At 36.0% G+C, this 57,942-nt stretch overlaps 2 protein-coding genes and 1 long non-coding RNA gene across 4 annotated transcripts; 1 reads left to right on the plus strand and 2 right to left on the minus strand.

Moving 5' to 3' along the window:
- Positions 1-2,759: 2,759 nt before the first annotated feature.
- On the minus strand, positions 2,760-4,748 carry LOC145053555 (uncharacterized). The gene is made up of 2 exons (XR_013684528.1): positions 4,155-4,748; positions 2,760-3,182 (listed from the first exon to the last, which is right to left on the minus strand). It is a non-coding gene; the product is annotated as an uncharacterized LOC145053555 (long non-coding RNA).
- Positions 4,749-8,495: 3,747 nt separating this feature from the next.
- LOC145053556 (autophagy-related protein 11-like) lies at positions 8,496-13,975 on the plus strand. 2 transcript variants are annotated; one of them, XM_079001617.1, is made up of 6 exons: positions 8,496-8,742; positions 9,319-10,421; positions 11,288-12,665; positions 12,761-12,978; positions 13,064-13,277; positions 13,381-13,975. In XM_079001617.1, exons 2-6 carry the CDS (start codon positions 9,478-9,480, stop codon positions 13,729-13,731), a joined length of 3,105 nt encoding a protein of 1,034 aa, XP_078857743.1. In that variant the 5' UTR covers positions 8,496-8,742; positions 9,319-9,477; the 3' UTR covers positions 13,732-13,975. The 2 variants fall into 2 exon arrangements, with proteins under 2 accessions (XP_078857743.1, XP_078857744.1); XM_079001618.1 differs by lacking the exon at positions 8,496-8,742 and adding an exon at positions 8,888-9,137.
- Positions 13,976-20,145: 6,170 nt separating this feature from the next.
- On the minus strand, positions 20,146-27,840 carry SCA3 (DNA/RNA polymerases superfamily protein). The gene is made up of 19 exons (XM_079001619.1): positions 26,907-27,840; positions 26,602-26,805; positions 26,328-26,461; positions 26,076-26,139; positions 25,891-25,949; positions 25,686-25,803; positions 25,467-25,580; positions 25,191-25,319; positions 24,386-24,802; positions 23,761-23,811; positions 23,584-23,654; positions 23,244-23,328; positions 22,971-23,123; positions 22,229-22,303; positions 21,992-22,081; positions 21,787-21,834; positions 21,574-21,688; positions 21,079-21,182; positions 20,146-20,847 (listed from the first exon to the last, which is right to left on the minus strand). The coding sequence occupies exons 1-19, from the start codon at positions 27,714-27,716 to the stop codon at positions 20,737-20,739; spliced, it is 2,952 nt and encodes a 983-aa protein (XP_078857745.1). The 5' UTR covers positions 27,717-27,840; the 3' UTR covers positions 20,146-20,736.
- Positions 27,841-57,942: the final 30,102 nt, after the last annotated feature.

Consider the following 57,942-nt stretch of genomic DNA (forward strand, 5'->3'; position numbering starts at 1 on the left):
TATTCATAAAAACAATATTTTACATTGATAAAGAGATTACAAATGACTGGATACAAACCAACTATTACAACGTGTTATATATTACACAACTACCCAGTATACTATACATTTATACTTACATGATCCCTAAATACAAAAGTAATATTACAACTATTCTAAACCTTCCGACAGTATATGACTATACTGGTTACTTATCTCCTACAAATTTGTTAAACATTGAGAGGGTAAGCGGTGACTCTTAGTGAGTTCAATAATAGATACAATATAACGTTATGCCATATATATACTTCAATATGGCAGAAGCAAAGAGGAACAAGGAACAACAAATGCATATGTGAATCATGTGACAAACTTTCCATATCAATCATTGATTTGATTCAAAGATATACAATCAATGAGACATAACAATTTCGATACTTGATATACGTCAATAAAGCTTTGGCCTAAATGGAACATAAGACATACAACTTCGGATTAACATTTTGGTAGATTTCAGACTTATAGCCCTGTCTAACCTTCTGCCAATACCATAGAATAGAATTCATTCTCTTACAGAGACATGTTCTACATGGCGAGAGGCTACATACCAGTACCAATGTGAATCTAATTCCTTTCACTGATCACATTGTCAAAGGTATTTATTTGCTATTAAAAATAGCGAATAAAAATAACATGGGAAAATAACCCGGAATAATAACACTGAAAAGCACATAGCACATATAATACATAACATACAATTGTTCTTATATATTAAACTCACCATGAAATAACCAGGGGCTAAAATATTAATTTGGGCAGCACTTTGGCTCTAAATATGACTTTCTTCATTGAAAACTGAGAGTTTTCTTGATAACCTGGCTCTGCGAAGGTAGAGTTGTTGGATAAGGTGTCTAAGTCCATAACTATTTTTGGTATGTACTTGACCCGACCTGGCATTGTCCATTTGGGTTGCATGATACCATGCATTGGATAAACTAAATGAGAGAAATAACACTTATGGTTTATTAATATATTATAAGTTCTAATATATTAATAATATTATTTAATTAGTTTGATCAAGAATTAATCTAGAATTAATTAAGTGATCAAAAGATAATTAATTAAATATATGGGTTGATTATGTAAATCATCCATAATTTATATAGTGGGCTAAGAGGCTCCATGGATTATCAAGTTGGGTTCCACCCATAGGATGCTCCATGGAGTTAATCCATGGATCATGGAAATGAAGAGTCATGTTACATTCGGGTTTACCTAATGCAACACACTATATAAAGCTCACGTTTCTCCCAAAATCGGCTTACACAAGCATACTTGAGGGAAAGAGCCGATTTTTGAGTGTTATACTTTCTCTCCAAGTTTACTCTATAGAATTTGGTGTTGTGTGAAGCATTTGAGACATCACACTTGGGGTGCTAGGCTCACAAGGTTTCAAGGAATCAAAATCAACAAGAAGGTATGTTATTCTGTCTTTCATTTAAGGTTAAATGTTCCCCATGTATGCTAGATAGGATCATGAACCTTGGAAATCAATTTTGCATGAATCTTAGACAAACATAGATCCAAGGTTTATTAGGGTTGCATGTACACTTAGGAAGTGTTAGAATGCTCAAAACCCATCAAGAGCTTCAAACCGAAAAAATAAATTTCTTGGGGTCTTTGGACACTTCAGGGCGTGTTTCCGGTGTTGAAAATGATTCTGGGGCATCGGGGGAAGTAGAAGTAGCAGAATATGAGTTTAGGGGTGAAAAATGGCTAAATTCCAAAAATCCCCGGGAGGTCTCACAGACTCCCTTTTATAGGGCCGAGGTTCGGATCCGAAGCGCGAGGTAGGGAAGACAACTGGTGCGAAGGTCGGACACGCGGCAGGAAAGGCGAGGCTCAGACGAGGTTGCACACGCGTCGCTTCTCGGACGTGCCACAGATTCAGACTCGTCATCAGTATCGGATACGGGGCAGGTGACTCACCGAGATCGGACTTATCCATGTGAGGTTTCTCGGAAATTGTGCCCTAAACTTCTAAAATCCATAACTTTCGCATACAGGCTCCATTTTTGACGTTCTTTATATACACACATAGGCGGGAATATATTCTACAACTTTCATTTAGACTTCGTCGGCTAACTTTGAATTTATTTTTAATATTATTATTTTTAACAGACTGGGACTAGAAAATCCGTTAAAATTTCATAACTTCTTAATCCGACATCCGTTTTCATCAGACTTTTTACCGTTGTACTACTAATGACGAAACCTTCAATTCTCGTTTAGGTTGTGTCGGCTTAAAATCACTCGATCTAAAATTCGAGTTTTTAGTTGTCTATTGTTAAGCTGAAACTTTAAAAAAATCATAACTTTCTCATACGAAGTCAGATTTTGGCGTTCTTTTTATCGAACTTCTCGGTTTAAAGAATACTACGACTTTCATTTATATTACTAAGGCTAAAAAGTAGTTTATCAAAAACTCACTTTTTACGTCATTCGGCGTCGTGCCGGTTTTGTCGCGGGTCTTCGATTGATCATAACTTCTTCGTTATAGCTCAGATTTCGATGAGGTTTTCGCCTAAATGTTTCTAACGAGATTATCTACAACTTTCAATAATAAAATTTTACTTATTTCAAATTTTATATTTTTATTAAATTTCACCATTTGACATTTGATTGGAATCTCATAAGACTTCCAATACTTTCTGAATGATTTTAAGCATAGTTTTACTTCATTTTTAGTAAAAACCATCTTTTAGAACTCAACATTCAAATTCACATAATATTTCGTAATATTATTCACTTTTATACTTTACAATACACGATAACTGAACGTGTATGTTACACCGAAGTCCGGAACTAACTAGGGCATTACCCAGTGCATCGGACCGAAGTCTGGAACTGACTGAACATAGCATATCATAATCATAACGTATAACAATAACACATATAATGCATACTGCATCGGACCGCAGTCTGGAACACATAACACATAGACATGCCTGAATTACAAAGACATCAAGCATACTAAAATACTTCTCGGGACCACCCCGGCATCGGACCGCAGTCCGGAACTACTGCTATCTAAACGGGCCGGCATTGTGGCCGTAGACTCGTTCCTACTGGAAGGAAATTCACCTCTCACTGCTGAAGTCCTGATGACAAAACTCTAGCTGCTGGATGACAGATTCCCGAATCTATCAACATCAAAATAGCACCCAATTAATAATTAGGTTCCCACACATAACCATATGTACATACTTGGGATAAATACTACTTTACCCCTAACTTGGCTTGATTCAAGCCCAAGGCCCAAAAGTCCAACTATGACTCAAAGACCAACATATGGCCCAATTTTCCAAATTGGACCCAAACCTTTACATGGTCTCATCTAAGGCCCAATTGTTCAGTCCAGTCCAACATGTCTCTATCTAAGGGCCCAATATCATACAACCATCTAGGCCCAAACTATGGCCCGTCTATGGCCCAATTTTCCAAATTGGGCCCAAAACCTCCTATAGGCCCTACCCTAAAGCCCATCTAATTGTTCTAGTCCACATGATCATTCTCGGATGGCCCATTATTGGCCCAATTACCAAAACCCAATAGAAAGGCCCAACTTAAGGCCCAAGTGAAATTAAGGTTTCACATAAAATGACGATTATGGTTAAGTATTTCTCACTTAACCCATTAAGGGCTTAATCCATAAATTCCTTTACTCTGCTAGATAAATCATATGGTGTAGTTGGGCTTAATAGACCATCCAATCCCCAAAGCCCAAATGTGGGTCCAAATAAGTCCAAGGCCCAAAGTATCAAGAATTAAGGTTTTCTAAACCCTAATTAGGGTTTCCCACCCAAACATGGCCCAAAACTAATCTTTAAGCCCATTAGGGTTTTACTAGTGGGGCACCACCCACTACCACCTCGGGTAGTGGTGGTCAATGGTGGCTCACGGCGGTGGCCACCACCTTACGATGGTGGTTATGGTTCTTTTCATTTCATCTTTTGCTAATTACAATTACAAGTTTTACTCCAAAACTAACACACACTAACTAAGCTAACTACACACACAGACACCCTAGTGGTGGCCGACGGTGGCTTGTGGTGGCGGTGGCTTTTCCCGAGGATTCCGACTAAGCAAATCACACACTACCACAGAAAACACACCCACACATAAGTCTTGCTCGGAACAGGAGCACCTCCCTCTCTTGGTGGCGTTTGGCAGCGGCAGTGCGCACATGACGGAGGCAACAGCGGTGGAAGGAGGCGGAGAAGGCTTTGCAGATCGACCGGTACATGGGAGCAGCGAGCTAGCTGGTTGCTGCTGGCTTCACGCATAAGGGAAAGAGAAAGAATCTTTGTAACATCCAGCTCCGATCTCAGCCTCCCTTCACGCCGGAGTGACAGTAGCGACAACAGCAAGGCGGAAAAGGTGAAGTAGCAGCGCCTGGAGGCTGGCCTCTACTCCTCGTCACTCTTCAATGTTGTCAGCGACAAGGACGCTTGATGACGACGATAAAGCGGTGGTGGAACCGAGCTGTCGGACTCGCTGCTGCACCGGCGGCTGATGAGGATGGGTTCCCATGGTGATGGCGGCTACCGGGAGGCTCCGAATAGGTGGCTCGACTGGTCGGGGAAACTATTGTAACGGGTGGCGGTGGTCCCTCCGACTCCAACAATCACGGTGGTCGCCAGTGGTGAGGATGACCTCGAGGCTGGTGCGACGCCGGTAATGGGAGAAGGGAAGAATGTCGGCTGTAATAGTTCTTAGGGTCAGGGTTTCCAATGAAATAAGGATACATATATACCCGCCCATATGACATCTTTACCATAATTACAATTATGATCCCTCCCATGAGATCTTTTCATTGTAATCCATTATTTACCCTTTTACCCCTGATTCTATGATTTCCTTTCATAATAAATCCCTAAATTACCAATAAACCCTTAAGCCTTCAAATATTTTCAATTTAAGTCCCGAACATACTCTTTTAACCCTTGACTTTTAAAATTCTTCACAAATTAGTCTGGGACTTACCTTTATTAATTTATTTAAATAAACAGGGCGTTACAATAGCAAGGAGAAAAAGACGGGCATCTTCACAAATTCATTGGTAAGATTGAATTTCATAGAGATTATATAATTATTGGGAGTAAGGAGCATACATGATTATAAATTAGGAGGGAAAATGTTAGAGTAATTTAGTATCAGGGGAAAAACAGGAAAGTTTCATTTTCTTAGGTTTTTAAGTGTATTCCTTGCATGTTTTAGAGTTCAATTAGGATTCTAATTGTTTTAGTATAAATAGATGTAGATCATATGTTTCTCAGTTAAGTTTAGTGCATTCTTTTGCTTATTAATAAAAAGCCTTTGGCACCAAGTAGTTTCCTCTATTTATCTTTCTTCCTCTAGTTATATTTCCTTTGTTCATTTGTTTTCCTTAAGCATCAAGGTTGCGTGTTTACAATCACCTTATCCATTCTCACCACGCACCTATCACCTATGGAAAGGACAAATAAAATTTTCATTATAACATTTAGATCCGAAACTAATAGGCATGATTTCGTTGATCTAAAGTAAGTATCAAGATACTTGCCTTTTACTTTTTGTTACTGGTTCTTTAGGTTTTCGAACTATGCATGAGGTGGATCCTAAAGCACAACTTATAATCGTTACTATAACTTAAGCTCTACAGATAGCCATCATATTGTTAACGAAGACAAATCTTCTCACCATGATCACCAGGTCTGAAGTTTCTTGAGACCCAATCGGGTCATCTCACCTTGGTAACTAAGTTATTGCAAGCATAAGAGGGTGTATGGAGATTATATGGTTAACGAATAGCCATTATATGGTTAACAAATAGCCATTATATGGTTAGGCTCTACAAATAGCCATTAATGGTTAACGAAGATAAATCTTCTCACCATGATCCTCAGGTCTGAAGTTTCTTGAGTCAAAAATGTAAATGTGTGTAGTTTGAGGGATACAATTTGTTTTGTGTTGTTTGTTGAAATAAACCCACTTGAAAAATTATACTAGTCATTAAACATTAGACTAAATCATTAGTTAACATAGGTTGAGTTAAGTTTCCAAACATTATTTTAGTTATGTGTGAAGAGTGAAAAAATGAGTATGTAAAAAAGAAAAGAAGATAAAGTTTTGAAAAAAAAAAAGTGTTGAAAAGTAAAATTTTATTGAGTTAACAAGATATTACAAAGTATGAAGATTTTGAAGAAAGTGAAGAAATAAGGCTAAATGCCAAAAGTTATTGCAAAAGCAAAAGGTTGTAAAAACCAAAGCTTAATATCAAAGTTGCAAAGTTGTAATTATTATTTTATATGTTATTGTTCTTTTTAAATTAAGTCTAAGAGATTGGAAACTTGGCAAACATACCTTGAGCTTAGTGAATTTTTAAAGGGTGTATTCGAAGGGATGCATATAATGAGTATTGTTCAAATTAAAGGGTAAGTATTTTATGAGGATTGTGAGTATTAGAAACTTAGAAAGTCATTAGGTTTAGACATAAATATATGCATTGATGATAGGTATAATTTATGGGTTTGAATTAGGTTATATCGTGTAATGTTGGTAAATAAAGTTTCGCTAGGATGATATTGAAGTTGAATTGCAATACTTTGAAAGATTATGGTTTGCTTGGGGACAAGCAAAATATAAGTGTGAAGTATTTTGATATGGTCTTCTTTATATATTCATTTTAGTTCATTATCTTAAACATTTTAGACTTAATTGTTATGTAATCTTTATTTTTATTTAATGGAGAAATTAGTTTTAAAAAAATACAAAAATAAAAAATTATGATGTTAACCCACCCTATATAAATGGCATTGTGAGGATGATATGTAGCAAAACTTATGTGGTCGTGATACGTGACAGTGCGCTAAGTATGACACTACTCCCTCCAGTTTAACCATGCAAACCTACATTCAGGCCCGGTTTACAGCGAGGGCAAAGTGGACATTAGAACAGGGCCCACATTTTTAAGGGGCCTATTTTTTTAATACTATGCTTACTTCTAGTCCAATCCATATGCAAAGAGCCAAAGACAGAATCGGTCACGTACAGGTGAAGCAACATCGCATCGCAGCAGAATGCCAAAAGCGATCAACGGATCACATTCAGAAAAAAGAATCGATCAGCGACAACAACTCAACAACAGCGACACAACAAGAGTCGATTTCCTGCAGCTAATCAGATAATAGATTATGAGGATTATCGGTGTATAATTATCAATTAAATACTTGGTGAAACTTTAGTGCTTATAATTATGTTTCATGGGTTAATAGTTTGGATAAATCATTTGTATAGCATATGATGATAAATGATAATATCAAGCTTCTAATTTATGGGTGATTAATTATCATGTCAGATTGATTGTGGCAACTTAATTCTTTTAGTTAGCCTGCATGCGCATCCATGATGGATGGATACTTATTACTTAATAATCATATCCTTTAATTTTATATGAAGCCATCAAAACAGTTAATACTAATTCAAGTTCTTGTTTGGTTCAGTGTATCTTAGTTTCTATTTTGTATTATGGTCCTACTTTTGAGTTTTGTATTATGAACGTGGTAGAAAGCAATCTCTTGATGCTTTATTGATTATAAGGAGATCATGAAGTCCAAGGATTTAACTCCAACTCGGTATGTCGGACACATTAGGTTTTAGGAAATCTCTACTTTGCTGTACATTATGATATAAATTAGGGAGTACACATATACTATAATTGTTTATTTGTTTATCAGAATTCAGAATTTAGAGTGCTTAAAGAAATTAGTTTATCGTCGTTTAAAAAAATAGTTTATGTAATTAAATTCGGTACACGTTAAGGCCTAAGGGCCTTTTTTTCCGGCTCGTTCAAGGCATTTGAATCCTCCCCTGCCTACATTGTTAATTCCCACATAGAACCGACCATAACCATAACTACCATCCATGTGATTAAATCATCAACATTCCTTTCAACCAACAACTCACTATCTTAACCCTTATGAAACAACAACTGTCGTTCCATTATAATTCAAGAATCATAAATCAATACATCAAAGAGATCACTAAGAATATCATATTGAAATGAAGAAACATAATCATACGCTGACCATGGGTTGAGTGGACTGCAACCGGGGAATAAGATGACAACGAGGTCGTCGAAGATGACAAAGAGGGTTCGTGTTTATAGAGATGTTAAGTTCTAAACTGATGTTATTGTGATATCATGACTCAAGATCAACTCCAACAATTTAGAAGTAAGAACAAAATGGTCAATTTGATCTTTTTTTTTAATTATAATGATTTTAAAATATAAAAACCCCATTATAAATTATTTACAAATGCTAAAATTAAGGATTTTAGTATATATAAAGAACAAAAAGAAAATATCTTCACTAAACTTCAAATCATACTTTAATGACATATTATAAAAAAGAAGGGTTAAATGCGCATTATTAAAGAAAATGTAACAACTAAAACACAATCATGGTACAACTCTAATTCTATAGTCTCCATCATCATCCAAACCCCCAAATAGAATAGGAAACGGCGGAGTTAAACACAGCAAAACGAGAAAAAATAGCCATAAAAAGATATCATGATCGAGTTATATATATTCATACACGCATCCGGGCTTCTAAACTAGGATTTTCTGTTCCTCCGAAGCTCAAATTTGCGGAGGAAGAACAGGGCAAGTACAAGGAGGAGCTTAATTTGTACCTTGTGGTTTACTCATCTCTGAAGGTTTCATCGGTCACCCATACTAAATATATTTTAATAATCTATGCACAAAAAAATCACATTTGTTATATATTCATTGAATCTTATAAAATATTCCATAGAAGACCCGTCTTTCGTTATAAGCTTGTTCTTTCTTTAGCTAAAATCTTAAAGTAATTCCATATATTCCTGTTCTCCCCCTTTGCTTTTACGTCATTGATTATCTCTCTTTATTGGGGTTTTCTCCTCTCTAATTTACCATTGAACCCATCATTCGAGTTTAGTGTACATATAAGAAGTATACCCGATTTCCTTTGTGGGTAATCGTTTATTCGGCTGAAAACGCCAGTGATTATTCCCAATTTTAACGATTTCAGTTTTAATTTCGATAATCTTGGTGTTCTACCGACGAAATCTTGGTGGGTTTTTTTCAATCTTCTATAGATTTCAATGGTCTGTTGACGAGTATTAGGGTTTTATTGATAATAAACATCATTGGATTTCGTTTATTTTTGGACATTAAATGACTTTTGTAGATCTCGGTGATGGGTATTCATTAATTTAGGGTTTTATTGAGGTTTGAACTAAATTTCTTTGCAGATTTCGGCGGTGGTGTAAACGCAGCTGGATTTGATCAAATCAGCCGAGTGTATGGTGGTCTACCACCACACCACACAATCGTTTTAGCTTATTTATGCCATTGAATCGAGAAATCGTCAATCTATATTGGATTGATTTGCCTGTTTGGGGTTAAAAAAGATGAGTTCAACTGAAAATGTAATACAAAGGGGAAAACTTCTAGTTCATATAGCAGAAAACGGGCATTCATTTGAGCTTGATTGTGATGAAGACACCCTTGTTGAATCTGTCCAACAATATCTTGAATCCCTTTCAGGAATTCGCTTAAATGATCAACTTATTCTCTATTTGGATTTAAAATTAGAACCTCAACAGCCACTTTCTGCATACAAACTCCCATCAGATGATCGAGAGGTTTTCTTATTCAATCGAGCCAAAATGAGAACCAATTCCACCCCACCAAGCCCTGAAGAACCTGAAGTAGCTGAAAATTACCATCCTGACCCTCCACCCCCATCTTCTTCCCATGATCCACATCCATTAGATGAAGCCTCTGATCCTGCTTTAAAGGCTTTACCCTCATACGAAAGACAATTTAGATACCATTACCAGCTTGGAGACGCAATTTACCGATGTACCCTTATGAAATATGAGGCCAGTGAGCGGATTTCAAGAAAGCATAGGGTGCAAGAGAAGGCACTGGAGATTGCCAGGGGTAATTTGGACCATTTCTATAAGATGATCCTACAAAACTACACTGATTTCGTGAGGTGTTATTCTCAGCAGCAAAGAACACATTCGAATTTGTTGGTGAATTTTGGGAGGGATTTGGAGAGGCTAAGGTCAATTAAACTTCTTCCAGTGTTACAGAGTGGTGATCGAAAGTGTTTGTTGGATTTTGTGAAAGAAGATAATTTGAGAAAAATGGTGGATGATTGTAGTAATTCTCATAGACAGTTTGAAAGTAAAGTTGGAGAGTTTAAGCAGGAATTTGGAGAATTAAAGAGAAGCACCGAGTGTTTGTTTTCTAGTAAAGCTTCAATTCTTGGTAGAGATTTGGAGAGAACTGTTAAGGAGCACCAGCATCATATTAATGAGCAGAAAAGCATAATGCAGGCTTTGAGGTTTGTTATCTTTCTCAAAACTTTATACTCTTTTTACCCCTTTGAATTAAATTTTTGTTTGTTGCAATTATATGTGTTCCTATTAAGTCTATTCAGTCAAAAAGAAGCACTCATATATAGCTTACTGGATTCTATCCCAGTTAAGTCTACTATGTCAAATATAAACAACACCTTAGTCTGATTATATTCTTCATTTAAAGAGAAGAAAAGCATTTGTGAAGTAAATATGTCTTTTCATAATCTGATTTTAATGTGTAATATGTGGGAAAAGGCATAGTGTGTGAGCATTATTGTTTGTTGCATGTAAATCATACTACTATCTCCATCTATTTGTGTGGGTGTTTGTGTTTGTATAGAGAGGGGTAAATGTGTCCTTTTTTGGAATCAATTGTTTCTTTTGTAATTCTACTTCATCTCTTTGAAATTCAGTATAGTCTAGTGAAAATTGCAACATTCCCTTTCTGTGGGAAATTTTTAAGTTGGAATGACCTATCTGCCCATTGTTCTGCTGATGCTTCTGATTTTCCTCCACAAGACCTTTATTTTGTCATTATTTGGAGGGCATTTAAGGTGTTTAACTAGTAATAACATCTCACAAAGGCCATGCCTAGTCAAACAATGAATCTTTCATAATAAAGGTGTTAGTTCCACTTCACAAAAGGGTTAATAACTTGTTTATGCAACAAAACCACACACTTTCACCTAAATATACAACAAACTAGATTTCTTTCCAGTTTTTTGCAGCATATTTCAATATGAACAAGTCATTAACCCTTTACACATTCTTCCCAAGTTTTCTATTTTAAATGTCAAATCTTTAAGATAAGTTTGCACATCTCATCAACTTCCAATCTAAATCAATGCAGCAAAGACGTGGGCTTAGTGAAAAAACTCGTGGATGATTGTTTGACTAGTCAACTCTCCAATTCCCTTCGTCCACATGATGCTGTTTCTGCATTGGGCCCCATGTATGAAGGTCATGACAAAAGCTACATCCCCAAAATGCAAGCATGTGAACGTGCCATTTCCAACCTTCTCACTTTCTGCAAAAACAAAAAATCTGAAATGAACACTTTTGTACACAAATACATGCAAAAAATTGCATACATTCAATACACCATCAAAGAAATCCGCAACAAATTCTCACTTTTCACCGAAGCCCTAAAACGCCAAAATGACCAATTTGACCATTTAAAAGTCATCCGTGGCATCGGGCCCGCATACCGTGCTTGTTTAGCAGAAATAGTGAGAAGAAAATCCTCCATGAAGCTTTACATGGGAATGGCTGGACATTTAGCTGAAAAACTTGCATCCAAAAGAGAAATTGAAATAAGAAGAAGAGAAGAGTTTTTAAAAGTTCACAGTTCGTATATTCCAAGAGACATTTTAGCTTCAATGGGGCTATACGATACGCCCAACACATGTGATGTGAATATAGCTCCATTTGATGGGAATCTACTCGATATTGATGTATCGGATATTGACCGTTTTGCCCCTGAGCATCTAGTGGGGCTTTCTTTCAAAAAGGGTGTTGAGGAGACTTCCGAAAGTGGGAATGATTTTATCGAAGCTTCTGAATTGGTTGAGATTGCTGGAACTAGTAAAATTGAAGTTGAAAATGCAAAATTGAAAGCTGAATTAGCTTCCACAATTGCCCTCCTTTGTTCCTTTTCACCCGAAATTGAATTCGAATCACTTGATGATAGTAAAGTAGGCGATTTGCTAAAAAACGCAACTGAAAAAACTGCTGAGGCGTTACGTTTGAAAGATGAACATGAAAAGCATTTGTTATCAATGCTAAAAACGAAACATTTGCAGTGTGAATCATATGAGAAAAGGATAAAGGAACTCGAACAAAGACTTTCGGATCAGTATACTCTAGAAGTCAAACTCAATAAAGACGAGTCAACCGGGAAAACCGGGGATTCAAAATCGGAAATCTTCTCTCCTATGGATGAGGCTTCTTATGGGTCAAATACGCATCTGGATTCATCGATGCCGGATGAGAAAGATGAAAAGGAGGCGATGGTGGCGAGCTCTAGCGGCGATTACATGCCGGAGAAAAGTTTTCCGGCGAAGGGCGACAGCGGTGGTGGTGGTGATGTTGTGGAGTTGCAGAGTTTGGTGGCTGAGAAGACAAATGAAGTAAATGAAATGGAAATAAAGCTCCGGGAAGCTGTGGATGAGATTGCAAGGCTGGGTAATGAGTTGGAAATCAGCCGGAATCTTCTAGATGAATCTCAGGTAATTATATATTATTAATTATAAATTCTATTTTTATGATTAAAAAAAATCAATGTACTATATATTATTAATTTTTTTTTGTGTTTGGGGTCCAGATGAATTGTGCTCACTTAGAGAATTGTTTACACGAAGCAAGAGAAGAAGCGCAGACTCATCTATGTGCAGCTGACCGTAAAGCATCGGAATACACCGCGTTACGTGCCTCGGCAGTTAAAGTACGCACGCTTTTCGAGAGGTTGAAAACGTGTGTTTCCTCTGCTGGTGTGGCTGGTTTTGCTGACTCACTACGCGCGTTAGCTCAATCTCTTGCCACGTAAGCATTCAAAAACTCTGATATTATTATTAATTAATTTTCACCACTTAATATGATTTTTACAAGAATTGATGGTTTGATTTAGTTGTGCAAATGAGAATAGTGATGATGGTGTGGCGGAGTTTCGTGAATGTGTGCGCGTGTTGGCTGAGAAAGTGGGAGTGCTGACTAGGCAACGAGCCGAGCTAATCGATAGGTACACAAAGGCGGAGGCATCACATGAAGAGCTCACAAAGGAGTTGAATGAAAAGAAAGAATTGGTCAACACTTTGTATGTCAAGCTTCAATCCGAAAAACAGGTTTCGTTTTTTACCAAAATACATACGGGTAACCGAATGTATTTTTTTTTTCTACTGTATTTTTTAATAATATAAAAAAAATGACAATAATATCCATGAACAGGTGAACAAGGAGAAGATATCATTCAGTCGTTTAGAGCTTCATGAGATAGCGGCATTTGTACTTAACAATGTATCAGGCCACTATGAAGCTATCAACCGAAACTCTGCTCATTCTCATTACTTTCTTTCTTCGGAATCTGTCGCCTTATTTGCTGATCACCTTCCAAACCGGCCCACATACATTGTGGGCCAGATCGTGCACATTGAGAAACAAATTGTAAAATCGTCCCCGGGTCGACCCACGGGTTTGAACCCGTATGGGTTACCGGGTGGGGTTGGGTGCGAGTACTTTGTGGTGACTGTAGCCATGTTACCTGACACAACCATTCGTTCGCCTACTGCTGCTTCCTGATCGTTTAAATTTGGTCAGATGTGATGGAAGAAAAGAAAAAAAAAAAATAGAGGCAAGTGTACATAGATGACGTTTTAATGGGAAATTTGAAAGTTTAATGATTGAATTTTATTTCAGTTTGGTGTACAGTTGATATGATGATGGTAATATGTTAAGTTGTATATATGTACGTACCCTGATCATGTAAAAAAAAAAAATACTCTGTATATTGTCGTTTCGCTTAATCGGTAGCTATTGATGAAAATTGGGATCCATCTGACTTGCTTATTGGAAAGGTTCTTGATGTTTGTGTGGTGGTTGACTTTTTGTTAGGTGGGCCATGATAAGAATATTTTTTGTATTATACATAGTAGCTTGTTAGGTGGTTGATATAACTCATAAGAGCCTAATACCTATAAGGAACCAAATCCATAGTTTCGAACCTTTGATAACTTTTGCAAGTGTATAGTGTTTGCTATGTTTTGGAGCAAAACATGATGACGTTCTTTGTTTGGTATGGCTTGTAATTGTTAGTTTTGGCCTCGATTCAGTTATTTTGAGTTCCAAGAAACTACATAAATGTCTCTAAATACTAAGCTCGTCTATCCAATGAGATTTTTTCAATGTTTTCCTTCTTGTAGTTCGAGCGGCTAGTCCATATGAAAAGAAAAGATAACGATATCCAAAACAATGCATGATCATCATACTAACTAGACCCTAAATAACCATGTAAATAACAAACTTAATGAAGGAAATACCAAAACTACCCTTACTAGATCATCATACTAACTAGACCCAAAATAACCGTGTAAATAACAAACTTAATGAAGGAAATATCAAAACTACCCTTACTAGGTACTTTTTTTTTTTGCAAGATTGATTGTCCCACTTTGCCCCTCCTTGAATAAGTGAAATTAATGGGATTCTAGCAATACCTCACCCCAAAGATTCATATGGTCCTCAATGTGAAATGAACGAAAAGTATGATTCATAGATTAAGTCCTCACATGGTGACTTCCGATGTAGGCATCCCTTTCCACTTGATAAGAAATTCCCCGAGTGCTACAACGGGTAATGATTGGAGCATACCCACAACTCCTTCTGTTCAACCCTTATTTCAAGATTTATTATCAACGGAGGAGGGAGGTTTGGAGAACATGGTTCGCTTCCTACATTTTTTTAATTGTGAACCTGGAAGATATGATGGATGTTGTGTATTCTCTAGCAGTTGAAGTCGATACACAACAACCTGATGTGTTGTGAAATTTGTAATGGCACGTAGAAGTGTAGGGCTAGTTAATCATATCTTTGCACTGGTAAGTTTGGATTTTGATATACACTTGCTCTCTTGCTTGAAAGCTTACATCCTTGCGGTGTTTGTTCTCCTAACTTTTCATATTTTGTTGAGTTCGAAGGATGTTAAAGTTAAGTTCATCTAAGATAGTATCCCTCTCACACAATTGGTCCTCCAACATGGATATTGTGGTTTGTTCAATATATGTCTACTAAAGCGAGGGGTCTCGCCCATACAATGCCTTATAGGGAGTGCACTTTTGAGGATGGTGCTATGTATTCGGAGGAACTCTTTCAAAAAAATGTTCATGAAGATTTTGCCCCCAATCAGAAATAACTGATGTTGGGAACCGATGGAGGCGGATGATTGCTTTTACAAATTAAGATATGGGCCATTGTGGTGATGTTTTAGGTTTAGAAAATGGTCAAAGTTTGAAAAGGATCAACCACTACCTTGATCATGCCACACTTGCGATGAAAAGCCTAATAGTTGTAACGACCCCGGGGGATATGTGTGATGGATTTTATAGGTTATCAAAACATGTAAAGTGGAAAATCTTAACACTTAGAGTAAATTACACGAATGGTCCCTATGGTTTAGGGTAATTTGCGTGTTTGGTCCCTAACTTATTTTTTTAACTCGGAAGGTCTCTACTATTTGTTTTTGTTACACGTTTGGTCCCTATCTTACCTAAAAAAACTATTTTGCCATTGATTTTTTAATTTATTTAAATAAACACACACCCAACCCTACCCCATTACCTTACTTTACCTATTCCATCATTTTTCCCTATTCAAATAATAATCTTTTTAGGTATGACAGGAACCAAGCGCGTAACAAAAAAAAGTAGGGACCAAGTGCGTAACAAAAACAACCAGTAGGGACCTTCTGAGTTAAAAAAATAAGTTAGGGACCAAACGCGCAAATTACCTCAAACCATAGGGGCCATTCGTGTAATTTACTCTAACACTGTAACAACCTAGTTTTCATGTCCAAAAATTTCGTTATAAAACATTACTTAGAAAACATTAATAATTAAAACATTGTTTGATTAAACCATTTCACATCGAAAACCAAATTGAAATCCACAACATTTAAACAACCAGAATATCAGAGTGTCAATCCCAGAATAAACTTATAACTGCGGAAACAAGAGTGTGTGTGATGAGCCACTACCGCGCATGCTCCTTCCCCTTGGCTGAAGAGGTACCTGAAACAACAACTAAAAAACGTAAGCACAAAGCTTAGTGAGTTCCCCCACTGTACCACATACCATAATATTCACATAACATACATATATTGTCAGGCATATCTGGGTGCCCGACCTACCCATTCGATCCTCTCGACCGGATATTGCCTAGCATACCTGGGTGCTGGCCTCCCCCTTCGGTCCTCTCGACCGGATACTGCCTAGCATATCTGGGTGCTGGCCTCCCCTTCGGTCCTCTCGACCGGGTACTGGAGACTACTTCTCCCCTCTACTACTACCACATAACATGTACCACAATATCAGAATCTATCTAGCATGGCTGGGTATAACTACCCCTTCGGCCCTATCGACCGGTTATCTTGGGGACTATCTCCCCTACTGCCACTAACACATAGCATCATATCATACTAGCACATAAACATAGCACAGGTAGTAGTAACCCTAGATGAATATCACGGAGACAATCATCCACATACAACTCCTACTGGTGGGCCGGCATTGTGGCCGTAGACCCACCGCTACTGGAAGGTAACTCACCTCGAAGTAGCTGTTGATCTGGTCGAGAACTGACTGCCTACTGCTGCTGCTGCTGCTCCGGAAATCCTCCGGCTGCAATTCCCACAACATACTCAATCAATCACTGCTAACTGTCCTTTGGGTAAAATGACCATTTTACCCCTGATCATGTCATAAGTCAAAGTCAGAGTCAACTTTCAGTTGACCCGACTCGCCGAGCTGGCTCTCCCACTCGCCGAGTCCTTATCCAATCGATTGCCCTGGATCCCGTCCCTACTCATCGAGTTAGACGTTGACTCGACGAGTTCTCCTTCTAAACTGAGGTTTAAGTCCTTCATCCTACTCGCCGAGTTGTATGAACAACTCGCCGAGTTCATCTTCATCCGAAGAACACATATGCTGCGACTCGCCGAGTTGTATGAACAACTCGCCGAGTCTGTTCTTGATCTAAGGAGATTGCCTTGAACTCGCCGAGTCAGGGCATTGACTTGCCGAGTTCCTCCATGGATGAGTTTGGCTTCCAACTCACTGAGTCACACCCCGTGACTCACTACTCCCACTCAAACAACGAAAAGGGGACAAACTCGGAGACTCGCGAGCAGACTCGTCGAGTCGGATGAACGACTCGCCGAGTCGTTACCATGCAATCACTATATGTTGGATTCTGCTTGAATCCAGCTTATGCTATCCACAGATCTGGGTTCCTAGAGCATGAATAGCACGTAAAGTTTCCAAATTTACGTGTAGATATTCACCAATGAGAGTTTTAGGGTTCAAAATGCACCAAAAGAGTAGATCTAGGGTCTTTATGCAATATGGGTCCATAAAGGCAGTAGATCTGAGCTCCTGGAGCTCAACCATGCCTAGATCTAGAGGCCAATCAGCTTATTACGAATTATATTGCACATGCAAGCTTGGGGAAGGGCTCAAGAAGGACTTTAATGGAGTAACAAGCATAGAAACAGAGGGAAAACAAGTTATACCTCCAAGAAATTACTGAGAGAACACAAAGATGCTTGACTTCCTTCCCTTCCTCTTGATCTATTCCTCTTCCTTCTCAAAATCTTCAAGAAAACACACAAAAGGCCTCAAACTCACAAGAACAAGGGGTTAGAACGTATGGAGAGCTCCTGAGGGTGAAGGGGGCTGGCTTGGGGCGGAAATGAGGGCTTAAATAGGGTGCAAACCCCTAAAACTTAGGGTTTCATCAAACAGCGGTGACTCGCCGAGTCCAGGATATGGACTCGCCGAGTCGCCAACTTAAACATGTCCCAGGTCCCGTCTCTACTCGGCGAGTCGGACCTATGACTCGCCGAGTCCAAGGCTAAAAAAATGGAAATTACTCAAATAAGATTTACGTACCAGGAAACAGGTGCTACAAACACTTAAGTTCACATGCAACCTATAAAAGATTTATGTTTTCTCTAATTGATAACAACATACTATGAACTTCAAGAACCCTAAAGGAACTCTATGAAAATCGAAATTCATGAATTAGGGTTTATATACATTTAGATTTATTATAGCACATAAATCTTTGATTCTTTCTTTATGTCTTTAGAAAGCAAGCATCAAAAGTATGGTGCCTCTAATGGCACACTCGAAACCCTAGAATGAAGAGAGAGAGAGAGAGAGAGAGAGAGAGAGAGAGAGAAAGAGAGAGAGAGAGAGAGAGAGAGAGGAAAGTGATAGAAATTTCACCTAAGCTTGTAGGTAAAGGTATGAACGAAATATGTTGGTATTGGAGTCCTATTTATAGTTTAAGTAACTTGCAGGCACAGACAGATTTGAATTAATTAATAATAGATTTAATCTCAATTCAAATTATTTCCTTATCTACATCCAGAAGGCTTCCAGAAACCCTAAGAATTAAGCCAAAACCGTCCATATTTCGAATGGTTCTAAAAATGTTTCTTTTGTTCAACTATTAAACAATTACAATTTACCCTTGCACCTTTAATTCCAACTAATACCAAATTAATTTCAGATTAATTCAGATTAATAATTAATTAATTCTTATTGATTTCTCATTAGTTTATCAATATTATTTAACTATTGATATCATGTTAATTTATTAATCACATAACAAATTAACAGATCAATTATCTATTTATAATTAATATATTAATCACATAATATATTAACAAATCATCTCTCTCTCTTTCTCTCTCTCTCTCTCTCTCTCACACACACACACAAACACATATCATTTTTAGCTATTTCTAATTATAAAAACAACCCAAAATGATTTTTCTTCTATTTGCAAATTTATATCAATTTAGTTATGAACTTTGACACCTTAATCTAATAATGTGGTGGAATGCTCTTGACAAACCAACCTTGCACTCTTGTACATATTTAGTCACCGTTTTATGCATTCCTACTCAAAACCATTCAAAATTAATGATCATGTTCCCCTATCAATTAATAAATCAGTTATTTAACTATTGATATCATGTTAATTTATTAATCACGTAACAAATTAACAGATCAATTATCTATTTATAATTAATATATTAATCAGATAATATATTAACAAATCATCTCTCTCTCTCTCACACACACACACAAACACATCTTTTTTAGCTATTTCTGATTATAAAAACAACCCAAAAATGATTTTGCTTCTATTTGCAAATTTCTATCAATTTAATTATGAACTTTGACACCTTAATCTAATAATGTGGTGGAATGCTCTTGACAAACCAACCTTGCACTCTTGTACATATTTAGTCACCGTTTTATGCATTCCTACTCAAAACCATTCAAAACTAATGATCATGTTCCCCTATTTTAGTCTTGACAAACCAACCTTGCACTTTTAGAATAAAAGGAGTGTCTTTGGTGCTATTAAAAGTTCCTTACAAATTAATCATCCTTGTTTAACAAACTTAATGAAAGAAACACCAAAACTAATGATCATGTTCCCCTGTTTCTTCCTATATAATCATGTAATGTAATAACTAACTTAATGAAAGAAACGCCAAAACTACACTTCAACTACTTTGTACTATTTTTGCTATATTGGTTTTCCCACTTCTCCCATCCTTACATATGTGAAATGTAAACATTTGGCAACTAAAAAGTTTTACCTTGAGTTGAAATTTTTTGTGTTCACCATCAAGCTAAAATGGATGGATGATGAATTATTACTAAATGAAGCCACCAAGATGCAAATTATCTTTGAGAACTTTCTCTCAATTTCAGGATGAAAGGGAAAAAAAAAACTTAAATTTTATAACAAAATTCTTTCTAATGTTATTCTAACTTTATATATGCCAATTCTCTATCATATAATTACATAATAAAGACAATTTTATAAAAATTTCAGCTTTCAATCTTTTTCTCCAATGATGGAACACAGAAAACTACAAGTTCTTTTAGAAAAAGACAACACACTTTAAAGAAAATAGAAGATACAGAATGCATATATATTTGTAAAAAGCCATGAGTGGCATAATAAAAAAGACACTTCACTTATTGAGACCTTTTCACACCAAGTCAAAAGTAAACGATTGACTTGTACATAGCTTAACAGTCTTATCTCATTAAGTCCATTAAGTCAAAAAGAGACAACACAAATATACACTACCCTACACTAACAATGTTTACTTGAATCCCTCACTAGCATATACATTAAAAGATCAATCCATTCTCATCTTAATTCCTCCAAAAAACATACACTATAAATACCACATTTCCCTAAAACCAAACCTCAAGAACCCCTTCAATGAGCTCAAAGGTCAAGATCATCTTCAGTCAACAATCTACCTGGCTTCAAGTATCCCACGAGGGTCCCACCATGAACCTCCATCTTTTTGCCAAAAAATGTACATGTTTTACTACTTTGTAATGCCTCAATTTCTCAAAAAACTCTATATCCCTTCATGAATATCATGAGAACTTGTTAAGATCTCAATCCTTTAAGACACAAACGTATATTGATGTGATGATGCTTCTTGCTGGCTTGTAAAATACACTTCTGTACAGAGACACTGTGTTGTGTTTAGTTGAAAAAATAAGGCGAATTAAGAACTTCATTCAGATCAAAGTTGCCACGCTTTGGTAGGGGAGGAAACTCGAGCCCTGGATATGTTGTTTGAAAGCTTTCAAGCAGCTGTTTTGAGATTAAAGTAAAAGCAAATCATAAGAACAAAGTGTTGTTTGGATAAATGATGTAAAGAAATATTTGAGAAAATGAAGGGATGCACCTAAGTTTCACCTTTTTTCTCAATTTAGGACCAAAAGTTGCATAAATTATATAAAGGTGAAGCATCGTTGCATAAATTGGTACAAAAGGTGAATCATTGATGCATAATAAGCCTTTAAGGAATGAAAAGATGCTTACATTTTCAAGAATTGGCATGCTATAGAGCTCTACAAACTTTTCTCTTAAAATTTGGTTCATTTTGTCAATATCACATGCATGTGTCCAGAAAGAATCATGAACCCCTGTCAAATAAATATAATGTTAATGTTATGATATGACATTAAATTTCTATCCAATCTTGAAATAAGAAAATTAAACCCAAAGAACAAAAACTACTACTTGATGGAATATAACAAAGAATTGGAAAGAAAGGGAAGGAAGGAAGGAAAGCTGACAGCTTTACAATTCTACCCTTCCTATCTGTTTACCTATAAAAATGTACAATACTGTTTTCATGGGTATTTTTGTCATTAAATAAAATTAGTATATCCGATATCCTTCGCCCTCATTCATTTACTAGATTTTTTTTTTACCTTTATCATGATGTTTAATCATCAACTTATCTTATTTTACAATAATATTTAAAGCTACTAATAATATTAAACAATTATATTTTATTAGAGAATTACATACCTGCAAAACGCAATCCAGCATCCCTGCAAGCGACAGCTGTCATCATCATGTGGGTCCCATCAAGTGAGTGCACAAAATTTGGAGGAAATGCAGTCCTCTGCTTTTTAACCTCCACCTATAAATACAAATACAGTGATAAAAATCTTAGAAACTTCACAAGATGTTTGAAACTTGAAAAAGAAGATCAAATTTTGAAAGACAATGGCAAATTACCATACTACCCTCTCGTTGCAAAGCCAAGACCTGAAGAGATGTTTTTATCTGCAACCAATTGACAACAATAATAGTCATGCCTTGTAACAAAATAGTATAATCCAATACAATGAAAAAAAACAAAAAACATACCCTTTGACTTTTCGAGGTCAACAAATTTCAAATCTAAATAAAAAATCAAAAAAGAAATTTAAGAACATCTTACAATATGACGTTTGGTTTTGAAATAAGGTTGCACAACAGGAAGCCCTAGAGGCGTTGTCCACCTAACAGGCTGATTTTCTGAAGCAATCACCTGCAAACAAATTTACTTGTCAACATATGCTTTTTCACTTAATGAAATAAGTTAAAAATGTGTGTTTCTTTTTGACTTAATGCCAAAAGAAGGTCTTTTACTTTTATAATAAGTAAATAAATAGAGAACATAACAATTAACATTTACCTTTGCACAATCACCAAGCCAACACATGGTCCCACGTGCAGCTTCAAATATCTCACCAAGGGCTTCTAGTGTCACCTAATCAATCATAACTTACACTTCAATATAATGATCGAAAAAAAAATGTATTTTAGTTTTAGGGTTAAATGCAAGAAATAGCAACATACTTTCATTGAAAATTATACCCAATTATAGCAATGTCATTCAAAAACAAAGCAATATTCAGTTTAAGATCTTTTAAACTATAATCTCAAATAAAATAAAGAGTAAATTACACGAATGGTCCCTATGGTTTAGGGTAATTTGTGTGTTTGGTCCTTGACTTATTTTTTTAACTTGAAAGGTTCCTACTGTTTGTTTTTGTTACGCGCTTGGTCCCTGTCTTACCTAAAAAAACTATTTTGCCCTTGATTTTTTAATTTATTTAAATAAACACACCTCCAATCTCACCCTCTCACATTACCTTACCTACCCCACCATTTTTCCCTATTTAAATAATACTATTTTTAGGTAAGACAGGGACCAAGCGCGTAACAAAAACAAACAATAGGGACTTTCCGAGTTAAAAAAATAAGTTAGGGACCAAACATGCAAATCACCAAACCATAGGGACCATTCGTGTAATTTACTCTAAAATAAAAAAGTTGAAAGTACATGTTGTAATAAAAATAAAGGAAAAGTAGGATGCTATAACACACAAATGAATGAAAGTAAGTTGTTATTTATTGCATTTAATGATACTCACTTTAGCTGCATAACATGATGCACTAAAAAGAAGTTGATCATCTGTAATAAGACCCTTCTCTTGTAATCTTCTTTTAATTTGTTCTCGTGCCCCAACAAATGTAACTCCATATACTGAAGTCATTACAGTTTGTTTCACTAGCTTTCGATTCACCTAAATGTTTCAAACAATCAAATCATCAATTATTTGAAAATAACATGCAATTTTTATAAAAAAGAAGCATTTGTATCAAAAACTTTTACAAAAGAAGAGTGTAAACATATAAAGAAAAACCTGGCCAATTAGGAGTCTGGCTAGTATAGCATTGGGAAAAGTTGTTGAATCTTTTTCACTGTCTCGCTGCATGATATCATGAACCCTATAAAAATTTTTAAAAAATAATAAGAAGAAGAATAAGAAATTATAGAGAATATATTAAATATCGTTATCTAGAAGGGTTTATTATACTTTTGGCTAAGTTTAAAGTTACAAACTAGTCCAATAAACTTTGAATCAGCTTCTAACATCAATGGGTTCTCTATCTTTACTTGAAGTCAAAGATAAGAATGTTTGACTTCAAAAGTCAAAAAGGAAAAAGTTAAATAAGTATAAAAACAATCTGCACATATTACACCTTGCTGCAATCTCTGAGTAAACATCAGAAGGTTTATCTCCAGCAACTAAGTTAACTGCAGCAGCTTCCAACTGTAGAATTACACGAAAAATGGAAAAGAAAATATTTACATCCAAAAAATATATATATATAAAAACAACAAAAAGAAAAATTATTAAGCGGAAAATGGGAACATACAGTGTCTCTTCCCAATGCAGCATAATGCTGAAGGCCATTGCATGAACCATCCTATAATAAAAACAACAATAAAGTTATAATAAAATATAAAACAAAAATATATATATCCTCCATGTTTTTTTTTTTTTTGCTTATTAAATTAATCTGGTAAGCTATATATCCATTTTTCTTTTTGATTTAATGTAAAAAGAACAACTTAGTAAAAACTTATTACAAATTTTCCCTCAATTACTTTAAGCAATAAATATAAACATACTTCTATTTATTTGTGTATTGTAGCATCCTAATTTCATTTTTTTTCCATTACAGCATTGTACCTTTAGTTTTTTCTAGTTAAGATATTGTACTTTTAAAAAAAAACTACTAAAGTATATATATACTTTGAAGAGTCACCTAACTATAGCAACAAAAAATGTTTTTTTTTCTTATTTTGATGAAATTTCCAATATTACTTGGTAATTTTTCAAAAGTACAATGCAATAATAGGAGGAAATGAAAGTTCAATGTTATAACTTATAACAAACAAATCAATAAAATAACCCTATACTTTTTTCCTTTCATTTCACCGAATCTCTCAAATACTTTTTTAAACATGATTTAACATAAACACCACCAAATTATTTACCTGATGAACTGGCAAATGTGAAATAACAGTATGAGGTGAAGAACTTTTTAGGGTTTCTGACAAATTAATACATGCAGCTAAACACTGAAAAGGATCCTCAGCTGTTAACCACCATCTATTTCCACCAAGTGGATTATCAGCTGAATCAATAATATCATTCAGATGATTTTCCACAAATTGTAATCTACAATCATATGAAAGCTTTTCAACTCCAGCTCCATAAAGATTTGCTAAATGTATCCTCAACCATCTTAACCCTGATTTCCCTAATGCTCTCCCTTCAGCAAACTCGAGAATTCCTCTACACAAATCAGAACTCAAATGGTTTAAATGAGGATGCATAGGGTATGCTCTCCCTCTAAAGTCAAGATTGTGAGGATAATAGAATCCTTCTTCATCTTTCATCCTTCTTGCCACCTGTCCCCAATCAAAAAAAAATCTTGGATTATACTTATTTTGCATTACTTTTGTACAGATATTAGAAATTTAGAATCTTGTTCAATACCCAGTTCACAGAATCTTGTGCACATATTAAAAAGATTTTATATAGTGCAAGATTAACTTTAGTATCTTTAAAGTTATGTTATTGAAGTGTAATAGTAATTTAATTAACATAAATTTGAAGGTGTTAAAGTTGATGAGGAAAAAAAGAAACAGGGTTCTAGACTCATAATCTAATATGATAGTGTATAAACATATTTACTATCAAGCTTATAACTTGGTGATATATGCACCATTTCTTAACTGAAATGGTAGTTTTTTTTATTGTTGTTGTATATATATAGAAAGAAAATATAAGAATTACCGAAAGTTTTAATTCTATGTCACATCGTTGAGAATGTAATTCTTGATTGATTTTCTTTGCTTTTCTCACACTCCATTTCCATTCTTTTATTTCATTCATGTCCTCTGAATTCAAATCAGGAACCAAAACCTACAATCACATAAAACACACAAGTCTCAAGTCTCAAGTTTCAAATGAACAAAAAACCAATATTTTAAACTTTTTAAAGAACTTTCAAGATCATTAAAAGTATCTGTATTTGAAGGAAAAAAAAAAAAAAAAAAAAAAAAAACTTACATCTTCACGATTAACAAGACCAGCAATATCACCACCTGCAGCCCAGATGCTCTCAACAACATTAAGTAATCTTTTATTCACTCTCCATTTGGTGTTTCCAAGTGTATCCAAAGCCTGTTGTTCATATACAATTTCATTACTTTTTTGTGAAAAAGGCAAAAAAGAAACAATTACAAATATAGAAATCAAGTATCCATGGAAACTTAATGAAGTTTTGACCTCGTATATTTTTTGCATTTGTGTAGAGGGAACATTCCTAACAGCCTCTTGTTGTTGCCTTGATCCATGAGTACGCATAAGATATGAAGGTAAGAAAAAGTGGCCCCCACTATCATACCTGAAATAAGTTTATAAAATTTATCCACTTAAAAAAAAATGTATAATGTATTAGCAATTTAGCATCATAATAACTTTAAATCCATACCCTTTCCACTTTCTTGGAGGCACCAACATGGGAACATAAGGAATAATCATGTGTCGAGCCTGCAATTTGATAGCATAGGGTTGTGAAAAACCGAAAATGCCCCTCATGGTTATTAAGCTAACTCTAAGTAATGTATTGTTACATGGAATAAAAGTAGATATAAACTAAATGGATTATTAACTTACAGTTCTTTCAAGTCCAGTGAGGATCATTTTATCGCATTCAATAACTCCACACTTTCTGACATGACTGCAGATTTTATTGAATATACAAAAAGTTTAATCATTTTGGTTATTTTATGATTTATATCCTCATTGTTTGATATCAATTTACAAATAAGATAGAAATTTAATGCAAGTAATATCATTCTAACACATGATATAACACTGAAAACAACAAATTATCAAAAAAAAAAGATTCTTTTTTTACAATCTTACCCTGATTCCATTGCTATAATTTTGAAAATATGTCGAAATGCTGGACGAATATCAGGTGGGGCATCAGCTGATTGACTTGCTGGAGATTGAACATAAGCTATTTCTGTTAATAACTCAATAAGTCTGCATCCCAGCTGTATCAAAAATCAAAAAACACAATTTTTTTGTTAGAAAAAGTCATTAAATAGTTGATATTCTGAAGTATTGATGAAGGTATAAGGTTTAGGTGTTGAGGAATTCTTTTGAGAAGAAATATAAATTTGGAAAAACAAACCTTTGCTTGTTTATCTCTGCCCCAAGGTTGATATTCTTCATTTTTCAATATCTTTTGTACTTCCATTATTCGTTTTCTTTTGATCAAAGTTTTAACACGTTTTCTGAGCATATCGTTTTCTTTTGTTCCATCTTGTTGAGCTTGAATTAAAACCTTCTTCTTTGGGCAATTCTTGGTTTTCTCCAAGAATGTCTGAATTCTAACCTGAAAAATACCAGTTACTACATCTCATCTACAGTGGATATATCCACAGATAGTGTATAACAGAGTCAATAATGAACATGAATCAGAAATTATTAACTCACCTCCAGCTCAACTGCCATTCCAATCTGAATAGCAGCCTGAACCACTCGAACATATCTATATTCATGTCCCATCATCAATAGCCCCATCATTTTATGCATCACAATAATCGCCATTTTATCAGCTGGCAATGAATCAATATACGGGGCGTATGCCTCTTGATGCTTCTTAGTATTCGGTGATTTCTGCTCCTTCTCAATTGCTTTACTCAATGGCTCAAACCAACCTGCAAATAATGACTTCACGTATGGAAGATTTGGTGCCAATTTCTTCTCACACATCTCCCTTTGAAACTCTCTATACTCTTCGGTCATCTTCTCCCAAGCCTCTGTTTCTGCCTTTATCTGTCTCCTTCTCAATATATAGTAATTTCTCTTATCGATTTCAAATCTAACCCTCTTTTTAACATTACTCCTATAGAAATTCTTCATCAGCAATGAAGTAATCCAAGGTGGCTCTTGTATATAAACCCTTTTCGGGTTCATCTCCGGAGTAGATATCGAATCAAACCCATGTGTAATTCGCTGTAAAGTTGCGAGATTTTCGAGATTTTTGGTGAAGTTTTCGTCGGCGGAGTCAGGCAGGGGGTGAGAATGGGTGGATGAAATTGGGTCTTTTAGAGATGGTAATTTAAGGTTGTGAGGGAAAGAGGATGAATAAATTAGTGGGTTTTGAGATGGATGTTTGAAGAGCTGAAGAGTGGGAAGATGAGTAGAGGGTTTTTGTGGTTTTCGTGGTTTGATAGTTTTAGTTGACCATGGAGATTGAAGGTCACCTCTGGGGCTTGGGGAGAAGATAGCTGACGAGGTCATGGTTACCTTCGTTGATATTGGTTGCTTCTGGTTTGAGAGGTGGAATGGGTGGATAAGGAGTGGAAATGAGGTTGAAGAAGACGATGAGTAAACCCTGCCTAAAACCTTGTGTTGCTTGCCCTTCTTATTTTTCAAGTTCAATGTCCAAGGGTAGTAATGTAATCCACTTTTTTTTAGTCTATTTTCTTTTTGTAAAGCCTAAAATACAAATTTCAAATTATTTTTATCCTTACCCATTTCTATTTAATCATACCATGATGATTGTGTTTTATTTTTTTTAAATAACCAACCATCATACACCATTAATCTTATTTTTTTAATCATCATTATCATATAATTAGCATTTCACTAACTTTTATACTTATTTCATTATAGCTTAAGGCTTAGGGGAGTGGTACAGTGACTATAGTTTCTAACCACAGTTTTGCCATCGTGGCAGGGGAACACTGCCCCATGGATGCGGTCTAGGTGTGTTCTTAGCCACAGTGTGGCTAGTTTTGGTCGCGTTTTTTTGATTGGTTGGGGGAGGTTTGACCGTTTGAACGATCATTTTCCAAAATTCATTTTTTTTAATAACCTTATATATACATATTTGTTTTTACAAAACCGCAGTCACATTTCTTTATAGACAAAATTGCAAGAATGGTCCCTGTGGTATGTCTAAAAATACTGCTTTGGGCCAAACAGGTTTGAACTAGCACCAATAGTCTAAAAGTTATCATTTTGTTGCGGCTTTGGTCCAAAACAGTTTAAAAATTCTAAAAATGACGGATTTGTGTAGTGACATAAAAACATGGTTTGGCATGCAGAATTAAAGCTTGCACAATTGAACATGGTGATTTGGGTGTTTAAGAGATGTATTGATTGTATATGGTGTTACAAAAAGGATCTAGATCTAGACTACATAAATAACACACACTTACACACTCACTTTTACATCTCTCAAGCACACCTCTACAAGTGGTATGAACCCACTATTTAAAGAGGTGTTTACATGTCTCTCTCTCTCACTCACTATCTCTCATGTGTCACAAGGCTAATACTTCACATGCAAGTGGGTTTTACAAAAGTCAAACATTACAAAGTCATTCATGGAAAACTTTGTACCCTAACAATTTGCCATTTTCCATTTGTTTTTTGCTTTTCTTTTTGTTATTTAATTATTTTATAACTAAAAAAATATAAAAAATAAAAGAGAATATTTAACTCTCTCTCTATCTCTAAAGATAACAGCCAACATACCCTCTCTTCCATCATCTTCCTCACCAAGCTCTCTATCAAAAATACATCAGAATCTCTGCTATTTTTCCTCAAAATCAAAACTCGCTTCCATCTTCATCCCTTTCCCCTAAGAACAAGAACAAAATAACGTAAAGTCAGAAACCCTAAAAGTTGAAGCAGAAAAAGATGAATCAATCATCGACCCAATTCATCAATTCTTCAAATTACAAACATCTACTCAAAACCCAGACCCTCACCTCGAAGGAAAATTCACTTTCCAGAGAAACAGTCGCTCTTCCTATCACCTTTCGTCCTTTCCCCTACCATCACTAACACTGAACCCGAATAACCTGAATCTTAAATAGAACAACACGAAACCCTAATTATCAATATTGCAGAATCTGAAACCAAAATACGAAGGATATGAAGAAAGCTTTGGCGGGTTTTGTTGATTCGCTCCACATCAATAATCAACAACAATGGTTCCATAACAGCAGCGTCGGTGGTGGCAACGGTTGCTCCAACGGCTTCTGCTGCTTTGTTCCTTGCTATTCCAACGAGCTCAACGAGAGGGAGGGCAGGGCGGTGAGAGCTTTCAAAATAGAAATTTTGTGTTTGATTTTATAAATGAAACTTTTGTTCACACCTTCTTTGATTTGCCCATTTCAGATGAATATTAAGAAAGTTGGGTTTGATTTTATAGATGAATGTGAAGAAATCTAGGTCAAAATATAAATATGGGTTCGATTGGGGAAGAGAGATTGTCATGAAGGAAATAGATGGGGAGGTGGCGAGAGGGTGGTTTACAGTAACGTGAAAGATGGTGATCAACAAGAAATCAAGAACAAAATGGAAGAGTTATGAGTGGTTTACAGTGACGCTACCTTACTGGTGGTTGTGGGTGGTAATTCGGTGGCTGTGGGCGGCGACCGGCAATGATAAACTTGTCTTCTTTGGTAACATCCTGTGCTTCATCAAGATGGTTGTTGGAGTAGTGGAGTTCCATCAGTGTGTGTATGTGTGTATTTTGGGGAAGAACACAATCACGTAAGAGACAGAGAGAGAGAGAGAGAGAGAGAGAAATTTCTTTTATTTTTTATATTTTTTAGTTATAGAATAATTAAATAACAAACAGAAAAGCAAAAAACAAATGGAAAATGGCAAATCCGTCATTTTTAGATTTTTTAAACTGTTTTGGACCAAAACTGCAACAAAATGATAACTTTTGCACTATTGGTGCTAGTCTAAACCTATTTGGCCCAAAGTAGCATTTTTGGACATACCACAGGGACCATTCTTGCAATTTTGTCTTCTTTATATTTTACCATCTTTTTCTCAAATCATCTCAGCGTTTCTTTTTCTAAAAAGTCTACCAACGAAAAAACACCCACTAGAAAACACCGCAACCCCAAGACTTTCGTATGAGCAACCAATTTATTCACATTTGTATTATCACTATGGCAGGTATGCTTCCGTATTATCCACAACAAATCTCACAACCACGACGACCAACACAGCCACTTCCACAAACACAACCACAACCCGACACATATTTTAATCCGTTTGAATTTTTCTCTCATTTTGAGTTTGTTCAACAAACACAATCACAACCATGAATAGCCATTTCTAATTCTAAACTGATATTCATTCATGAAACTCAACTCACTCGAGCACCAAGAAAAAAAAAGAAGGCGACGGCTAGAGGATGGGAACCCTTATAAGTGTTAGGGTTGGCACAATCATGGATCCATATTTCAGAAGATGCGACAACTGGAACAGACTAAAAACTTGACCATTTTTTAGATGCAGGTTTTACATAGGTTTTACAAAGGAATGAACCCTGGAGAATATCATTCAAAACATCAAGTGTACTCGAAATGGGGGAAGATGAACAAGGAAGTCATGTTGTTTAATGATTTGTATACCAACATGAAACGTCAATGGAGAAGCGTAGAAAGCGGTGATGTGATTTTGTAGAAAGCGTTGAAAGTGTATCAAATACAAAACTATAACATATTGTTTTGAGAAGTTTCTTATTTCATGATTATGGGCAATAAATGGATCAAGTAGAGGCATTGGGCTTCAAGGGAATATGTTTTAGACCCTATTGAATGTTGATAATATTGGTTATGCCATCTAAACCCTTGGTTTGTATTTTAGAGCTAAGGGGTAAAATATGAAAAGTTATACGTTAGGCTTCTTTCATGGATTATGGTTTTTAGTTCGACATGTGTAAAGCTAAAACTAACTAGATAAAACTATGGGGCTCGTCAATACCTTTTCGTGGATATAAATACCACCGAAAACGGAGTTAAAATGAAGAAGTTATGGTTGTTTGAAGTTGAAGTGGATTTGGGTGAAAATCGTCGTCACTAAGTGGGGATCAAAGCCCACGGTGTGGCGGCCGCCATGGCACGACGATCAGTCATGCCCAAGCCCATGATTTTAGGGTTTTCAATGTATTTTAGCATAAGGTTCCGACTTTTTGGCCATTTTATCAGGCTTCATCACCTTTAGAACCCCTTAGGAGAAACCCTAGCCTCCACTTTCAAGATTTGAGCTTCTTCTCTCTCCTCCTTCCTCTTTTGGGTGTTTTTTATGATATTTTGATGAAGTTAAATATCAAGAAGGATCATTCAAGGAATGATGCTCCAAGTTTAGATCCATTAATGACACTACATTTATGGAATATTGTAAGTATAAAGTTCTAATCTTACTATCTAGTTTTTTAGATCTTGTCATTTGGGGTTTTTGACACTTTTGGTCCATTTTACGAGTGAACTTGGAGTTAGTGGACTCCAACATCTTTTGATCAGTTTGGAATGTTTCTTAGACCTCATGGATTAGGAAAGTTATGATCTTTTGTCTTCCCTTTTAGTCATGCAAGTTATCTTGGTCCTTTAGGCCATTTTGGTGTATTAAAGTTTAGATCTTGAATGATTGGGGAATTATTATGGATAAAGTTGGAAAATTTATCCCTCTAGACATCTTGTTGATTCAGATTTGGAAGTGGGAGACTCAGACTTAATGGATTAAGTTGAGAAATATGCATTTTTTGGGTCCCTTTGAGACTTAAAGTTTAGATCTTTGTGGTTTGGACATTTCTAATGGATAAAGTTAGAAACTTTATCCATTAAGACGTTTGGAAATAATCAGATATGAGCTTTGGAATTTTTGAAATCGGAAGAAAATGGATTAAGCTCATTTGAGCTGTTCAGACCAATCCCCACGACGTGGCGACTGGGGAATCAACGATTGTTTTGGCATTTAGTGCCCGTGACGTGGAGGGTTGTTGTTGGTAATTTTGACCTTTTCTTTGACTATTGACTTTTGACTAGTTTGACTTTTGGTCAAACTTGGGTAGAATTGAGTATTTGACTAAAGGTTGGTTCGGTTTGGCTTTAGGAAGTTTTGATTGGCTATTCTGATGTTGAGGTAGTTGTTGGGCTTTTTTTGAGTAGTTCAAGTGAGTTTCTTCACTATAATCGTGAGTCGAAGGCATCAATGTCGGGCCACTAGATTATGTTCGTAGGATGATAATTATCTTTGTGACACTTGTTGACATGCATGTATGTGCTTGTTGTGTTTGTGACTCATGCTGATATGTATGTATGTTTATGTATGTGCAATGAAATAAACCCGGGGGGGGGGGGGGGGGTTGTTACGGGCCCAACACAATTACATGTTGTTATATGGAGTTATTATGGACTCGGGGTTGATTCGGACCCGACACAACTACATGTTGTTATATGGAGTTATTATGGACTCGGGGTTGTTATGAACCCGATCCAGCTAAGTGTTGTTATATATATATATATATATATATATATATATATATATATATATATATATATGGGTGTTCGTTTGGATGGATCGGTTCGATCCGATCCAATTAAGTAAATCCAAATTAATTTCGGATTTCAAAATATGGATCCGAATAATCCAAACTAAATTCAAATCCGGTCCGATCCGATCCAATTACAATTCGGTTGGATCGGTTTTTAAAATTCGGTTTTCCAAAACTAAAATATTTTAAAATGACATATAATTATAGAATTATCCAATTTTATAGAAGAAGCAAAAAAATATTTTATTGTGATTTAAAATTTATAAACTACTAAGAATGTATATTATAGTTCAATATTTAATAGATAAAGAACTTTTAAAAGAAAATGCATATTAATGTTTTTTATTAGATGAAACTTTTTGAACTTATTTGATAAAATATATTATAAAATTAATAAATAGTTATAGTTATATTAAAAATAAATAAATAATAAATTGTTATTCGTTTTTTTGAATTATTCGATTCATATTTTATAAACCAAAACCAATCCGAAATCCAAAATAGTAATTCGGTTTTGTTGAAAATCAATCCAAAAATCCAAATATCTGAACCAAATAGTCCAATCTAACTTGTCCATTTGGACAATTCGGTTTATCCAAATAATGAACAGTTATATATATATATATATATATATATATATATATATATATATATATGTGTGTGTGTGTGTGTGTGTGTGTGTTGTGTGTGGTATTTGGGGAAACTCACTATGATTTGTGCTTACGGTTTATGTTTAAAATGTTTTCAGGTGCTTTTGGTTTCAAAAGGAAGGGTCCGACTTAATCACACTGCATCCTCTGAAGATTTATTCTACAATGATTGTTTACGATTTTACTCTGATGGTTTGAGAATACTTTTACTCTGATCGTCATTACGGATAATGAACGAATGGTTTTCACTTATTTAAAATGAAAATTTTACTCGGTATTTTTGGGACGTTACAAAAACATGAAGGCTTTCAAGTTTCTTGAAGTTTGGAATCTTGTGAAAGATAACAAGAAATGGTAAAACAACAAAACATCCGACGAGCATATCAACATTCGTTTAAAACGCTCAGGAACATTCGGATCCGACCATACTGCATCTGATTCATGTGTTCAATTCGACCTCAACAAAGATGAACCCATTCAAGTTTCACCACCTTCCCGACCAATGGGAAGGGACAAAGCAAAAAAGTCAAGGCAAAGGCAAAGCGTCAAATTCAGACGAGTTAAAAGAACTGAGGGTCAATATGAATGGTATAAAAGATAGAATGGATAAAATCTTGCAACTTGCTTCCGAAAGAGAGCTTTGGAAACAAAGAGATAGCGACTACAAAATACTAACGACGAACACATTGCATATGACCAGAGAGGAGCATGAATTGATTTGGCAATGAAAGTCGATCTCACAAAACGTTATGTTAATAAATAGGTTTAAAATTTCTAGTTTTTTCTAAGTTTTTAATCGTTTCATGTGTGTTTTTTTAAGGTTATAGGTTTAAATTTTTTAATTTTTTTTCTTTTAAGTTTTTAGGGTTTGTCTAATGTTGTGTTATGTTTTTTAAGTAATGCAATGTACGGATCTTAATTTTTAATTAATGAAATGTTAGGTTTTTTTTTATGAAAATTAAACTTTTTATTTAAATTAAATTATTAAAAAAACTGTGACGTCACTCATTGGGTATGGCAAGAAACCATAGTTTGGTGATGTGTCGCTTATGTGGCAATATAACAAAATAAGGAAGTGTGCCACTACTTCCTCAACCTAATAAATAAAGTTTTATTATTTAATAATTATATTTTTATTATTAACTTAATTAATATTAACAATTTTAAACTTATTTTTTATTAACAAATATAATTTTTTTTACCTTATCTAATATAGGTCATCTTTTTTTTACAGTAACAACTTTTTGTTTTCTTAATTTATTGTGTCTTCGTAATGAATTCAAAAATTATATCTTTACTATTATATATATATATATATATATATATATATATATATATATATATATATATATATATACCCTAAGAACCTTTTTATTAATAATATTTATGTCAAAATATATTTCTAACATTCCACACCTAATAATTAATTATTAATTGTAGTAAAATATGACTTAGGGTATACTATGTCAATATGACTATAATATAGGGACCATTAGTGTAAATTGGCATATCATCACTTTTAGAAAGAGATCGTACACTACAGTGAGCTTTTCTCTTTTCTTCCATTGTTCTTTTTCTTAGTAATCTTCATATCTTTCTTCACATTCTTCCCATAACAAACTAATATCCAAAGAATAAATTTCTTGAAATCATTTTTTGTTATTTCTTTATGATTTCTTCTACAATTTCTTTCAAAATTATTAGTTATACTTCCAAAAATACACAACCTTAACAAACATTCATCAGATTTTTTAGAACTAGATAATCTCTTTTTTTTTCTTGGTGATATCCACCATTTTTACCACCACCGACAGTGGACTTCCTCTGGAGAAAACCACCGTCAGCTAGCACTATCATCTAACCTACTATCGCAGCTACCAGGTCGTCGGATTTCAAGCCTCCAGATGTATGTATCCGAACCTCCGATATGTCGTGAACTACCAGATCGTATGATTTATTTAGATCAGATCTAAATCTGGTCGGATTTTCACCGGGATCATCCAGATCCATCGTCAATGAGCACCGACGCCTTCATCGCACCATAACCACAACCTTTCGGTACCACCAACAACGAACACCACCACCTGCAATCATTCCAGATATGCATAGGTCTGGTCAGATCTGGTTAGATCTGATATTTAGATGCAATTTTGTTAAGCCTTTTGTTTTCCGGAGAGCTTCTTTGCCTCAGATCGTTGGGAGAGTCACTAACTGACATCATCATCTCAAATCTAAAGCCAAATACATATACCGATTTCTCGGATTTGGTGAGATCTGTTGTGTCTGATGTATTTTCAAACATAAATCTAATGTTTACAAAGCATTTCATGGTGGCCAGTTGTTGTTCCACTACCACCTCAGATATGAAAACAATGTGCACACAAGGTGTTTGATGAAATGCCTAAACGAGATCTGTAAGTTTTTATATTATAAATAAGTGTTTGAAATTGTGTATCAAACTATGAACTAGTGTCTGAAATGTATATTATACTATGAATTTTGTTTTTATGCATTAGTCTGTAAATTAGTGTCTAAAATGTTGAATTAAAAAACATTGAATTAAACTTTGAATTAGTGTCTAAAATATTGAATTAAACTTTGAATTAGTGCGTGAAATATTGTATTAAACTGTGAATTCTAATTTTTTTATCCAGATCTAAATTTTATATTTGTAAATGAGTTGTGAATGTAATATATTAAACTGTGAATATGTGTTTCTTATGTATTAATTTGTGAATATATAAGTTATTAAGTTGTGAATGTGTATTTTTTTTTATGTAGTAAGTTGTGAATTAGTGTCTGAAATATTAAATTAAGCTGTGAATTAGTGTCCGAAATGTTGAATTAAACTGTGAATTCTGATTTTTTTTATGCAAATATGATTTTAGAGGGAAAGATGTTGGCAGTATTGGCACCGATGGTCAGTGGTCGAGATGGTTGATGGTAGTGGATATTGGTGGTGGTGGTAGAGTAAGGATATGTTCTATTTCTCACTCATCTTCATCTTCTTCACTGATTCTTCGATGATTTCAAATAAGTTATCCTCTTTTATTATTCATGTATATGTTTTTTTCTTTTGATGTTTGCTTCTGAAATATGAGATAACTTATTTATGTATTAAACTGTGAATGAGTTTTTTATACACTAAAATATGATATTATACTTGTAAATGAGTTGTTAATGCATTATATTAAACAATGAATTTTATAAATTTTATTAACAACTTAATATAATAATTTCACAATTTAATATACCTCCAGATATGAACGTATAGATGTACGCGTTAAGTTGAGAATATGGTTGTGAATATATAACTTTTGTTTATTAAATTGTGAATATATTGTATTAAGCTGTGAATTTTTTGTATAAAAATATGAATTAAGCTGTGATTTGACTGTAATAAACTATGATTTTTTTTTTTAATTTTTTGTTTGCTTCTGAAATATGAGAAGAATGAATCATTATACACATATATGATTTTTTCTAATTAAAATTAATTATATAAAATTTAAAGTGTGAATATTGATTGAACGTATAGTGAATTAAACGTTGAAAGAAGCATTAGCCTCCAATTTAAAAGGTATAAATATAAGTTTTAAGTTAAGAATATGATATTTCAATATACTAAATTGTAAATTTATTATACTAAGTTGTGAATTTTATGCGGTAAACAGTAATCGACAATATTAAGTTTTGAATTGACTGAATTTTGCTCTATTTTTTTTATAAAATTTGTGTAAAAATATGTATGATGTGTGTATGAATTTTTGTATTAATGTTCTTATGAATATATTTATGTTGTGTGTATAAGTGTGTAAGAATACATTAGTTTTTATAACTAATTTGTATTAAATTCAGTGAGTGAATTAATAGGTTTATTAAACTACAAATGTAATATCTAACATGTCATTGTGTAACAATATATACATATATGATTTGGAAGGAAGATTAGTTGCGACATTAGTGGAGGTGGTTGGCGGCGGCATGTGGTGGTGGTAGAGTGGGGTTTGAGTTCTCTGAATTTAAGAATTTATATAAGATGGATTATATTAAGTTGTGAATTTTGTGTATTAATTTGGAAACTGACTGTTTAAATTTGTATTTTATATAAAATTTGTGTTAAAATATAACTGAATGTGTGAATGAAAATGTTAGCCTAAAAAAATTACAATTTTACCGTTTTCTTACCAAAAAGATAAAGGTATAGTTTTAACATATTTGGTAATATTCACAATATATATTTATTTATGAAATATAGGTTTTTAGGGTTCTTAACATTTTATGGTTCTTATTTGAATATATATATATATATATATATATATATATATATATATATATATATATATATATATTACCAAACTAGTTTTTTATCAGATGGTTATATTGATTTTTTATAACGTGTTTCTTTTTGTGCACCATTTATTAAATTAGTATTTAAACAAAACGTCAAACATTTTGTTTAATCCGTTGTTAAAAAAATGATTTTCTAAATTATATAAACAAAAATAAATAAATATTTTAAATAAATACAATAATAAATAATTTAAATAAAGAAAATAATAAATAGTTAGATTTTAAAAAGAAAAAAAAAAGTAATTTAGGGTACTTATTTTTTCCAAATCAACAAATATTACACCAAAGGAAAAATGAAGTAAATATCAATATCAAGCCTACCCATTTTTATGTAAATAATCTCCTTTTAAATATATATATATATATATATATATATATATATATATATATATATATATATATATATACTTTTTAAAATGGTAGAGTGGTAAAAACATATAATGATTATGAGTGCTACTATCAATACCTCATTTTCACTTATCATGCCCCTTAAGGATATTTTTTAGGTAAAAATAATTAAAAATTTGACATTTTTTTCGCAAAAGTTATATATATATATATATATATATATATATATATATATATATATATATATATAAAAGGTTGAGAACGCAAGAACAGTTGTAGACCAATCATTTTTAGAGGGCATAAATGGAATTTTACCATCTAATTAAATTATGATTTCCTAAATTTTAGTGACTATGATGACAATTACCCAAAATATCTCATTTTTTAGATCCTATTCTTTTAATGAACAAATAATTAATAAAATCATGATTTAATTTTTATCTAAAAAAACTTTTTTTTTTCATTTCATTTTTCATTTTTATTTTTCGGTTTTAGCAAATCAAATATCAAGAGAATGAATAATTTATCGGTTTACCTCATTTCTTTTTTAAAAAAAATATCTTCATAAATAATGATTTATACATTTCATTTTAAAATGAATAAAATTGTAAATTATAAATGAATTAACTCAGATGTATTTATGAATACACTTGTAAAATCATAAATGAATAAAACCCGAAAAAAAGATTATAAAATCAGCTAAAATGATACTCATATATAAATAAATAAAACACATTTCTATTCATATAAGAATATAATTATAATAGTAAATGAATAAGTTACAATATATATATTTTTTTGATACGGAACCTAGTACTACAATTACAATCATAAATGAATAAAACATCTTTGCGCTCCTTTCGAAATCTATTGGTGTTGGTATTTCATTTGGTAAATCTCCCACCTCCCACTATATGCATGTTTATTCATTGGATATGCAAAAATGTTAAAGAAACAATTATGTATAATTAAATAGTCATTCACACATGAATACATTGATATTCACAAATGAATACAGTCTATTCATAAATAAATACAAAATAAAAATAGTGTAAAAATTATCATTTCTTATTCTTCGTTCCCTGTCAAGAATAACCACCAGGATGGGGTTGTGTTTCCGGTGAAATCAAAAGGGGCAACCGCCTCTTGGCTTTTTCCCCTCACCTGCATTGTCGTGGCTGCTTTCCTTGCTCCTCTCGAACTAGCCTCATGGAGTATTCATTGATGTTAACTGCAAATGAGACATCTGACATTGTATTCATATAAGATTACAACTAAAACATAAAGGGTCTGTGACTTGTAACAACTTACTGAGTGTAAAAGAAAAGTACATCAGGTCCAACAGTTATCAGATTAGCAAGAAGAACTGCTCATGACACCAATTGCAACTAAATATGTAAACAAGTAGCCAAAAAAGAAACAATCAGAATAACAGTATATGATTTACTTGGTACTTAATTACCATATCAACAACAGTTTGGCTAGATTAGAACTCAAATACGTCGTCACTTGCAATAACAAAGAATGGATGATTATGAGTGAGTTGAGTTACAGAACCTTGATGGTCAGGTTTAACGGAGATTAGAGCTCTTGAATCGCCGACATTAGCCACGTAAAGCTGATCATTTACAACAAGGACAATAATCGCAGTTGTGTCACTCATGGAATCGTCGATGTCTGGATTGTCGTGGAGTTCATTGTTAGTTGTGGAGAAAGCGGAGTTGTAAGCTTTTACGGGATCTTCCAACATAACAAAGAGGATTGTAAGAAGAATTTGAATAATTGAAACTAAAAACCTTAACAACGAAATTAAAGAGATGGAAAATAGGTATATGTTGAATTCGATAGTACCTGATTCGATGATGTGAGTGTGCGAAAACAGGGGGAAGAAGGAATTATGCTACAATCAGAATGAAGCTAGATACGGAAGGAAGCTACAACTTGCGTATGTGTATATGCGATAACATGGGAAACACCAACTGGAATCAGCGATTGGATGCAAAGATCGGAAGCCTCAGGGAAGGGAAGTATCGATCGTGACTTAAGAAGGTATGGAGGAAAATAATTTTTGGCAGAATCGAAGATGGAGAGGTGGGGGTGTGCGGCCAATTTTTTCAAAATAATTAGATTAGGGTTTTCTAGTTAAGAAGAGAGAGAGAGAGAGAGAGAGAGAGAGAGAGAGAGAGAGTGAGAGAGAGAGAGAGATTATAGGAATTTTTATTTAAATAAATTATATGGATTTCCTAATGTACCCTTCTTGCCATTTCAAAGTTACATATTTAGCACATCAGTTTTATAAATGTTCATAAATGGTCCAGTTAATAATAGCCATAGATCTAATTATTTACAAGGTTGTGATCTGTTCTCGCATTCTCAACCTTTTTGGTGTTCTTATTTGATCCTACTCCTATATATATATATATATATATATATATATATATATATATATATATATATATATTGTAACACTCATTTCGAATCGCTTCATTATTCGGGGTTGTGGTCCAATCATCAGTTATCATAAGACTTAAGGCCTTAGGAAAGAAAGGATTTGGCCATTTTTGGATTTGGGGGTTATATTTTAAGTGATCTGAGTGTTCAATGGTGTTTCGGAGCCCAAGGGTATAATCGTAAATTGGCAGTTCAGGCCTTTATGAATTTTAGGTTTTTGTCCGAGGAGTTTTAAGGCTAAGGTGAGTTGTTAGAAGTGTAGGGCTTATCGTCACCTTTCCGTGGATATAAAGTTCGTCGGAAACGGACTTAGGATGAAGGAGTTATGGCCATGTAAAGTTTTAGGGTTTTGGAAGGTCATCTAGTACGCAGGGCGTACTAGGTGTATACGCGGGGCGTACCGAGTTAAATGATCGTGGGTGGTCCAAGAGTACGTCGGGCGTACTCCCTTCAACACCAAATCCTAATTTTTGGAGTTTTAGCCTATATAAGCAGCATATTAACTTTCCTCTTGTCATTTTGGGTCAGCCTTCACCCCGCTTTATCATTTAGTGATACCCTAGAGTGCTTGGAGTGTGTGTTGAATCTTGGAAGAGTGTTGTTGGTGGTTTGTGCAAGAGAAGGAGAAGTTGAAGAGTCAATATTTGGAGAGAAGCTTATAGATCCGGTATTTACATCATCATTTCGTGACTTTGAAAGTATCAAGTCTCCATCTTGCTTACTCATTAAATAGATCTTCTTTTGGTCTTGTTTAGTCATTTTAGTCCCTCTTGGTTGGTCCTTGTGAGCTTGGGTTGTTTCAGAGGCTTGATCTTGTAGATCTGGACATTTTTGGAGTCCCAAAGGCATAAAAATGTGATATTTATGGTTTATTTGGACTCATGCATGAGTTAAGACCCTTCATTAAGCTCTTTTGAGCTCTAGAGCCCCATTAGGCCATGTATTCAAGTAAAGTTGCCAACTTTACATAATAAGTCATCCATATGAATCAAAATTGAGAGTTTGGAGCAAGGACTTAAGTGGGAGAATGGGACTCAGGGGAGTACACTTGGCGTACCCATCTGGTACGTTGTGCGTACTGGCCCCAAAGGGTGTACGCGGGGCGTAATCGACCTGTTGGGATTTTCTTGTATTGTTGACTCTTTTGGCATTTGACCATTGACCGGAAGTGTACTAGGGTTGACCATTAGATATTTTGGGCCTTCTTAGGATTGGTCCATGATGGATTTGGGACCAATTTGGATATTTAGGCCTTATTGGGCCTTGTGATGTCATTTCTGATTTGGGCTATCTTTTGGACTTGGTTGCTTGGGGCTTTGTTGGGTCATCTGAGATTATGTGTTTTGGATTAGGGAAAAGTTAATGGGCTTTAGGGTAAGGCCCATGTAAGGGTTTGGGCCCAATTTGGAAAATTGGGCCATAAGTGGGCTTTAGATGATTATTGGTTTGTGGGCCTTTATGATTGTGAGTTTGGGCCTTAGTCTTGGACCACACTAGATGAGGGGTAAAATGGTCTTTTTACCCCATATTTGGATTGTTGGATTTGGTTTGGAACCTAATTGTTAATTGGGTGTTATTTGTTTGATAGCGACGAGATTTTAGCATATCAACAGTCAGAGATTTATTCAAGGGTTTAGTTGTTGAGGTGAGTTTCCTTACTGGGTTTAGATAGTCGAAGGCACTAATGTTGACCCATGGTTTTTATGTTAGAGTGTTAGATGTCTGTGTAACTCTTGCATGTGTTATGAGATGGTATGCTTACCGGGCAAGGTCCGATGTCAGGCGGGGCCTGATGAGTATATTGTATGCTAGTTATTAGTATATGTTTTTATGCTTACCGGGAAAAGCCCGATGTTGGGCGGGGCTTGATGATAGTATGGTATGTTATAGTCTTTTTGATTATTGCATGTGTTAGTAAGGGTAGATGTTTATATGATTATATGGTTATATGATTATATGTGTATCGGGCGGGGCCCAATGCTGGGTGGGGCCTGGTGATTGACAGATCTGTAATCCGAGCGGGGCCCAAGGTCGAGTGGAACTCGAAACCGGGCGAGGTCTAATGGAGGCTAGGGGTGTGCAAAAAAACCGCAAAACCGAAAAACCGAGCCGATCCGGTCAATCCGAAACCGAAAAAAACCGAAACCGGAAAAAACCGAAACGGAAATAAACCGAAACCGAAAAAACCGGATACCTACGGGTCGGTTTCGGTTTAGATATTTCAATATCCGCGGATACCCGAACCGAACCGATATATATATATATATATATATATATATATATATATATATATATATATATATATATATATATATATATGTCCTTTAAGAACATTATTTATTTTACATGACAATTTAGTAATGATTATAAACCCTTCGATCACTAAACAGTATGCACAAACCAAGAAATTAGAATTGGTTAAGCCGAGAAATTAAATTATACTATATTTTTCATGCGTAAACCAAAAAATTACAATTAGTTAGATTTATATATTTGATTGAAATTTGAACATCCAAGAACTTAGAATTGGTTATACTATATTTTTCATGTGTAAACCGAGAATTTAGAATTGGTTATATTTTGATTGTAATTTGAACATCCAAGAACTGATAAATATTTTGAGGCCACATGTAAAAAAACAACAAATAATAAATATTGAATATCATTATATCAAATAATTTATATTAGTTTGCACCATTGTGTCTACCTAAATCCAGAACTGATGATTGGTTTTATAATTTTAAAAGTATTTATTATTTATAATTAAAGAATTGGCTTTATTTTCAGAAAAAGAATTGTTGAAATGGAGTTTGTAGTTTTGATTGATTATTATTTTTTATATTTAACGGATACCCGTGAACCGAACCGTGGTTACCCGCCTTTATACGGTTCGGTTCGGTTTGGTTTTTTAGCAATTCGGTTCGGTTACGGTTAGTGCTAGCAAGATACCCGCCCCGTTCTCGCGGTTCACAGTTTTATTATTATCCGATCCGAACCGCCCCGTAAACACCCCTGATGGAGGCAGGGGCCAAGTACGTGATTTATGTATGTGTGGTATGAGGTATCTATAACTCCCGCGTTTCTAGGCTAGGCATTATTGTTGATGTAATAGTCTAGGTTAACCCTTGTAACTCTTTTTGAAGTATTAATGATGGAATATTTGAGTATTATGTGAATTATGTGTTTATTTTCTTAAATATTATAATTTAATGAATTAAGAATAAAATAAGCGTCAAAATTAAAGTGTGAGATAAGTCCGATATCTTTTCTTCAAGATGTAGTGGTTGAAACAAGGATTCCAAAGATATAACGAATGCCGAAATCTGAGTTATAACGAAGAAGTTATGACCTATTGAAGTTTCGCGACAGAACCGACAACGTTGAATGACGTAAAAAGTGAAATTTACGTTATAGCGATATTTAGCCTTAGTGATCTAAATGAAAGTCGTAGAGTTCGTTAAACCGAGAGCGTGCATAAAAAGAACGCCCAAATCTGACTTTGTATGAGGAAGTTATGATTTTCTGAAGTTTCGACTTAGCAGTATGCAACCTGAATACTCGATTTGAGATCTAGCGGCTTTTAGCTGAAACAATCTAAATGAGAATCGTAGATCTCGTTAATAGTAGTAAAACAATAAAAAGACAGGCGAAAACGGACGATAGATGAAGAAGTTATGAGTTTATAACGGAGTTTTCCTGTCCCGGCCTACTAAAAATAATATATTTATAATATATTAAAAATGAATTCAAAATTAGCCAATGGAGTCTAAATGAGAGTTGTAGAGCATAATCTCACCTACGCATGAATATAAAGAACATCAAAAACGGAGCTCGTATGCGAAAGTTATGAATTTCTGAAGTTCGGGGCGTAAACCCCAAGGCTGTGTCAGAACTCACGAGGTGAATATTAGAAACTCACGAGGTGAGTCAGTACACGAGGTTAATACTAGAAACTCATGAGGTGAATAGGTGATGGACATCTTCCAAGGCAAGTGGCCATGACGAACGCAATGACGTATCAAGCTCACGAGGTGAATATTAGAAACTCACGAGGCGAACTCAGAAAATTCACCCTATAAATAGAAATCAAGGGTCAGCCGATTTAGGTTGCTCATCTCTTACTCTCCCATTCCCGATACTCCCTCTAAGCCCAATTTTAACCCCCTGAAGCCCCGGTATCATTCCCGAGACCCGAAGCCCCGAAGATCCTGAGAAGTAAAATTCCCGAGCCGAAGCTCTGCCTGTGAGAATCCCGGTTTTTGTGAAGATCTTCCAGATCTACCGAAGAATACTACTTCTACAAGTCGTAGTGTTGTCCGATCATCTTCTGATCAAGTGAGTGTGTAGTTACTTTCTTCTAACCATTAATTATCAGGTGAGTTTCCCTTTGTATGAATGGGTCTACGGCCACAATGCCGACCCATGTAGTTATGAGTAGAAGACCCGGGGGTTAGCCCTAGGCACAATATGCTAGTATGATATTCGGACGAGGTCCAATGATAGAGGGCGGGTGCCCAATGAGCGGTTTATGTGATAGTTTGTACTTGTTGTCTGTGTGATACTTGTATGTGCCTGGTAGGGAGGTGAGCGTGGGCGAGGTCCCGTATCTCACCAATAGCAGAGTGTGGATGGTGTTCCACATCTCAGTAGCAGCAGAGCAGGGGCGAGGCCCAACTCAGGAAAGGAGTGAGGGTGGGCTGGGCCCGTATCTCACTATCAGCAGGAGTATGGACGAGGTTCCATGACTCATCAGTAGCAGGACACGGGCGGGGCCCAGAGATAGGCGAGGCCTTAGAGCAAGAGTTGTTAGTATATGTTTAGTTTATGTAATGTTATGTGATATGTTTATGTGCTATTATATGTTAGTGGGCGAGGCCCTGTGACAGGCGAGGCCTAAGTAAAACAGATCTGTATCCGGGCGGGGCTCGAAGCCAGGCGGGGCCTGGAGCGGCGTGGCCGTTGTATCGGGCGAGGCCCAGGGTAGAGGGCGAGGCCCAGGATAGCGGGCGTGGCCCAGTATGTGAAGTATTTGGTTTTGCATGGTATGTGGTAAAGTGGGGAACTCACTAAGCTTCGTGCTTACGGTTTTTAGTTTTGTTTTCAGGTACTTCCGGTAGCGGAGGGAGGAGCTCTGGGTGATCGCATGGCACACACCATAGATTAGTCAGCCTGGGAATGTTTACTCTGATAATAAACATGTGATTTGAAATCTTATACTCAAATTATGTTTTGGAATGATGTCTTTGTTTAAAGTAATGTCTTTGATGTGTGTAAAACCCACTAGTTTTAAACCTACTTTTAATTATCAAATAACACACAAAAGGCAGTGAACCTATCAATTGTGGTATAGCTAAATAAGCAGGGTATCGAACACAGGGAACGGCAAATTAAACTAAAAACTAATTTAATCTAAGTTAATTAAAAAGCAGGGGTTGTTCTCTAGTTTTACAAGACTAGAAACTTACTAATTATTACTAATTTAAAGCTAGAAAATAACGATTTAACTAGATTCAATAATTGGAAAGGAACTTCTGTTTAGTTCAACTTGGTTAACTCTATGGTTGATTTTCAAGGTAATAGTGCAATGGATTAATTCTTTCGTTAGTTACCGATTCAAGTGATTAGATTTGTGTTCACTACCCTAATCCTTAGCAAATAAACTAACTCAAACAGTGGCCAATTGTCTAATTTAATTATATTTACTAGATTAATTATTCGGGTTAAGTTAGACTTGCAATAGTTAACTAATTTAGTCTTTTTAATTAACCTCTTGTTTGATGGTCATCTTACAAGCTTGCACATGAATTTACTCAATTTTCTTATTAATTCTAGTTTCATATTCATTAATCCTAGACATATAACTATGTGGTCACAATATATCATATGAGGACAATAATCAATAGATGTTCATTCTAATCAATTATCTTCCTATTAACAGAAAATTAATTATTATTCACACACAAGGTTCTTTAGCAAGCTAAAATAACAAAAATTCACCAACTTAGAATTAATCCTACCAATCAATCAAACCATATTGTCAACTTTGTATCCCCAAACAGAAGTCTAAAGGTTTTAGCTCATAATTAAAGTAAATAACAGGAAACAATCAAAGTCAAATTGCTTAGTCATGATGAATAAACAAAAGAATAAATGGAATGATGAAATTTTGCCTTAATTACTCTCCGGAATTGAATTCTAGCTTCCTTCGTCGTCTTCTAGGGTTTTTCAGGCTTCTCAATCGTAGCAAGATACTTCTGAAACGTCCCAGAACTCTCTCCTCTCGATCTGTGGAGTTATCTTTAAATAAGCGATTCGACTCGTCGAGTCACGTGGTGACTCGTCGAGTCCCTCTCACATTCCCCGTATTACGATAACTATCTGGACTTCTGAATCATTATCCTTCTGATTCCTCGACCGGACTCGTCGAGTAGCTATCTGACTCGACGAGTAGAAGCTTTTTTTAGTGTTTTTCCTTCTTCATTCCACTCTCGAGCTCCTAACCGCTTCTCTTGCTTCCTTTTGCTTCCGAGCTTCATCTTTGGACTGAAAAACATAAATTAACACTTTTAAGTACCTTTTGTCCATAATATGCGATAATTTAGCTAATATATGAATAAAAACTATACTAAATACACACTAAATATGCACATATCAAAATACCCCACACTTGTCTTTTGCTTGCCCTCAAGCAAAACTGAATTTTAACACATTAGAATTATGTATAACAACTCCAATCTAACCCAACCATTATGCCAAGACCGCAACGCATGCATTTGTGTCTAAAATGTTTCCTAAAGAACCCCCCATATTCCAAATACTCACAATCCTCATAAACATTCGCCCACTCACCCCGAACTATGCTCATTTTATGCAACCCTCCGAATCCATCCTCAGAAAACCTCTTTACCCTCAAGGTATTTTTAATTGAGCAACCCAAGCATACATATTCTAGAAAATTACAATTTTTCGATACCACTATGAAATTCTTTGAATTCTTCACTTTCTTGATAATTTGATCTTTGATATCTTTGAATTCACCAACTTGTATTGACTTTTGGCATCTTCAACTTTTTTGGATTTCTTGGAATTTTGATCTTTTGATCTTCACTTCATTCGCTCCAAAATTCTTACAACTTTTCTTGTAATTCTCTCTTTTTTTTTACATGTATACCTCACTTTTTTTTTCACTCACATCCCTACATGCTTAAACAGGGGCGCTCAATCTCAACCTTTATTGGCTAATGATAAAAATTTTCCTGGATACATTTCAGGTTTAGGCTGCTAAACATATTGCATCCCTCGGGCTGAGCAAGGTCGTGTTTTTGTCTCATGATACTAGAATAAGGAAGCCACAAATGCACTAGAACGTATATAGACTCAACTAAACATTTGGGTTTTCATGCAATTATTAACACAATCCTAACATGGAATCCTAATTTTTTTTACCAAAGTTTTCTAATTAAGTCCTAAATAATACTTTTGGTATGCAAAATTTTTTAAAATTGACTATTATGTAACCAACCCCCTACCCCACACTTATGTGATGCAATGCCCTCATTGCATATGATGCATAAAAACATAAAAAGAAACTAAAGAGGGAATTGGAACAAACTCCCCTGGGATAGCAGTGGATAGGTTGATCACTCTCATTTAAGCTCCAACTTCAATCAACTTTAGACATGGTAACATGTCATCCATGCCTTGGGTGTCTCGTCTCGTGTGGGTCGCTCCAAATACGCGGAAATCAGTGTAAGATCTTCAAGAATGGATATGGAAGAATAAGTGAGCAAGTGGAACAAGTAGCAGCATCAAATCAGCAGTCCGTCGGTATAAAAATTGAACGACTCGTCGAGTCTTATGGTGGACTCGTCGAGTACCAGCGCGCCTTCTCAGAATATGTAGAAATACAAGGCGACTCGTCGAGTCAGCTTAGTGCACTCGTCGAGTAGGCCACTGAACGAAAAAAACTTGGTATTTTGCAACTGTTTTAGCCTCTAAAAACTTCTCTAACTCTTCCCCATGTTTAGACTCAATTGCTCATACCCCTAAGGACCGGACTCGACACTTTGACGTTAAAGTTCTGCTTCCTTGACTTGCTTTCACTCGTGATAACATCCATGCTATAACTCTAAACCATCCTAAGCAAGCAATCCTAATCCAATCCTGAAAAATAACTAAATCATACAATCATTAAACACAATAAGGCGTTCTTTAGCAGCTGATGGAAGGGTGAGGTCGGGAACTTAGGAAAGGCTAGGGATTGCTTCGGTGGGTTTTGTTACGCTGGCTCGCGAGTGTTTGTGTAACACCCAAGATTTTGAAAGCCAAGAAAGTTAAGGAAACCCTAAATTTAGGAGGGACTCGGCGAGTCCAAGGAAGGACTCGGTGAGTCAGAGCGGGATCCGGGTCGAGGATTAAGTGACCAACTCGGCGAGTCGGCCAAGTGGACTCGGCGAGTCTGGTCTGTGCGAGGAAAACCCTAAATCCGGGGCTTGGAGCCTATTTAAACGTCTCAATCTTTTTCCTAGGGCTCCTTTACAGCCTCTCACACCCAGAACGCCGCACCTTAAGCCCCCATTGTGTTCATTCAAGCTTTTAGCCATTTTTAAGTGGTTTTAAGGAAGAAGAAGGAGTGGGAATCTTTGAAGCATCAAGGAGTGGTCTTGGATCTGAAGTTTAGGGAGCATTTCAGAGCATTTGAAGGTATTAAGTCGTTTCTCTCCTCCAGAATTTCCTTGGTTATGAGTTTTGGGGCTTTTAAGCCATGTTTAAGATCAATCTTGAGCTTGAGGTCCAGATCTGAGGTTGCTACCTCAGATCCATGTTTGTTTTGGTTTTGAATCCCGTAAAGTATCAGCCATTGGGTGGATTTTAGAGCCTCTTGGTCTTAAACCCTAGTTATTGGTGCATTTTGCCTAGATCTCCCTCTCTACACGTAAAGTTTGCAACTTTACGTGGGGAATAGGATTGGGAGGGGTAGATCTACAGTTTGGAGTTCATGCATGACTCGGAAGTCCTCTGCATGTAAGTGGATCTTAATGGACTCGGCGAGTCCTTCGAGTGGACTCGGCGAGTAGCTTGAAGATGAGGAGGAACTCGACGAGTGGGATGAACAGCTCGGCGAGTCGGATGAAGATAGGCATGAACTCGGCGAGTTGGATGAACAACTCGACGAGTTTGATGTAGATTGCCGTGTGCTCGGCGAGTCTGTTCTTAGACTTGGCGAGTTAGGTCGCATGGTCCCAAACCCTTCGAGTTAAGTCTCGAGTCAGCGAGTCGAGCCAAGACTCAGTGAGTTGGACATGAAAGGAATCAGGAATCAGTAGACTCGGCGAGTCAGGGTCTGACTCGGCGAGTAGAGTCGCGAGTGGAAGGACTCTGGAATTATGAACTCGGCGAGTCAGTAGGGTGACTTGACGAGTAGGGTTGACCTGGAAGGTTGACTTTGACCAGGACGTTGACTTTGACCAGAGTTGACTTGGTTGACCTTTGAAGGTCAGTTAGACTAAGTGTTATGTTGATATTGGTAGCTCGGGGAGCTAGCGAAGCAGCAGTTCGGAGTCAGTGGTCAGGTAGCGGTCAAAGGGGTTAGCAGCAGCAGTTCAGCAGTATCAGGTGAGTTTCCCTTTGTATGAATGGGTCTACGGCCACAATGCCGGCCCATGTAGTTATGAGTAGAAGACTCGGGGGTTAGCCCTAGGCACAGTATGCTAGTATGATATTCGGATGAGGGTGGGCTGGGCCCGTATCTCACTATCAGCAGGAGTATGGACGAGGTTCCATGACTCATCAGTAGCAGGACACGGACGGGGCCCAAAGATAGGCGAGGCCTTAGAGCAAGAGTTGTTAGTATATGTTTAGTTTATGTAATGTTATGTGATATGTTTATGTGCTATTATATGTTAGTGGGCGAGGCCCTGTGACAGGCGAGGCCTAAGTAAAACAGATCTGTATCCGGGCGGGGCTCGAAGCCAGGCGGGGCCTGGAGCGGCGTGGTCGTTGTATCGGGCGAGGCCCGGGGTAGAGGGCGAGGCCCAGGATAGCGGGCGTGGCCTAGTATGTGAAGTATTTGGTTTTTCATGGTATGTGGTAAGGTGGGGAACTCACTAAGCTTCGTGCTTACGGTTTTTAGTTTTGTTTTCAGGTACTTCCGGTAGCGGAGGGAGGAGCTCGGGGTGATCGCATGGCACACACCATAGATTAGTCAGCCTGGGAATGTTTACTCTGATAATAAACATGTGATTTGAAAACTTATACTCAGATTATGTTTTGGAATGATGTCTTTGTTTAAATTAATGTCTTATTAAAAAGAAATTTTTGGTCTTGAATTTTGGGTTGTTACAGTTTGGTGTATGGATTTGAGAAGGTGACTTAGAGGATTCAGGAGGATTCTTGAGGGAAGTATGGATAGGTGTGGAAGGTAGTATTGGGCCCATACTACTGAAAGTACAGGATCCATACTCGAATCAGAGAGAGTCTTAGGGAATCTAAGAAGCTTGTGGGATGAGGATTCTTGGGTGTATTTAGATCTTTTGCATGTTGTTTCGGTATGGTGTTGAGCACTCATGAATAGGGTCAAAATTTTGGTTATGCTAGTGTCTGGATTATATTATCAAGGATTGTGATATGCCATTCTGCATGTCGGGAGTCTTCGATGAATCTTCAGAGGGTCGTATCTGGTTGAGTGGGTTCAACGTGTTCCGTTGTTGTTTCGGATCTTTGTCAGAATCAATTCAGGAGTATTGCGTGGAGGATCTTTGGTCAGGGTTAGCAAAACTTGCCCTCAAGTTTTGAAACATTTAAAGTCATCTAGTAAACTTTAGTTCCAACCCCTAGAATTTTAAAAGTTAAAATTCAACCCTTATACTTTATAATATTATAAGTTAATAATAATAATAATAATAATAATAATAATAATAATAATAATAATAATAATAATAATAATAATAATAATAATAATATATATGTATAAGATCAAGTCGTTTTATCGTTATTAGGCCTCATTCACGAAGCCGGTCTATAAGGGGGTATAAGGTTGCTGCCTATAAAATGGCAGCTTAATGGGTGTCTACTCTCACCCACCGCGTCCTTGATCGGTGGAGGGTCGTTAGCCGAACGGGTAGGACAATGACTTAAAAATTCTCATTAAGAGTATAATGATTATTATAAAGTAACTAAATGCTTTTATAAATTCTCAATCTTAGTTACTTTAGGAAAATGTGAATAAGGTGCTAACCCATGAAATTACACTTTGCACTTTGATTAAGTCGTTAGTGGAGCGTGTGTGGTTAACCGGCACACTAGTTTGGACTTAACAAGGTAGGAAAATGGTGACTTAAGGTTTTTCATAGGTCGATGGAGCGCGTGTGGTTAACCGGCACATCGATTGAGTGAAAAACATTAAGGGTACCAAGTAACTTACATGGTTACTTCACACCTTGTTTTGTGATCCTTGGCATCCCAGTCACAAAACATGAAGGGAACAATCGAGATTAAAACATACCCTTAAAAAGTTCAATGAACTCAAAAGAATCTCTGAGTTTCTAAAAAACCAATTAAAACCTAATAATTTATATTTCGGTTTTTGTGGTGGAAATTGGTGAATTGTCATTCACCTACCTTTCAAGTATGTTATAGCTTATATTACGGCATCCCTCTTCTAAGTTATAATATATTGTGATTGGATCATAGCCTTAATATTACATTTGGGTGTTTTATTAAGGACTATCCTTTTATCTAAACTAAACTTGTTTTCTTCTTTTCAGATGTCAACCAATAATGCTACTTCTGGCTCAAACCCTACCGGCTCCTTCTCTCTCATGAACCTTTGTGGGAGAGTCATCTTTGATGGATCCAACTTTATGGATTGGATCAGGAACATCAGGATGGTCAGTCGGTATGAGGAGAAGGAATATATCATTGACAATGAGCTTAAGGTTCTCGAGTCGTCTGCTTCTCCTGAGGAGGTCGCTAAATATGAGGCACATGAAAGAGATGCTACCAAAGTGGCATGCATCATATTGGCCACTATGACAGCCGAGCTCCAAAAGTCCTATGAGGACTACTATCCTTTTGAGATGCACCAGGATTTGATGGACCGCTACCATCAGGGTGCTCGTCAAGAGCGATATAAAATCATCTCCTTTATGATAATAACTCGAATGAAGGATGGTGAACCCATCATGGGCCACATGCAGAAAATGTAAAGGTATGTGGACCGTTTGCTGAAGCTAAATGTGAACTTTCCCGAGGAGTTAGCAATAGAGATCATTTTGCACTCCTTACCATCGTGTTATGATCAATTCCACATGACATACCACATGAACAAGGAGAAAGTTACCCTCAGCAAGCTTCAAGGACTCCTAAAGACCACTGAAACAGTTCTTAAAGGTAAGTCGGTTGTTACCACTCCTACTCCTACTCCAAACTCTGCTCATGTCCTGGCAATCGGGAAAGGTAGAGGGAAAAAGAGGAAGAGCCCTTCAAAGGGTACCAAGGGTAAGACCCTTGATGACTCCTCTTCAAGTGAAACCAAGAAAGTTTTCGTCACTCCTTCTTCTGACCCAAAAGAGGCTAAATGTTTCTATTGACATGAAAAGTCGCATTGGAAGCGGAACTGCCCAAAGTACCAGCAAGACATAAAAGATGGGAAAGTGAAACCCACCCATGCAGGTATTTACACAATTTTGTCTAATAACTCACCCTATTCTAACTCTTGGGTCCTTGATACAAGATGTGGAATTCACATATGTTCTAATTTGCAGGGACTAAGAAGAAGTGAATGTGGAACATGGAAAGATAAACTTTATCATGGGGAATAGGAAAGTTTCACTTGTCACCAAGATTGGAGTTTATTCTTTGTTGCTAAGTAGTGGGTTTACATTAGATTTGAATCAATGGTGTTACTCCCCTGAATGGCAAGAAATAATATTTCCTTTCATGCTTTGTACAAACAAGGGTTTACCTTTTCTTTTGATAATGAAGTTGGTGGAATAAATGGTTTCTTTAATAATGATCTTTATTTTAAAGCATTACCTTGTGATGGTGTGTATGAAGTTGTGTCTGTTGTAGATAACCTAGGAAATAATGTGTTGTGTATTGATTCTTCTAATAATAATAACTTAGATAAAGCATCATTATGGCATTGTCGTCTTGGACACGTAAGCAAGAAACGCATAGGCCAACACCAAAAGGATGGAGTCTTGGAGTCATTTGACCTAAATTCAGATGATAGTTGTGAATCATGCTTACTTGGAAAAATGGAAAAGTCACCCTTTACTGGTTCTTGTGCAAGGGGTGAAGGTTTGTTGGATCTAGTGCACATAGATGTGTGTGGACCCTTCAAAACTGCCACAAGGGATGCTAATCGTTATTATGTGACTTTTACGGATGATTATAGTAGATATGGATATGTCTACTTAATCAAGCATAAGTCAGAGACTTTTGAAAGGTTTAAAGAGTTTAAACAAGAAGTCGAGAATCAATTGGGCAGGAACATTAAGATGCTTCGATCCGATCATGGTGGTGAGTATCTTAGTACAGAGTTCCTCGACTATCTTAAGGAATGTGGGATTGTCTCACAATTGACACCTCCCAGGACACCACAGTTGAATGGTGTGGATGAGAGACGTAATCGAACCTTGTTGGATATGGTTTGTTCCATGATGAGTCAAGCTTCGCTACCAATCTCATTCTGGGGGTATGCCTTAGAGACTGTCGCCCATGTCCTTAATCTAGTCCCTACAAAGAAAGTTGCCAAAACTCCTCATGAGATATGGACTGGAAAAGTTCCTAATCTAGACCACATCAAGATTTGGGGTTATGAGGCTTTCGTGAGACGTGAGACTCACGATAAGCTCGAACCTCGAAGTGAGAGGTGTATTTTCATCGGCTACCCACATAAATCCTTTGGTTACCTCTTCTACAGACCTAGTGAGAATGTGGTCTTTGTAGCAAGGAGGGGTGTCATGAGAGAGAGAGAGAGAGAGAGAGTTCATAAGCCAAGGAAACAGTGGGAGACAAATTGACCTTGAAGAAATTCAAGAGTCAAGTGGTGAAGGAACTTCAAATTCTAGCAGTCAACCTGAGGAGGAAACTCTTGTTGATCCAATTGACGAGTCTGTACCTCTGAGGCGTTATCCAAGGGTTAGGAATGCACCTGAGCACTACTATGGTTTCCATGTTACTGCGGAAGGTGAGACACTTAGCAATGATGAGACACTGGTAAGTCTGGATCTAACAACTATGCGGAAGCCATGACAGACCCTGAGTTTGCTAAATGGAAAGAAGCAATGCACAGAGAGGTACAGTCCATGTATGACAATCAAATTTGGAACTTGGTTGACAATGTACCAGGTCGTAAGACAGTTGGGTGCAAATGGATCTTCAAGTAGAAGACCGACATGGATGGTAATGTACAAACGTATAAGGCGCGACTGGTTGCAAAGGGCTTTTCTCAAACTCCGAGAGTTGATTATGATGAGACCTTTTCACCATTAGCAAAGATTAAGTCCATTAGGGTTCTGTTAGCCATTGTTGCATTTCATGATTATTAAATATGGAAAATGGATGTCAAAACCACTTTCCTTAATGGAAAGTTGGTTGAGGATGTTTACATGAGTCAGCCAAAGGGTTTTGACAGTACAGAGTACCCTAATAGAGTGTGTAAGCTTGAGAAATCCATCTATGGATTAAAGCAAGCACCTCGCAAATGGAATCTTTGTTTCGATGAGAAAGTCAAAGATTTTGGTTTTTCGGGAAGTGAAGATGAATCTTGTGTATATGTCAAGGCTAGTGGGCGTATAGTTAGCTTTTTGGTACTGTATGTGGATGACATACTACTCATAGGAAATGACATCCCAACTCTGCGGGAAGTTAAGTCCTGGCTTGGGAAGTGTTTCGCTATGAAAGACCTAGGAGAAGCTGCCTATATTCTAGGGATAAGGATTCTGAGAGACCGGAGTAAAAGACTAATTGGACTTATTCAAAGTACCTACTTGGATAAGGTGTTGAAGAGGTTCAACATGCAAGATTCCAAGAAAGGAGAGTTACCCATCCAGAGTAACGCCAGATTGAGTAAGACTCAGAGCCCAAGTACCGAGGCTGAGATAGTAGAAATGAGTCGAGTACCTTATGCTTCTACTGTAGGCTCGATCATGTATGCTATGACTTGTACTCGTCCTGATGTAGCCATTGCTATGAGCATGGTCAGCAGATATCAGGGGAATCCATGCAAGGCTCACTGAACCACAGTAAAGAATATCCTCAAGTACCTGCGGAGGACTAAGGATTGGGTCCTTACCCTTGATAGGAGTGATGACCTGAGAGTTGTAGGGTATAGTGATGCTAGCTTTCAAACTGATAGGGATAAATTCCGCTCTCAGTTAGGTTGGGTCTTTACCTTAAACGGAGGAGCAATTACTTGGAAAAGTTCCAAGCAAGAGACAGTGGTTGATTTAACTTGCGAATCAGAGTATATAGTGGCAAGCGAGGCATCAAAGGAGGCGATATGGCTGAAGAGCTTCATTGGAGACCTTAGAGTTGTACCGGCTATAAAGGATCCTATGGAAATTTTATGTGATAGTGAAAGTGCAGTTGCTTTAGCGAAAGAACCAAGGGATCATGGGAGATCCAGACACATCGACATAAAATACCATTTTATCAGACATTGAATAGAAGAAGGACTCCTCGTTGCAAAGAGGGTATCATCGGATGCGAACCCAGCAGATCCCCTCACGAAGGGACCGGGTAGGGTTAAGCATCTCCAGCATGCGAAGCGCATAGGGCTGAAGGATGATATTAGTTTTAGTAGTTAGATAGCTCTGAAATATGTAAAATGTAATTGACATTTGATGATTAATAAAAGTTGTGTTTGTTTATGAGTAAAGTGTTGCTATCTTTTGTCAATCATTTACTATATTTCTTTTGCATGTTTTGACTTCCAGAATAATTATGTTTGGTATATCATATTATTCGAATTCTCCACAGTCAGTCATATGTTGGAAGTAGGTATGAATCAAGACTGTCATGAGTTGGTTGCATAGGTCTAAGTTGTTGGACATGGCCTCAACACTCATGAGTGCTCATAAGTTATGAGTATTGGATTCAACCCACGCTCACTGGTATCACTTCATGGAATTTATCTCGAGTGATCGTGAGACGGTAATATCATATAAGTCTTAAAACCTAGATATTGATAGGTTTTGGTCCTAAGAACATCCTATGTGCTCATACAAACCCTAATGCTTGGATCTAGGTTTCTCTATTGTACATGCAAGTTATCCAAGACTATAAACCCTAATTCTAGCATACAGGTAATCATATTAACACAAGAATGGGTTTAAGATGTTACCTTGATTGTTATGTAGCAATAACAATCCCAAATCTCCTTGTATTGACTTTAGAAAGCTTAGAGTCACAAATGTCACTCCTCTAATGGTTCACAAACACCATAAGCAAGAGGATGAAGAGGAGAGAGGATGGAGGCTGCCCAAAACGTGTTCTAACCCTAGAATAAGGCTTCACCACGTTTTTTGGTCATAAGGGTCTTATATATAGTTAGGCAATTAGGGTTATCTAACAAGGAAACCCTAATTTGGATGCTTAAGCCCTAAGCAACCCATGGACTCCTTTAATCAAGCCCTTGGACGATTTCCTTATGGGTTTCCCCATAGAATTCGTCCACCCCTTGATACAAGGCAATCCATGGCCCAAATTATAATTATCTTATAATTACAATTCTAGTCCCTTAAGTTTAATTAATCTCTTTTAGTCACAAAACTAATTACTAATTAACTATTGACTAATATTAATTAAACAATATGATTTCTCCTTTAATATATTATTCTTATAATATATTAATAAATTATATTTAATCCTTTTTCTCCATAATTCATCCTATCAAGTTGCTTTGGTGAAGGCAACCCAAAAGGACCATGCACCATCGGGTCAAGTACATACCAAAATAGTTATGGACTTAGACACTAATCCAACAGTCTCCTACTTGGATAAGTCGAATAACTATTATGCATATGACTTCATATCCTGATCTGCAATCGTAGCTTTCCAAAGCTGTTGTCAACTCTGATCCTATCAGATACGCGTGTCCTTAGATAAGGGATCATATATTCCTCCATTCTAGATATCGTAAGACATGATTTCTAATCATTCTCTTCGTACTATTTCTCGATTTCTGATTTATGACGACTGACTAATTGAACAAATCAAATTAGCCCTAGCCCGGCCGAGCATTTACGTTTATCATCACTAAATCATCGAGGGGCCCAAAGATATCGCTTTTATCCTACCTTGGATAAAAGGAACGGATAAACTTTGATACAATGCTTGCTTGCACTTA

Source organism: Lactuca serriola, chromosome 5 (genome assembly GCF_051521515.1).
Source record: "Lactuca serriola cultivar US96UC23 chromosome 5, Lser_US96UC23_V15, whole genome shotgun sequence".
NCBI lineage: Eukaryota > Viridiplantae > Streptophyta > Magnoliopsida > Asterales > Asteraceae > Lactuca > Lactuca serriola.

Bases quoted from the DNA above. Each gene is read 5' to 3' on its own strand.
- LOC145053556 (XM_079001617.1), top strand. From the start codon at position 9,478: ATGAGTTCAACTGAAAATGTAATACAAAGGGGAAAACTTCTAGTTCAT. The intron at 12,979-13,063 runs GTAAGCATTCAA...GGTTTGATTTAG, and splicing joins TTAGCTCAATCTCTTGCCAC to TTGTGCAAATGAGAATAGTG. The intron at 13,278-13,380 runs GTTTCGTTTTTT...ATCCATGAACAG, and splicing joins AGCTTCAATCCGAAAAACAG to GTGAACAAGGAGAAGATATC.
- SCA3 (XM_079001619.1), bottom strand. From the start codon at position 27,716: ATGACCTCGTCAGCTATCTTCTCCCCAAGCCCCAGAGGTGACCTTCAA. The intron at 24,803-25,190 runs GTAATTCTTATA...GATTGGGGACAG, and splicing joins ACATAGAATTAAAACTTTCG to GTGGCAAGAAGGATGAAAGA. The intron at 22,082-22,228 runs GTAAATGTTAAT...ATTTGTTTGCAG, and splicing joins GGCTTGGTGATTGTGCAAAG to GTGATTGCTTCAGAAAATCA.